At 42.2% G+C, this 71,263-nt stretch overlaps 4 protein-coding genes and 1 pseudogene across 11 annotated transcripts; 4 read left to right on the top strand and 1 right to left on the bottom strand.

Annotated features, from left to right (window-relative positions):
- The first annotated feature begins 88 nt into the window (after nt 1-88).
- On the top strand, nt 89-1,411 carry LOC103699144 (UDP-D-apiose/UDP-D-xylose synthase 2-like; annotated as a pseudogene).
- Nucleotides 1,412-14,191: 12,780 nt separating this feature from the next.
- On the top strand, nt 14,192-21,508 carry LOC103715536 (uncharacterized). Of its 2 annotated transcripts, none has more exons than XM_008803198.6 (6): nt 14,192-14,841; nt 18,694-18,747; nt 18,857-18,937; nt 20,405-20,474; nt 20,574-20,662; nt 21,104-21,508. In XM_008803198.6, the coding sequence occupies exons 1-6, from the start codon at nt 14,677-14,679 to the stop codon at nt 21,236-21,238; spliced, it is 594 nt and encodes a 197-aa protein (XP_008801420.1). In that variant the 5' UTR covers nt 14,192-14,676; the 3' UTR covers nt 21,239-21,508. The 2 variants fall into 2 exon arrangements, with proteins under 2 accessions (XP_008801420.1, XP_008801419.1); XM_008803197.6 differs by having other exon boundaries at nt 14,430-14,841; nt 20,571-20,662.
- A 791-nt stretch (nt 21,509-22,299) lies between these two features.
- On the bottom strand, nt 22,300-25,607 carry LOC103715537 (pentatricopeptide repeat-containing protein At5g52850, chloroplastic). Its single transcript, XM_008803199.6, has one exon. It carries the CDS (start codon nt 24,940-24,942, stop codon nt 22,408-22,410), a length of 2,535 nt encoding a protein of 844 aa, XP_008801421.1. The 5' UTR covers nt 24,943-25,607; the 3' UTR covers nt 22,300-22,407.
- Nucleotides 25,608-27,474: 1,867 nt separating this feature from the next.
- Nucleotides 27,475-30,257, top strand: LOC103715539 (mraW methylase family protein). 2 transcript variants are annotated; one of them, XM_008803201.6, is made up of 5 exons: nt 27,475-27,961; nt 28,078-28,323; nt 28,480-28,548; nt 29,229-29,421; nt 29,731-30,257. In XM_008803201.6, the coding sequence occupies exons 1-5, from the start codon at nt 27,578-27,580 to the stop codon at nt 30,123-30,125; spliced, it is 1,287 nt and encodes a 428-aa protein (XP_008801423.4). In that variant the 5' UTR covers nt 27,475-27,577; the 3' UTR covers nt 30,126-30,257. The 2 variants fall into 2 exon arrangements, with proteins under 2 accessions (XP_008801423.4, XP_026663663.4); XM_026807862.4 differs by having other exon boundaries at nt 27,480-27,961; nt 28,050-28,323.
- A 2,825-nt stretch (nt 30,258-33,082) lies between these two features.
- Nucleotides 33,083-53,115, top strand: LOC103715540 (putative histone acetyltransferase HAC-like 1). Of its 6 annotated transcripts, XM_026807861.4 has the most exons (19): nt 33,101-33,729; nt 34,077-34,222; nt 34,474-34,658; nt 36,277-36,388; nt 36,578-36,896; nt 36,986-37,483; nt 37,728-38,266; nt 38,375-39,580; nt 39,922-40,218; nt 40,343-40,621; nt 43,058-43,186; nt 43,345-43,545; nt 43,696-43,838; nt 43,949-44,261; nt 44,501-44,640; nt 47,467-47,545; nt 47,649-48,041; nt 52,121-52,338; nt 52,428-53,115. In XM_026807861.4, exons 3-19 carry the CDS (start codon nt 34,519-34,521, stop codon nt 52,540-52,542), a joined length of 5,121 nt encoding a protein of 1,706 aa, XP_026663662.4. In that variant the 5' UTR covers nt 33,101-33,729; nt 34,077-34,222; nt 34,474-34,518; the 3' UTR covers nt 52,543-53,115. The 6 variants fall into 6 exon arrangements, with proteins under 6 accessions (XP_017700294.4, XP_026663662.4, XP_088563978.2 ...); XM_017844805.5 differs by having other exon boundaries at nt 33,083-33,729; nt 34,091-34,222; nt 37,728-39,580; XM_088707852.2 differs by having other exon boundaries at nt 37,728-39,580.
- The last annotated feature ends 18,148 nt before the right edge of the window (nt 53,116-71,263 follow it).

Below are 71,263 nucleotides of genomic sequence, written 5' to 3'. Positions count from 1 at the left end.
TAATGTGATCGTGGACATTTTTGTTAACCTATTTCTTCTCATTGTGTATTAACCATATGCCTCCCCATATCGTCTATAATTACATTTAATGAAGTCTGTTTCATCCTGTTCTTTTTTTGTAATCTTTTCCGCCACTGATCAATATTCTATACTTCTGAAATAGGAACCAGAGTTTTATGTACTTAAAGAAGATGCTTCACCATGCATTTTTGGCCCGATTGAGAAGCAGAGATGGTCCTATGCTTGTGCAAAACAACTTATTGAAAGGCTAATTTATGGTAGGCTTACTCTCTGATGCTCTATGTATGCGTTTGTAAAATCCCTTTCCAGATATTTACTTGCAATATTTAAACTATCTTCAGCTGAGGGTGCAGAAAATGGCCTCGATTTTACTATTGTGAGACCTTTTAATTGGATTGGACCAAGGATGGATTTTATTCCTGGAATTGATGGTCCTAGTGAGGGCGTTCCTCGGGTGCTGGCATGTTTCAGTAATGTATATATCTAACTTTGCACTTGAAGGATAAAATAAATATACTGATATCCCCTATGCTTTCAAGGATATTTACAGTGTAATTCATGGAGAATCTTTTAAGCCGTGAACCTTTAAAGCTTGTTGATGGTGGATCCCAAAGAACTTTTGTGTACATCAAGGATGCCATTGAAGCTGTTCTCTTGATGATTGTATGCAGTTCTTCACCCTCTTGTGTCTCCCTCTCTGTTAACATGTTAAAGCAAAACAAACAATTTACTTTGCCCTCAGGAAAATCCTGCTCGAGCCAATGGCCAGATCTTTAATGTCGGAAATCCCAACAATGAAGTTACAGTAAAGCAACTTGCTGAAATGATGACAGAGGTATGCAGATGAAAAGATTTGCTGATATTAGATGTGGATGAGATGCGTACCCTCTTCCGAATGTTATTGCCTTTTCTCACAGGTGTATTCAAAGCTGTCAGGAGATCCACCATTGGAGGAGCATCCCATTGATGTGAGCTCCAAGGAGTTTTATGGTGAAGGATATGATGACAGTGATAAACGGATTCCCGACATGACCATAATCAATAAACAACTTGGTACTCTGCACTCCAGTTGCAGTTGTTTGTTAGACTAGTGTATAGTCCTTACGAAGTCACAATGATAATGATCAATCGATCATGTCTTTGTAGGATGGAGTCCAAAGACATCGCTGTGGGACCTGCTGGAATCAACCTTGACATACCAGCACAGGACATATGCAGAAGCCATCAAAAGAACAATGGCAAAACCTGTTGCATCCAGTTAGATCATGCAGAGGTTGGATTGGATGTCCAAAAGCTGGTTCCCCCAAGTCATCATTGCAGATCTCTTTCAATTCTTTTTAAAGGTCATATATATGTAAGCAATTTGTGCATTATTTTTTTTTCTTATTACTAGATGATGTCAAGAGCTTCCTACACTGAAATTTATTCGGTGTTGATAAAAGTAGTTATCTGCTACGGCAGGATGTTAGGGATGGTTTATGTAGTGAATGACATCAGTGCTATACCCAACGCATGTTGTTAGTGAAAAATGTTTCTGTTGTCCTATTTCTCTTCATTAGTCTGTCATTGTTTATTTGTTATTTTACTAGAGAAGCTTGTAAATACTTTTTCGACTCCAATTAAAAACTTGGTATTCAGTCGGGTTTTAAAGCCTTCAGAATTAGAATCCAGTTCTAGTGAGTGTACAAAAAGATAAGGCACACTACTGAGCAGCCATATAAAGCAAACTGGGAAGTAATTAGGTTCTCTTTTTTGTTTTTTGGCTAAGGATTTAGGTTCTCTTTTCATTTGTTTCCTGGTAAAACTAGGGTTACCGTTGCCAGGGTGACCGGTATTTCCCAGTCTTGCTAATGCTGCAGCAGTTTCGTTAGTCGTCCTTGTCTCAAGGCTTGTTTCTTCCATTGTAATCAAATTGTTCTATGGATTCTATTTCATTTTTAATCTAGCGTTTTCAGTTGTTGTGGTGATAACATCTCTTTCTCGAAAAAAAAAAAGTCAATGATATGGAACAGTGAGGTTTATTTGTAGTTGTAGCACTGTCTCTGGTTCTCTAAACTAATGCTACAAAAACACACGTGTGGAAGGTCTTGTAGCTTTTAAAATAGCAACGCATCATCTGCACCGCCCTGAATGTCATGTTGGGATTCTTTTTTTAATCATTTTGGTAGCAGAAAGAGACCAATTAGGGCCTCAAAAAGGAGACGACTCGCGCTCAGCTTCAAGAATCTGCGCCAATTGGATTGAAAAAGCTTCAAGTAACGTGCTGATTGGTAGACACGGCCAAACTGGCTGAGATTACCTTGAAGAAACACGTCTGTTCGAGACATTTGGAAATGGTCGGAAGAGAGGCTTCAAGACTACTCAAAGGGAGGGTGCAGGGAACTTTCCAAATAATTAAGCCAAGAGATAACAGTCAATGTTTCTCATGGTGTGATGCTTTTAAGCCCTCAGCGGATGCTGTACTTCGCAGGCATCGCTTTGCTCATTGCAGACATCACTCTTCGTCATCTTATTTTGTCCTAAACAAATTTAATGTCTGGACTCAGACATGTATCCCATGCTAACAAAAGGCAGGCCTGGCTCCGGTTGACGGTGTGTCCGTGTGTTTTTTTTTGGTACAACGGCTGCTCATATTGCTCTTGGATGGACAGCGTGTTTGAGAAGTTCTCGGTTTCCCCAAAAGGAGCACGAGTGTAGCAGAGGGAGGGAGCGGTAGTCAGAAGGAGAGCACGGGGTTGCAGGGTCAGTTTCGACATCGCAACGAGCAGGCCTTTCCCTCTCCTGCTCAATCCCTCTCTCCCATCCCTGAGCTCTTATTCTAGAATGATCCCACCCGATCCGACTGAAACTTCTCAAACAGGCAGAAAACTATGTAGCCATGAGACTGCTAGCCTGTGTACCAGATCCAGCTGGAACATTTCAAACAGGACCTAGGGAGAGAAATGTGCAGCCATGGGATTGCTAGCCTGTGCCGAACCTTGACTGGCAGCCATCTCCAAATAGCAGGAAAAAATTGCACTTGCAACCAACCAATAATCAACCAATAATCAAGGCCTAAATCGAACACATAACATGGAACACATGAAAGACAACTTGCGAACTGTCATCTTAATACTTCAATCTCCACCATCTTGAGAGCGAGAACAATAAATCCTAAAGGATTCTTCGAGGCTGAAATGTAAATCTCAAGGACACTTTTCTTGAAGATAAATGCTTTTAGAAGAATGAATTCCGGAAGCTTTATGCAGTGGAAATCTTAATTGCTGGGGCTGAAGAAAGAGGACTGGGAGCTAGCTGTGCATCTAAGATTTTCGAATCACCTAATTTGAAGTTAAAATAATTACCATCTCAAAATGTTCATTAGTTTTCTGATACAAAAAAAAAAAGAAAAATCCTATCTAAAATAAATGGGTTTGGAAGTGAGTTTGATCTCTTCAAGTTAAATGTATATTATTCATAACCAATCTACTTATAAATGAGTTCGTTGGATTTAATCTCCAATCCAATGAATCATTATGGACCGGATAGATTCTAAAATCTAGCCTACGCATCTAGAATGGTCATAATAGTACAGTAAGCTATAAACTGGTCAAGGTAGGCCATAGAATAGTGGCAATTGTGTGGTGAGTTATAAACTAGTTTTTTTTCTCTTTTGAGAACTGGAGTTATAAACTATTTAAGGCTTAATTCAAGTGATTAGAAAGATTTATGCAATTTATGGTAGGGCAAGCTCACGGTTTTTTATTATTATTATTTTTAAGATAGGAGGGGCTATTTCCAACCTTCTACATACTCAACCACCATCTAGTCTGTAAGTACCCGTGTGGATGTGTGTTTAATCCCACATTGGTCATTCGTTGGATAGATCTTGGATATTTATATAGGATCAAGAAATCCAAATAATATCTTCCAGCTAGTCATTTTGAGTGAGATCCTTGATTGTGATAAATGATATCAGAGCGAACCAGGCTCATACCTATATGAACTAGGAGATACTGCAGCACAGATCTATTGAGGCTGACCACAAGCCGATTGATTAAATTTAAATGAATTTGAACCCTTGGGGCTGACCACGAGCTGATCATGGTGCTTGTGATTAGATTTAAATGGATTTGAACCCTTGGGGCTGACCATGAGCCGATCATGGTGTTTATGATTACATTTGAATGGATTTAAACTCTTAGATTGACGAAGACTTAAACAGGAAGAGTATGTGAGGACCTGTGCAGACGTGTGTTTAGTCTCACATCGATTATTCGTTGGATAAATCTTGGGTACTTATATAGGATCAAAGAATCTAAATCATACCTTCCGGCTTGTCATTTTAGGTGAGATCTATAGTTGTGATATAGTCAGAGCCCAAGTCCCTAAATAGACAAAATCAGCTCCTTCTGGAACAAAGGATTTATGCCCTTAAATAGACAAAGTTAACTCCTTCCGAAACAAAGGATATATATATATATATATATATATATATAGAGAGAGAGAGAGAGAGAGAGAGAGAGTCAAAGCAAGGGCCAACATCTTTGAAAATTTAACCTTCCTCTTTCAAAAACTTTCAAAAGAACCCTTCGAATTAGGGCATATGATCAGACTTTTTAATTTTTCTTCTTTTCTCTGGTTTTATTTGGACACCTAACTCTATATTTCTTGTTCATTTTATAAGACATATGACAAACAATTAAAAAAATATTTCTGATTTTTTGCCACCCGTTTAATTTATAGAAGAAATAATATACGGAAGGAAAAAAGAAAAAAAAAAAAAGATGCCTAACTAGGCTCGTAGGAAAGAAGAGTTCTACTACAAGACCATAATCTAGCAACGCCTGATTTTGGTTACAAAGGCGTGACCAATCGTTAATAATCTAATACTAAGGTTAATATTTTCGATGATAATACTATAGTTAATAACTTGTCCTTCAGTGGAAGTCTTGTTTAAGAACCATTATACCTTTTGCCGAAGCACCACCCGAAAGCTTAGACACTTGAGCATTCGGGCAGAGGAGCAAATGAATAAAGAATGTAAACTGAAGAGAGGTGTTGCCCTTATATAGAAATGCGGATGGCCCTCATTCGAGCAACGGTTTGGCTAGTTCCTTGCACTGTCACACGTCTTCTCCATGTGCACACGTGTGCACACACGTGCACATAACTCATTTTCAATAACATTAAGCTCTATGGCCACAATGGTCTATTTATATGGCACGTCTCTCCTCCTTCCTGCTCTCATATTTATAAATAAAAAATATTGATGCTCAGAAATTATACACAAAGTGCATCAGGTCTATAACTATTAATTTGACAGCTTTAAAATTAATCGATCTATTGTGTTTGATGATAAATTTATGAATTGAGCCAATCCTTTCTTACCATCTAATAAGATGATCATTCATGTACACTTTACGAGAGTCGTGAAGTGCCTTAATCTCTTGAGTCGTCTTTTATCTTGATAAGAAAGAAAAAAAAATGACAAAACCAAGATATGCAGTTACCAAACATGGGCACTTAGGAAATTGTTTATCTCAAAATTTGATCAATATATTGACCTAAACAGTCACAAAGAATGGGATCAATATACTTCGTTGTTCTTATCCAAAAAACAAACATACAAACAAAAAACACTACGGTGCATGGTAAATGGACGGAATTATCATGTTTTTTGGAAATGTTTGCCCGAAATTCAACATGCAACCCTAGAAGGGTTCATGCCAATTTAATGTAAAGAGTGATGCAATATACCGTATCATATTAAAGATCCATTGGGATGTTCCTACTGAATTGGAGTGAAAATTCTGTAGGAATCAGTCTTGTTGAGCCACCTAGCTTTCATTTTCTAAGAGCATATCCAAATCTAGCCCAAATCTTTGTCTTTGAATGGCAAGCAAAAAAAAAAATTGGAGAACTTTTTTTCTCTCCAAAGAATTTGGGCTAGGTGGAGTTTGGTTGATACAGGGATATGTTTAAATAGACAGTCCAATTCATAAATCCTACAAGATTTTCAGTCCAATTATATTCCAAACAGGCTCATAGTCATAATACAAATCAAACTGGTAGACACCATCATTTGGAACTCGAATACACCTACTCACCAATAGAAGACAACACGTACAAGAAATCCAACATGCACAAGTCGGTGGAACAGCAAAGGCAATGACTAATAGAGCAGGTTGGCATGGTTAACTATGCACACCTGAATTTTTTTGGTTGGAGGCGTGGGTAGAGACACATGATGGCACTATTGACATCTCAAGTAATCAAGAGCTGAGCCAATCTTGGAGCCATATGTTGGATCGATGCTGTTGTGGGGGGGAGGGGGCCTTGAATTTAGTCCCACATCGGCTAGAGCGGAAAGGTTCCGTGCCTTATAATGAGGAAGGGCCCGAGTTCGCTACCATGAAGCTAAGAAGCAAAGGGGCTTCCAACGCCTCTCGACGTCCTCCACCAAGCCCAGAATGTTCCGTTCGGAACTCACCACCCCCGGTTGAGCCAGCACCTCAAGTTCAACCGGAACAATTTGATGCCCTGGTGCAGCAAGTGCAGGCGTTGGCTACCGCCGTCCAAAGCTTGCAACCCAGGGGCATCCCAGCAGCACCGCCTCCCCCGGCTCCAGTTCAACCGGAGCCCCCTACAAGCGGGCTTCCTCTTCGAGGTCAGGACCCTCAAGTCCAGGCCTCCCTCTGGAGAGAGCACCCAGTCAGAGATCACGGAGGCTGGCCACAGCCTTCAGAAGCTGAGTCGGTTCCAGGGCAACCTGCACCTGGAGGAACCGCTGTAGCGATCCTCCAGAATGATGAACTCGACAAGAAGGTCGAGAGGTTGGAGCGCCAAATTCAGGCACTCCACGGGAGAAAATCAGGACGTGATAACGACTTCGAGTTCACTACGAAGTCTCCCTTCTCCCCGGAGATCGAAGATGAACCGGTCCCACCACGGTTCAAGATGCCCCAGGTGGAGCCTTACAACGGCAGGGCCGACCCCCTCGACCACCTGGAAAGTTATCGGGCCTTAATGGCCCTACAAGGAGCCTCGGAGGCCATGATGTGCAAAGCTTTCCCGGCGACACTCCGAGGGCCAGCCCGGCTTTGGTTCACCGGGTTGAAGCCGAGTACTGTCTCCTCCTTTGAGCAGCTCGGCAGGCAGTTTGCCAGTAATTTTGCCGCTAGCCAGCCCCAGCGGCGGACGTCGGACTCCCTCCTTGACATCAAACAAGAGGAGGGAGAGTCCTTCAAGGAGTACTTGGATCGGTTCACTGCCGCAACATGGGAAGTCCGGGAGCTGGACCAGTCAATCGCCATGTCGGCACTAAAGACTGGAGCCCGGTCTTACAGGTTCCTCTTCTCTATCGGGAAGAAGTTCCCTGCGGACCTCACCGAAATGTTGACCCGAGCTCGCAAGTACGCCAAGGCTGAGGAAGCCATGGCCTCTCGGCGGGAGGAAGCCGAACGACCTGCCAAGATGCAGAAGAAGCACCAGGAGCACTCCCAACCAAGTAGCAGATTCCCCTGGCATGAGAAAGAGCCTCCTTGGCCCAAGAGCCTAGCTCGCCCGGGGTCTCCCCTCCAAAAATTTCAGACGTACACTCCTCTCACATCCACCCGAGCAGAAATCCTCATGGAGATTGAGGGTCGGGGCTACCTCCGACCTCCATTGAGAATGCGTCCGACAGAGTCGCGGAAGCACTCGAAAAAGTACTGCCGCTTCCACCGAGATCGCGGCCATGATACGGAGGATTGCTACGAGCTTCGTGATGAGATCGAGGCACTTGTCCGCCGAGGTCGGTTGAGTTATTTTGTCCGTGATCATGCCTACAGGAGAGAGCCCGAGGAACGAAATCCAGTGCCGCATAAGGAGCAGAATGACCACTGACCTCTCACGGGCATCATCAATACCATCAGAGGGCGGGCAACTAGAGGTACCAGAAGCTCCGAGCTCGGAAAAAAGAGCTTCCTCAAAGCATCCGTGCTCTGTGAAAGTCACATCTCCTTTTCTGATGAAGACCAAAAGGGTGTTGAGCCCTCTTTATGACGACGCTGTAGCTATTTCCCTCATCATTGCAAGGTTTTAAAAAAGGATTTTAGTACATCATGAAAGCTCGGCTGATACCTTATGTTGTATGCCTTCCAAAAGATGAGCGCTCCTCTGGCTAGATTCATAGGAGATTCTACCCCAAGAAAGTACTATGAAGCTAAATCCTTTCATGGTCCAGAAGGCTGCCGAGCTCAGAAGGCCGCCGAGCTCAGAAGGCCGAGCTCCGAAGGCCGCCGAGCTCAAAAGGCAGAGCACCAAAGGCCGCCGAGCTCAGAAGGCTGCCAAGCTCCGAAGCCCGAATGCAGAACACCTCCCCCAGAAAATCGAGCCAAAGAAAGCTAGTGCCAAGCTAAGTCCTAAGGGACTTCGAAGCTCGGAAGCCATTAAAATATCTCCAAAAGGTACAGGACGCCACTTTGGCTTCAAATAATTTCAATATTTTATCTATTTTCAGGTCGGAGAATCCAAAAAACGACCAAACGTCGCCCCGAATAGGGCGAACGATCGCCAACGGACGAGGTCCGTCTCCTGTATGCGTCTCCAATGATGCTCTAGCTAAGCTCGGGACGCCGATTCGACGCCATTCGACGCCATTCGACGCCGATTCGACGCCATTCGACGCCATTCGACGACATTCGACGCCATTCGACGCCATTCGACGACATTCGACGCCATTCGACGACATTCGACGCCATTCGACGCCGATTCGACGCCATTCGACGCCATTCGACGACATTCGACGCCATTCGACGCCGATTCGACGCCATTCGACGCCATTCGACGACATTCGACGCCATTCGACGACATTCGACGCCATTCGACGACACTTCGACGCCATTCGACGACACTTCGACGCCATTCGACGACATTCAACGCCATTCGACGCCTTTCAACGCCATTCGACGCCTCCTACGACAAGCCAAAGAAGGCCGCTGAGTCAACCTGGAACACTTAACTCCAACTGCATGAGAGGTACACCCTACTTGGCACGTACATCTTTATATATATTTGGCTATATTACAGGATGATCGACGACTGGACTACTTCCTTCGTCCGAGCCAAAAAGCAGCTCGAACTCGGAAGTCGGGGGGTAGTGTTGGTGGTAAAATGGACCACCCCACAAATGCAATTATAGCACCCAAATCCGTCAGCAAGATCGAGCTCATCCAAGTGATCGGGCTCTTCGGCTCATCCAAGTGATCGAGCTCTTCCGCTTTCGAAGCTCATCAAGTGATCGGGCTCTTCTAAGTGATCGAGCTCATAGGCCGAGCCGAGCACAGCGAGCCGAGCACAGCAGGCTGCCGAGCACAGCGAGCCGAGCACAGCAGGCTGCCGAGCACAGCAGGCTACCGAGCACAAAAGGCTGCCGAGCACAGAAGGCCGAGCACAGAAGGCCGAGACCAGAGAGCCGAGCACAGAAGGCCGAGACCAGAGAGCCGAGACCAGGAGGCCTCTTCCTCCCAAGGGGATTATTTCGGACTTCCACATACAATCCCTCTCTCTTCTTCAAAGTTAAGCCCCCCTCTGACTTAGGCATCGGAGGGCCGGCGCCGGAGAGCCCGGCCACCGGTTTTCCTTGCAGGACTTGCACACCCCCCGCGGCGGAGGACGCAGCCAGCCGGCGCACCGCCGCCCGCCTCCTACAGCAGCGGAGCTCCTCCTTCCCCGGCTTCACGGCGGCCCCCGGGTCCAATTTCCAGCAACAGATGGCGCTAGAAGGAGGGCCAGCCTCCTCTCTCCATTGACTACCCTCCAGGACTGTGGGGGCCCGTTGGGGTAAAACCTGGCCGGAACCTTCCCGCTGGGGGGGCTATGTTGTGGGGGGGGAGGGGGCCTTGAATTTAGTCCCACATCGGCTAGAGCGGAAAGGTTCCGTGCCTTATAATGAGGAGGGCGAAGCCTTTTCCTCACGAGGGCCCTTTTGTGGGACAAAACCGTGAGGGCAATCCCCCCGTCAGCGCTGGACGCGCGGGCCGGAAACGTCTCCCTCCGTCAGCGCTGGACGCGCGGACCGGAGCGCCCAAAGCGGACAATACCTCGTGGGGGACGCGGTCTCTTTCTGCTCGGCTCGGTTGGGACTAAGGCTGTTGCCGGGGTGAAAATCCCGCAACAGATGCCAATACGAACAACAAGACAATAAGGACTTATTTAGTTCATAGAAAAAAAATTCCATTGCTAGAATATTTTTTCTAGAAAAGTGATTCTTAGAAATATGATGCGTACAAAATAGATTTGGTGTGTTTAGTTGATTATAGAAAGTGACACGTTCGGTGGTAGCTTATATTTGGTTAAGCATTTACTTTTCTGAAAAAGTTATATGAAATACCTATTATATTTTTAATCAAGAAAAATACATTATTCATGGATTTTGATTACTTAAGGATACTTTTGGGGGAAAAAATGAACTCTAATTCTTAATCGGTAGAAAAGTAGTTTTTTTATATCTTTTATGAATTTTTTTATAAAATATAATAATCGTATGTCTATAAAATGCTACTTTTTCGTCTCTTTTCTTTTAAAACTCAATAGGCTTCTCTCTTTTTTCATTAATCATTTTTCTCTATTCTTTTTCTGCCAACCAATGGAGACAGGTGAATCTATTGCCAAGCAGCTTGTGATCATCGTCGCGGAGACTAACATGTTTGAAGTGAGATCTCAAGAAACATCTGCAGGCAGAAGAGGACTTGGAGACAAGGGATCGCTTCTTGAATCAGGCCTGGTGACTTCTATCCAGATCCATTTGAAATCTTGGAAGTGGGGTCTGCCCGGCTCCATGATATACCTAATATCAATAAGCTGCTCAACCAAATCTCTGACAAGTGAAGATTTGACTCGTTTTCTCACACCGCCAGAAGTTGGAGGAGTGAAAGTCTAATATGTTGTAAAGTTTATGATTCAATGTCTCTCTCCTCCAACTAATCATCGCTATGGAGATTTATTCTTACACACTTTATCTCTTTATATTCAAATGTACAAAAATATCTTACAAGTCTGGCTGCATATTTATTCATTTTATCTTCTTCTCTCTCACGATCTATTCACTTCCAATGGAAATCAGGAAGCCCTTTTTGATGCATTAGAGCCCATGCTTGATACTTTAGCAAATCAACCGATTACGGAGGCTCTCCGGTTAGTGGATTGTCCTCGCATGAGATGCACATAGAAATACATGCACTACATGTATATTAAGATGTCTCCTTAAGGAGAGCACACGTCACATAAATAAATTTATAAGAAATACAAAATTTGTAGCTATTCATGCTTCTCTCTCATATGCATTGTACATATCTATGGCTAAAAATTCTATGCCAGGGCTTTTTTGAAGAACATATCAAAAAGCAACTCAGGTGGACTCTAAATTGTCCCTGGATCCTCTTGCGTCATTAGCTAAATGCTAAAATGAAATAATACCAACCATGCATCATGGCAAAAAGAAAGCCATGTGCCATGTGTTAGAGCAGAAAAAAGGGTTGCGTCTCGGCACGAGATATTGTCCGCTTTAGAAAAGGACATACGTGCGCAGTCTTTGAAGGTGATCTCCTCACGGCTTTGTCATTTAAAAGGCATCTCTCGAGGAAAGGGGGTGTGCCTCTCCTTATAAGGCACAATCCTTTTCACTACTCAACCGATGTAGGAATAAGTTCGAGGCCCCCTCTTCTCTCCAACACTAGCTCCCCTAGTGGAAAGGATTCGTGCTGACCCAAAGGTTTTTTACAGGGTTATGGGGGAGTCCACGCTCACCGCACCATCTGTTAGAGCAGAAAAAAGGGTTGCGTCCCGACGCGAGGTATTGTCCACTTTGGGGAAGGACGCATGTGCGCCGCCTTTGAAGGCAATATTCCCCTCAGCTTTGTTCTTTAAAAGGCGCCTCTCGAGGGAAAGGGGTGTGCTCCTCCTTATAAGGCACAATCCTTTGCACTACTCAATCGATGTGGGACTAAGTCCGGGACCCCCTCTTCTCCTCAACACTGACCTCAGTGCTTACCGAGCTGACCTCGTCAAACATATGTCGCGGCCTCCGAACCTCCCCAACCTCACCCGCGGCCGCAACCACGCGCGCGTCCATCTCGCGCAGGCGGCTGCATATCACAACCTCACCACACCATGCCTTGCTTACTGGTCATATCATGGCATACCTAGAGCCATACCCGATCCCACCTATCAAGGGTCATGCTCGGTCACACCTGTCAACTAGAGGTCATGCTTTGTTGCCCCAGCTATGCTTACTGTCAGGGGCCATATCCTGCCACACATGTCAACGCCATGTTGTCCACAAGGACTGCCCAAATCGTGTGCCTCAAGCAAGCCTTGACTGCATGCCACCTAGCTAAAGCCATATCCTCCTATGATGAGGACGGGCCATACCTCCACCATCTGGGCACCTTTGCAGGGACTATAAATAGCTCACATCAGGTAACGCCTGGAGACTTGGGGACCCACTTAACATCCACTCTAAATTAAGCATCGGAGGGTCCTCACCGGAATGCCCAGTGAGACTTTGTGCAGGGTCCCCGAAGCATAGGAGGTGCCATCCTTTCTCCATCCTGGCCGGCGGCTCTCCCGATTTCTCCGGCGTGGTCACCCTCAGGCCAGATTTCAACCACAACACCATGCATATGGCTAAACGTGATTAACTTGCACAGAAGGGCTACCATAAGACAGAAAAACATAGTGACTTTATCAGCAAATCATAAAATATATTTTCACTAGAATTACATCTTTGTGTTACGAGCCTGTTGTTTCGTTTCGAATTGTAAAGTCAAATGATGACGACCACAATCCAATTTAACAATACTTGTGAGACGATCAAGTGTTGTCTACTTATATTTGTTGGTATTTTTGTCGTCTAAACTAAAATAACAAATCATAGTTAGTTTATGTAAAAAATCCTTCTGTTTAACATAATCATAAACGGCTATTCATTTTATTTGTGAGACTTAACTGACGTAACCATTTGCAGTTACAGATGTGACTCTCTCTTCCGGACAATAGTATGTGCATATATATTTGGGTGCATGCTCATGTACATGTTTTAACATGTGCACTGAGTATAATGCACAACTTTGATTGCTCAAAATACGCAATCAATATGACATTTGAACTTTTAAGGGTTTCATTTGTGAGGTTATTGGCGTAGACTAAAAGTATTATCAAGCTCATTAAGGGTATTTTAGTTATTTTAATTTGAAACCGTTAATTTTTTAACGGCATTAGATGGCATGGATATATATGCAAAATTAAGAATAAAAAAAAAGGGTAGAATAGCAAAGTAAGTATTTTACGAGGGTATACATGCAAATATCAATTTTAGAAGGGTATTCACGCAAAATCTGATATTTAGAAGGGTATCCATGCAAAAAATCTTTTGTATAATAGCTGTAGCTATACATTACTTTCCATTTTATTTTTATTGGACCCCGGCACCTATATTTAACAAGAACGGTTGCTGATATTCTCTATTTTTAGCTGTATAAAAGCTATGTATGAACTATATTGATTAGATGTATATGAGTTGTACATGGGCTATGTACATAAATAATGACACCAATCGTTCACCAACCGTTAAAAGGAAAAGCAACGAATCGACCGACAGCCAGGCTTTTGATGCCTGCTACTCATGCTTGGTATGTTCAACGGGCATACGCAAATTGCTCCAGTTCAGGTGTGTTGCACCCTTGCTGTAATATGTGACTTCCAAGATATGTGTGCTGCTCCATCATCACGTTCAATATGCTGCAGATGAACGGTACATATTGAATTTGTTCACCGACGTCGAGAACTAAACCGTGCCGTTTTCCCGTTCTCTATTAAGGTGATATACATATGATCTAAATAAACCCCTAGTCCGTTTCCTCTTTGCTAGGAAGGTTAATGGATGGGAATAAATTATAACCGTACTGTAGTTCTTTCGAGGAAAATATAGACTTGGACGATCGTCATGCGCAAGCTTGGTATATACTATGATCTTGTATCTAACTACTTAGGTCTATGAGGGCAATGAAATGACGTGTTTCGGTGGTTGTTATATAAGAGGTCAATGTCGATGGTTAAGATCGCCGGCTGCAAGTGAAAACCTGGGCGGCACCCACCCGTTCGACCCGATCGTAATGGGTTAGGTGTGGAACCTGTGCAAGTTAAGATCAAACTTGGGTCCGGGATAACCCAGGACCCGAACGGAGCGCGATCCTCCTCGTCCCTATATCCAAGCCCAAATCCAAGTCCAAATTAACCGAGGTAGGGACCGTTCCGGAGTTGGGTGCGCATAGAAGCGAGGAGAAGGTATCCGAACACCGGCGAAGCTTCGGGAAGTTTTCCGGACCGATTCTTTCCGGTCAACCGTCGCCCCAAAACAAAAAACCAAACCCCCACCCCCCTCCTCTATTGCCCCCAACCTTGTCGGAGGCGACTCGTTCCATTTCCTTCCTTCGTCGTCTCTCGTCTGATCTGATCCTCCGCACAAGAGAGCGAGGTGGTCTCCTTGCTATTTCCTGCGAATCCGACCATCCTAACCACCCCCACGAAAGGGTTCTTTCTCTCTCTCTTCCTCCCCGAGAAGGAGGAGGAGGACACCATCATCATCCATTATTAATTCCATTAGTAATTGTTAGCTATTATTATTAATCGTCGATGGAAGGGGACGGGGTGGCCGAGCAGCAGCAGCAGACATCGTACACGTACTGGGTAAGGGAGGCGAGGGAGGACGCCGCCCCCCTTCCCGTCCCTCGCAAGCTCTCCGCCGACGACATCTCCAAGCAACCCCAGTCCACCACCTTGGGCTCCGTCTGGAATCAGGTCAGAAAACCTCACCTTTCTCTTGGCTATCATTTTATCTTTCTTTCCCAATGTATGCATCATCCACCGGTTCCTAACTACGATGGTAGATTTTTATTTATTTTAGAAAAAGTGGAAAGAAAGAAAGAAAGGGAGAAAGAAAGAGCCTTCCTGGTATGGATAATGCTGCCAAATGTAGAAATCTTAAAATAAAAAAAGGCAAACAGAAATAGCGGGCATCCAAAACTTAACTTGACCTCCGCCCTAGGGTTTCGATAATCATCAGGATACGAGATGTTAAATTCCTCAACAAATCAATTCCTGTTTGATTTTTTTTTTCTTCCAATAACTCAGTTCCCTGACTTATCTTTGATTGCTGCATCAATACCGGTCTGTAGGGTTCCTCTCATATTGCTCGTTGTAATACCTTCAGGACAGCTTTGGGATGTTAAACTCGTGCCAAATTTGGGGCATCGATTTGCTTTCGATTTCTTTCCACACAAATAACATATCTTAGAACAAAAGGGTCTCTTGCCATCCTGGTTAACGCAGAACAAGCATAGATAGCAAAAGAAAACAAATAGTTAGTTCTCCATCTCCTTGAGGAAAAATGACCAGCGAGAGAAACACCATCCTCTGACAAGTCCACCATCTTCAAGTGCTCTTGACTCAAGCTGATGGACCCACCAATCTCTTCAAGAACAAGCGTCACAGAGCAAAGCAAAGAAAACTTTGTTGATGGAAAATTTCTCTCGTATAACTTATGAAGTCTAGGTCATGAGATCCTCCTTACATCATGACCAATAGAGTTGTACTCCTAATACCTAACGGACTCTTGAGGCTCTAGCCAGACTCTCTGGACTCTAGGTATACTCTGACATGGACTTAAACAAAAGGAACTATCTCACCAATTTCAAACAACTTCACCCATTTAAGGATGGAAGAAGTTTCTAGAATCTCATTAAAGCCCACTATAGCACTACTGTCGTACTTTAGGTGTGAAATTTCTAACACATGCTTGCTGGCTATGACGCTTGCATTATAACCAGTCTCCAAACCTGACTCTCTTTTTTTTTGATCTTGTGGCTGCTCAAATTCTTCACAGTTCCATTCCACATCGCTTGCCCACTTGTTGTAGCCTTCGGTTACCTCGTGCACATTCTGGCCGTAATCATTATCACACCTAAGCTACCGTCTCTCTCTGACCCTTCCATATCTTTTAAATGGCTAGATCTGAACCAATGCTATACTTGTGCTTGGGCACTGATATAATACTGTATGTTGGGCTTTGGCAGTTTTCTTTAGATGCTTTTATCTTGTTAACTTTTGCTGCTATTTAGTTTTGTTTTTCAATCCCAGGGGTCGAAGTTCTTTGTTTTTTCTGATCTAGGGATCTTGTACTTTTTACTTCCAGGTGTAGATTATGCATTTTATGGTTTCCGGAGATTTTTTTTTTTTTAACTCAATTTTGGGCCATTGTTTGTTTTGAGTTCTATTTAATTGACTCACAGTATGTTGTAAGACATAAAAACTTTGTCCTAAATTACTAGTGATGACCTTTTATGCTGGGTTCGTGAGAATATGAAGTTTATTATTCAGAGTTAGTACTGAGGGCTGGGGCAGTGTGAAGTTAGTCTTTCAAATGTTAAAAATTTGAAATTCTTCTTTCATCATTATTTTTCACCTTTCCCTGCAATAGCATTAATTTGTCTTAAGAAAATGCCCTTTTTAGTCATGGTTCCAACCTTGCTTGCTGATTCTCTCTTGTTAACCAGAGAAGATCCGATTTCTTGCTTCTTTCTTGGTGCGTGAAATATAAATCAAATTGTAGCAATTGTGAGCTCATTCCTTCAAGGCTGGTTTTACATCATTACCTTCGCACCTTTCAATTCAGACTTTAGGTGGGTTTGGGTAATGCCTTGGAGTTGAGCTGGGCCACCAATATCTCATGCAACATCAAATGCAACATACTTGTGTCATGTAATTATTTTTCTTGAGACTGTCCCATATTTATGACAGTTGGGCAGATTTTCTTTTTGGGAAACTCTCTAACTATTCACCTAATTCTCCTATATTTATAGCAGTTGGGTATTTTTTTTAAAACTCTCTAACCTTTCATGTAATTCTCATGTAATTCTTATCTTTCCTCATATGCTATCATGTTAGACCATTGAACCAACAGTGGATACTCAGAGGAGTCCCCGTTAAATATTGTAGGAGATGTGTACTATTTCCTCATGTTTTGGTTATCAACTTTCTACTACTAAGCTTTTTTTTAATTTAAAGTACTTTTCTTTCATTCAGATTTTCCCAGAGCTTCTCTTGCAACTGGCTTTTTATGTTTTGCAATATACCAGATTTAGGAAAGCTATTGGATTAGTTTTACTCCTCCATGAATTTAACTCTGAAGGATGTTGTATGTTCATCTTTTACAATTTACCACGTTATTTTGGTTATCTTTTGATTTCATCAATTTTATCTGCACTGCACATGTTCATAAATACCCGATTACCTGGAATGATCAGACTCTACCAAGCATTATTGTTATATGGTATAAACTGATGGCTTTTTTCATTGCATGATAAAATGATCAACACTCAATATGTAACTTTGGATTCTCAATTGCCAGTAACTTTTATCTCATATTATGTATGTGTGTGCATGTGCATGTGTCTGAGTATATGCACGCATACATGTATTTGAGCATTTAGCCACAAGCAAGTGTGCATACGTGTATATGAGCACCTATGAGTATTTAGCCACAGGCGTGAATCAAATGAATAAATGTGCTCATGTGTGCATGCATACATGTATATGAGCATTTAGCTGCAAGTGAGAAGCAAATACATAAATGTGTTTGTGTCTACGTGTAGGTGAGTGCATGCATACGTCCATGTATATGTATTTAGCCACAAGCAAATGGGAATCAAATGCATAAAAGCATGCATGCTTGTAAATTTGTATTTGCTATTGATGGATCGTATGAAATGCAAACTTAAGTTTCATTCACCTGTTGTTTTTCTATTTTTTAGACCAATGTCCATCACATATTTACTGGCGTCCGCTGCTTCTCTCTTAGGTCAGAATCCATGAATATCCATTGTTCATATGTTTTGCACTTCCTGATCTTGCCACTACACCTCTCTATTTGTGGTGTATAGATGCCAATTACACTGGCTCACTTGCTAAGACTTGATAATTATTGATGTGCCAGTTATCCTATTCACATGTTTAATGGATCCTTCAGATATTTGTGCAATAATATTTTGATTCTTCTTGGTACTATTCTTCCTGCATATCTAAGCTTGCAGTTATAACCAATCTTCATGGTTTTTTCCTCTTTCCTGTTCCGCTAACTGAATCTTTTTCTGTGGGACTAGCTTCATTGCCCATCTGTCTCTCTTTTATTTGGAGATATCCTCCCATCTTATAACTATTTGTTAATGACACCGCACATGTTTGCCTATATGCGACTTCCTGACCATTGCAGGATATGGCCTATTGTTTGTGGCTGAAGCAATAGCTAGCCCTCTGCCCATTTCTAAGTTATGACATTTTGCCTGTGGTTGAAGCTCTGGCATTGATGAATTTTAAATGAAGATTCAATTCATAGTTTGAGCTCCTCTTATGAGCTATTGTCATTTTACCTTTGTTATCCTGATTTTGACCAGAATCATTGCTGCCCGTGTTTTGAAATGATAACTTGAATACATATTAAAGATTTAGATGGGCAGTATATTAGCTTGAATTTAGTTGTTTGAGTTGATTGCGTTTCTCCCAGGTTGAAAACTATAGATCTAGGCAGTTAACTAGGAAATTATTATTGCTAATTCATTTATTTTCTTAAACGTAGCGCTTTGCATGTGTCTGCAGGCTGGAACTTGGGAGGAGAAGAACCTTAATTCATGGGCCAGCAGTCGAATAAAGGTTTAGTACTCTACACACTCGAGAGTTTTTATATCAATCAGCATTGCCAAGACATTCTAATTACTTGCATTTTTTTTTTTTTTGGCTGTCTTCTGATCTTGAATTGCAGGAGTTGCTTAGCTCTTTGGCTTCATTGGAGTTTTCCAGTGGTAAAGCATCCATCGATGAAGTGTCAAAATGCTCAGGCGATGTGAGTATATATTTAGTGGTCAATTGGCTAACCCTTATTGCAGAAACTGAATTTAGTAGGAAGCAATTTGGTGGATTTTTCCTTTATCTCTGTGGATTTATATCGACTCTTTTCATGGAATTCTGTCTTCAGTCAGACACAAATACCCTTATTAGACTAGCAATAGGTTTATTAGTCTTTTCCACTGGTAAAGCATACATTGATGAAGCCTCAAAATTCTCAGGCAATTCGAGTAATTTGCTACCCCTTAGTGCAAAACCAGCATTTAGAAGGATAAAATTTTGTGGGTTTTTTGTGGATTTATGTGAGAAGTCTTTGCATGAAATTCCCTTAGGTCAAGTACCCTTAGTTGATGGGTGTTTGAGCTTTCTGTTGATGGTTTCACTAATTATAAACTCATGGACATGATAGATAACCCATTCCCGGGATTTTAGAGTAGGTCTATGTAAGAGTGAATTCCTCTGAAATATTTCATGGAGTTGAGCCTCTGCATCTGATCCAATATTAATGACAGGAGAATGAAGATTTTCCAGATGCACATAGTATTGACTATCATCTTTATCCCTTAACCTTGAGAGAACTTCTAGCAACTAATAGTGTCTTGAGAGTTTATAGAAGCATGTGCATAATTGCAGCATTGCATCGGATATTGAGGTAGAAGTCGGTGTGGCATCGTTAGAGAATCAAGTGATGACCATCTGTGTTGAAGGCTTCAGGACTCAAAAATGTTTGTTGAAGGCTTTGCGGAGGGTTCACTTTGCCATTGTTTGTGTAACAGTAGCAACATGTAAATTTAACAATAGCAACACTTGCAAAATGTACAATATTAACCTTCTTTGATCTCCAATTTTGTCATTACAATTAGGCCCGCTCTCTCAGGAAAATTGCTCTCTGAACGACTCCTGACTCGACTACTAATTAAATAAATGTGTTGAAGTTGCAATTGTTGCATGAAGTGGAAGTGCTTTTATCAGTTGCCAACTTTGTTTCCATAATTGAATTTGCTTAACAGGCTCCTTTGGTAGCTTGATCATTTTGGTTATTATTTTTGATTCTATATTAATTGACGCAGCATTCGCTTTTCTTTTCTTTTTTTCACTTTGACATATTTTTAATATTGTGCATCTGCATCATTCATTTGTCATACTCCTTTCACATAATCTGTAATTGCCAATCCTTTTCCCAGCAAATAGGGTTGGCTTCGTGAATAAGGGCTATCATTGCAAGTCTTTCCAAAAAAGTCATAGTATGTACATCAATTTCTTCTGAGCTGCAAAACAAATAAAAGAATGTCATCCCAAGTATCTTCCTTTTTATATAAAACACCCTACGCTTTTTACCAAATCCTTCAATCAAATGGAATCTCCCTTTTCATTTAGTGATTTTTTTATTTGTTTAAAGTTGTTTACAGTATAGAAAATTTTGTTTTATCGACCGGTCAATTTAAAGTTTTTGGATGTTGAGCAGGCATTCTTGATCACTGTGCGTAACAAGAAGAGAGTGGGCTACACCTATGAGTTGACTCTGAAATTCAAAGGTACAGGGTGCATTTAATCTAAGGTTTTTGTTCTTTTTGCTTGATAATGCTTTCCTTTTATACCTTGTGTGTTGATAAACTTATGGATAATGGAAGCAGGGGAATGGTTAATCCAAGAGGAGAAGAAGAAGATCAAAGGCCACTTGGATATTCCTGAATTTTCATTTGGTGAGCTTGACGACTTGCAGGTATGTGCCATGATGTTATTGGCTCTTAAGCTTGCTGACAAGCTAATTTTAAGATGAGGAATAGGATTGATATGGATTGTAGAATGCTCTAGTTTGATGGTTTTGAGCTTCACCTATGGGTCTTTGCAAGTGTAGGGGAATCTGGGGTTATTGCTTCTTGATTTCATGAGCTTAAATTGCAACTACCAAGGGAGGTCTGCCTACCTGGCAACTATATCTGGGTTTTAAAGCAGGCCCTTCTCTTTCTTAAAAAGTTGGCTCACAGATGTTGGGCCTGTGATAAATTGTAGAATCTGCTCGATCTTTCCATGGAGCCTGCTCAACGTCGAGTTGTGCTTTATAGTTAACCATATGTTTGATGGGAAAAGCCTTTAGATTATGATGGCGATTCATTGAGTCTTCTTTAGTTGTAGTTTTAATCCCTTTTTATTTAACTTGCAGATTGAGATAAGGCTTAGTGAAGAGAAGGGCCTTGAAATGGAGGATAGTATGCAGATCTGCAAGGATCTGAGGTTGTTTCTGACACCTATACGTGAACAATTACTAAAATTTGAAGAAGAGCTGAAAGATAGATAAAGGGACGGGAAGCCTTTTTGCGGTGTCGGTCTTTTTGGTGCCATCACTGCTGATGCTAGCTCTTACCTGTGTGTAATTTCTTGTTTGCAATGGAACCTTATCATTTTCTAATCTCGTGCTCATGATACGCCAAGCCCTTTAAACCTCGTAAGGGTACATTTATAAAATTTCATATTATGTGCTTGTTTGTAACCTCTAGTTCCCGTAGTGTGTCTCTAAGTGGAAGTTTACTTCAATTAAAATGTTTTCTTGATGATTGTGAACTTATAATCTTATGGAAGTCCGTATCATGGTAGGCATCATTCGTCTATCTTTTTTCTTTTTTCCGGTTGGAAAGCCTTTAATGTTTTTTTATACGTGTGTGGGTGGGTGGCGTTGGCCTGGTTTGGGCTAACAGGTTTGGGGGACAGGCAAGGGAAAAGAAAAGGAACTGACATCATTATCAGAGTTTTGTTCCAATGTTCCTAGATGACTGCCTGAAGGACCCTTGCCCATCACTTGTTCCTATTGAGGACAATTCTAGTGATTTTGAGAGTTTTTTTCCACAAAAATCATTGACTCCGAGAAACAATGTCATATCATCTTATTAGGTTAACCTAATGGGGGCTCTCTCAAGTGTTACCGGACGTGCATTGATCGTTTCAATTGGATGGGTCATTTTCGCCTCAGCTTCGCTTCTGTAGCTCTTTTGACATTATAGTTCTTTATGCTGTATTTCTTTTTTAAATATATTTTTAGCAATATCCAGGCTTTTGAATCTCTTGAGTTATTAAAAGGATAAAACCTTAGAGGCGCCGATCACTGTCTTAATTATCCATCCATATCTCTCCACAACAAGGAGAGTATAAAGCTATCCAGGTCTGAAGCCTTATTGTATATAAGGTAACTCTTATTGTATGTAAGCTAGCTCTTCTCATCTAGCAATTCTATTAGGTAATTGAAACTACTTTAGGATCTTTCAAAGGCTAAACCTATGAGTCCAGATCTAAGCGTGCAATTAAGATGCTAACAAGATGCATGCTATTAAGGATATGGAGTTGCACTGGTTGGCTAGACTTAGATTTCCGATCAAAGTGCACTAGGTGTAAGATTGATCAACACTTGATTGATTGGATCTATCACATCACATATGATCCTGATGTAGGACCTAGTTGTGCCACTTCACTCTGTCATGTCAGTTTCTCCGCCTCCATCCAACTCTGGCCGGGGCACTTCCTTAGCGCCCTCTCCTTCATCATCCGGCGAGTCTGCTCACTCCACTCTGGCCTCCCTGCATCATCATAGATGCCTGCTAGCTGCACATAGATCGCCGGATCCGCCGGGTCGATCCCTAGCGCATTCCTCGCCATGCACTCTCCAAGAACCAGGTTCCCGTGGAACCTGCAGGAAGCAAGCAGGGTCTTGTAGATCAACGTATCCGGTCGGAAGGGCATGGTCTTTACGGCCTGCGCTGCTGCCTCCAGCCTGCCGGCTCGGCCCAGCATGTCCACCAGGCAAACATAGTGATCGTGTCGCGGGGGCACACCGTACAATTCTTCCATGGAGTTGAAATACTCGATGCCCGCATCGACCAGGCCGCCATGGCTGCAGGCGTACAGGACCAACAGGAAGGTGATGCCGTCCGGCGGGACTCCCGCCAGCCTCATGTCCTCGAAAGCGGACAAGGCTTCCACGAACCGCCCATTGGATGCCAGCGCGGATATCAATCCGTTCCACGACACCACATTCGGCGCCTGGATCGCCATGAAGACACTGCGAGCCTCATCAATGCTCCCGCATTTGCCGTACATGTCGACAAGGCCGTTGGAGACCGATATCCGGCTGCGCAACCCGGACTTCACCGAGTAGCAGTGCAACTGCTTCCCGGACCCCACAGCCGCCGAGCCTGCAGCAGCGGATAGGAAGCAGGCGAGGCTGAAGTCGTCCATCCTCACGCCCTCCTCGCTCATGCGATGGATCAAGGCTAGAGCCCTCCGGTGGAGGCCCATCTGGTTCAGCCCCTTGGCCAAGCTCGTGTACGTGAGCACATCCTTGCGGGGCACCATCGTGCTCGCCACGGCCCACGCCTCGTCCGCCCCCCCGCATCGAGCATAGGCGTCCACCAGCGAGTTCCCGACAGCCGCATCCGCCGAGTCCAGGCTGGTCTTGAGCACGTAGGCCTGGAGCTTCCTCGCATGAGCCAGAGCTTCTACTTGTGCTTGTGCTTCGCCGGAGTCGCCACCACAGCCCTTGAGGAGCGTGGACAAGGTGAAGGAGTTGGGCTCCACTCCGGCGGCTCGCATCTCTGTCAGCGCTGCCAACGCGTCTCGGTGTCTCCCGTGTCGGACAAGTGCTGCGATCAAAGCCGTCCAGGAGACCACGTTTGGAGAGGCGATCCGCTGGAAGGCGCGCACGGGGTCCTCCAAATCCGGGGACCATTTGGCGTACAGGTCCACCAGCGCGTTCCCCACGGACGCATCGTGCTCCAACCCGGCCTTGGCCACCCGTCCATGGAGCTGCCTCCCCAATTCAGGCACCGGGGACGACGCGCAGGCGCTGAGGATCCCGGCATACGTGAAGGAGTTGGGCATGACGCCAGCGGCCTCCATCTCTCGGAATGTCGAGATGGCCTCGCGGTAGCCTTCCACCTGGGAGTACCCTGCGATCAGTGCCGTCCACACCATCACATCAGATTCCGGCGTTTGGCGGAAGACTCTGAGAGCGGTGCTCACGTCGCGGCACTTGCAGTACATGTCGACGAGCGCCGTCTTGAGGACCAAATTAAGTTCCAAACCCCAGAGGACGAGGTGAGCGTGGAGCAGTGCGCCCCACCGTTGGCCGAGAACTACGCAGGCCGTCAGAAGCTTGGCGAACGTGAACTCGGTAGGCGTGGTCCCGCTCTCGATCATGGAGGCGTACATCTGTATGGCGCTGCCCCAGTCCTCAGCATCCACAAGAGCAGAGATCATGGCGGTCCAGGAGACGGCGTCTCGACAGTCGATCAGGGCGAAGATCCGGGCTGCCTCTTCGAGCCCGCTACATCTGGAGTAGAGATGGAGCAGAGCGCTGCCCAGGACGGTGTTGGATCCGAATCCGCGCTTCAATATGTGAGCGTGAGCCTGCATCCCCAGATCCAGCGCCCGGAGCGAGGAGGCACAGCGCACGACGCTCGAGAGCACGAACTCGTTCGCGGCGGAAGAACCGGAGGCAAGCAGCATCCGCTGGAAGAAGCGGAGGGCCTCCTCGTGATCCCCGCTGCGAGAGTAGGCCGAGATGATGCCGCTCCAGGTGGCGGCATCCCGGTGGGGCATCCCGTCGAACAGCTTGCGCGCTTCGGCTGCTCCGCCGGAGCATCTCGAGTAGAGGGCGAGGAGGCGGTTGCTGAGGAGGAGGTGGCCGTGCAGGCCCGCCTTGATAATGAAGCCGTGCACGCAGATGCACTCTCGCAGGGACCTGCAGCGAGACAGCAGCGCCGGGCACTCAACCTCGGCGACGACGTAGGCGGCGGACGCTCGCTTCTCTGCTCCATCCGTATCCGAATACGAATCCAAAACCGAATCCAATAGATGCGGGTGCCGATGGGGGTCGTGCGGTAGGGTGCAGCGGGAGAGAGACGTAAAGAATGATGGTGCGGGATGTGGGGAGAAAGTAGCAGGAACAGGACTAGCATGGAACGGAGAGCGGTGGAAGAAGCTGGTCAAGACCGTGATCCGGCAGCTGCTCATGCTACTGTGTGGTTGGGGTAATGAAGAGATTGGCGACAAGGGAGAGGGGCAGCTCCGCGAGCGGCGAAGAGTGGTCCGTCGCTGGGGCCCTCGGCGACGGCACCTCCTTCGCTGAAAACACCTCCATTTGGATGTGTTTTTTTTAAAACCCGGCTCTCGAGAGGGAGCTTTTAGCGAGCTGGACGGAAGTTACCAAAATCTATGCAGTGGAGTCTAAAGAATTGTCGGACGGTATTATTGCAACCTAAAGACAAGGATATTTTAACCTCGACATTTTCAATGTATACCATCAATAGGTAGATATGGTGATTTTTGGAGAACATGGTGCTCCATGGATTCAAGCTACCGCGAGCATGGATTTTAGGGACAGGATGGTCCTGTAGGAGGAGGCAGTCAAGCTGGTCCAACAGGGATATCCCATGGTCGTGCAGGGGACTTCAACTACATCAACAATCCATAAGAAAAGCTAGAAGAAAGGGCCTTCACCAACAAGAGAAAGGGTAGAGAGTTCCAGAACTTCATCATTGCATAGTGTTGTAATAGAAAATTAATTTAATTATGAAATCGTAAGTTAAATTGTCATTTATAAGAGAGAGAGAAAGAGAGAGACTATGTTGCCCCTTTTTGCACGGCAATACCGCCAAAAAAATTATACTACATACATAAAAAAATGCATACATATATATTAGAAATTTGCAAGTAAATTTCTTCAATAAAAAGCAGCGCTCAAATACAATGGCAGGGTTTTAGAATGGATGGTGATATGTATAATTAAAATAAAGAATATATGTTTTCCTATCTACATCTGCTATCACAAATCATATATATATATATATATATATATATATATATATATATATATATATAATTATATATATATAATGTTATGGTGCAATTTTCCAACAAAATGTCTTAAAGCAAGATTTTCGATCCGTTTAAATCATATCATAGTTGTGCAAAATGATGTACTCCATCATTAATGTGACAAAGTTTTCTTTTTGTTAAAAAAAAGGTTGCTCCAAATTGAACAAATTTATTTCACTACTTTTCCCCCTGCATTGAAACTCAGATGATATAACAAGAATTCACATTCCGAGCTACGACATTGGTCGCTAATCATTTTCACCAGCAAAACTTCTTAAATAAACTACACATGAGCAATAAATGCGCCCCTTTCTCATGGCTGGAAAGAAAATCTGAAGCTGCATGTTCTCATGGTTCAAACATTCCGTATCTTTAAGGTATTCTACATTTTTCTTCGCACCAAGATTAACCGTTGTTGCTAGTTTTTCATTTTCTGCCCACTCTCTTCAAGCGAGCGAGTTAATGCTCTTCAGCCTTTCCCAGTCTAAGCTCCTTTTTTTTCTTTTTTTTTTTTTTGCTAAGGCAGGTAGATCATACCTGACGAGTATGGATACACCAAATAAAATCAAAAAACAAAATACCTCGGAGTGCGAGGGATAACTTCCTATCTCCAGCCTACAGGGTACTACTGGAGTGACTGGCTACATAAGCAGCTACCCAGTCCACAACCCCATTAACTTTATGAAATATATGCTTGGCCTGGAAGGCCCCTCCAGCCTCCATCATTGCCCAGATATTTCGGAGCAAAGGGTGGGAAGGCTCCTCTAGCTCCTCTTCCCATTATACGCATTTGAAAAAATATCAGGGAGTTAGGGCAGGGTAGCATGGTGTCCAAGTGACCCACCCATGTGGGGTACCACACAAGTGGTAAGACCCCGAATAAATATGTTTTTTTTTGTTAATTCCGGTTATATGAGCTAATAAAATTAGTGATTATTGCTTGAGAACGAAAATACAAGATTCTTACTCAGGTAAAATACTATAAATCTTTAATATATGTTTAGTAACAAAGTTGGAAAAACTTTTAATATGAGAAATGATAAAAAAAATTATCCATATATTTTTATAACAATCTAGAATTTATCTAAAAAAACTAATCGGAAGGTATTTTTTTTGAATTCCTTGATTCAAAATTTCTCTGGCCGAGTAACTGATATGAGACTAAAGACACGTCTGCATAGGGCCTCTCATACTTTTCCTAAACTAAGCCTTAACAACTTTGTCAGGCTAAGGATCGAAATGTATTCAAATCAAATCACAAACACCACGATTGATCCATGGTTAGCCTCTATGAATCCGTGCTGCAGTGTTTCCTATTTTACATAAGCTACATGGCGGATCTACTCTGATATCATGCATAACAACTTAAAACTCATCCAAAAAGACTACTTGTAAGATATTTTTTGGGTTACTTGATCAAACAAAAACTCTTCGATAATTGATGTGGGAGCAAAGACACACACATAAGTCCTTGCATAAAAGTGCTTTCGGGACTTTAGAAATTGTTTTTAGCCCCTCCAAAAATAATCTCAAACGGCCTCATACCCCAAAACCTAATCAAAATTATTATTTAAGAAAAGAAAAAATATCAATAAGCATAGCGGTTAAAATAATAAATTAAAACTTGAAAAAAGGACAGCAACCTGGATCATTGAAAAGGGAAGTTTCTGACATACACATCGACAGTGTAGTCGAGCAATCTCGGCCTTCTTCGCCGCCAAGGGTTGGTGGTGTGAAGGGCTGGTGCATCGTCTTGTCTTAAATATATATCATGGCAACGCGGCGTGTCTTCCTGCTCCACCCACCGCATCCCCATGCCCGTCTCCATTCCCTCGTCCGCTGGGAACGGAGATGGCGTTTGCGGCAAGGTGGTCGGGAGCTCGCTGCCGTCGCTGCTGCTTGCGGTGCCAGGGCAAGAGCCGAGAAGAAGAGAGTTGCGGCCAAGAGCACCGCGTCTGCCTTTGCGGACCATCTCACCAGGCGGACGCGCTCGGGGGCCGGCTTCGACTGGGACCTCTACCGGCGCTACGCGGACGCCGCAGGGGGCCACGCCCACCTGCCCGTCATGCTGGGCGAGGTGCTCGACGTCTTCCGCCACCTCCACCTCCGCTCCTTCGTCGACTGCACCCTCGGTGCTGCAGGCCACTCCGTCGCCGTCCGTCTCTCTCTCTCTCCCTCTCTCGCCCCCTCCCTCCCCCTTTTCCGGCTTTTTCATTTTGTTGATGGCTATCTTATCTTCGTAGCTGTGGTGTTCGATCTATTTCCCAACAGATTATAGAGGCGCATAGAGAGCTGGAGCTGTATGTCGGTCTGGACGTGGATCCTGTCGCCCATGACAAGGCTCGAGCGCGGATCGAAGACCTCCTAAATGATAATCCTCGCGACGGCAGCTTGAAAGCTTACACCCATGTCCGGAATTTCAAGTACATAAAGTCCGTTCTTGGCGGCATCGACGAGAACCTCCTCGAAGGCGGAGTCGACGGGATCCTGATGGACTTGGGAATGTCATCCATGCAGGTATAACCCCTCCCTGGTCACAAAACGCATATACAGGCATACAGCCCACGGGCGGGGGAGTGGGTGGGGAGTCTGAGGAGTCGTTTGATTTTCGCTTCCTTCCTGTTTGAGAGATTGCCGCCGTAAATTAAGTGCTGCGTGTGCTGTACGGAGCAGGTGAACAATTCGGACAGAGGATTCAGTGTGCTTGGCGATGGGCCTCTGGATATGCGGATGAACCCTCAGGTGAGAGCTGCCTCTAAACCTCTTCCCTTCATAGCAAAGATATTCCGGTTCTGTGCCTCTGACGTTGTTGCTCTGTGGAGAGGCATTGACTTCAAAGTTCTAGAGATTGCTTTGCATCCGACTAATAAGATTAAGCTCTCTGTTCTCTGCTACCTACTCGAGGGGGTTTTCCATGGATCGTGCCCCCTTAAGGGAGCTCCATTTCGAGTTGAATTTTGACCCGGGCACGAGCTGCTCGCCACGCGGCTCGCCTACGGGGAGCCCCATGTGTAGAGCATCCCTAGCCACCTCTACCTTGTTGGATGATCTCCTCACATGATTTCATGCCTCGTTTTTGATCTAGTTTAACTAAATGATGAGTATAGGTTCGAAACTTTTATTCGCTACGAGTTGGCTTCTTTGCCACCATGATAATCCCAGGCCATGGCTGTTGCTGTAACACGTTGCTGCCTTTACGACATGCTTATTTCATTAGCTGGCTCAATACCTATATATTGTTCTGCCTCTTCTTTATTTTTTGTTTTGTTACCTGAGTTGATGTATGATCATCTTACGCATAATAGGATTGAATTTGTCATTATATTCATGATGAAGACAACCTCCCAGTTCTCAGGTAAGCTCTCGGGATATAGAAAGATAGATTCTGGGGATATTTGACCGATTGAACAGGATTGTGACAGGCAAGCTTGAAAGCGGAGGATATCTTGAATTACTGGCCTGATTCTGAAGTGGGACGGGTATTGCGTGATTATGGAGAGGAAAGCAACTGGCGTTTTCTTCAGAAACAAATTGTGGGTGCTCGTGCAGATGGGGGATTGCATTCTACGGCTCAACTTGTAGATCTCGTGCGGAGCACATCTGCCGGGTCTGGAGGTAGGTGATCCGATACTGAATGCTAACATTGCACGTACGTACAGCAGGAGGTACACTGAAAAAACACCAGAGAAACCTGGATTGGATGACGAGAATGATGTATATGGCCTAGTTGAGACGTGGTTTTGATTTCCTGTACTGAATTGCATGAATATAGTCATCTGGAGATCACCGTCAAGTCCATTGGCCCATGATTCGGAATTAATTCCCGCTCGGCCATTGGAGGCAGAGATATCAGCCTAACAAATTTTGTGATCATCCGTTCCTGTGTCTTGGATGAATATCTCATGGTTAAACTTAAAACTGCAGGAAGGCATGGTTGGATCAAGACGGCGACGCGGGTATTTCAAGCACTTAGGATAGCAGTTAATGATGAACTCCAGACTCTAGAAGATGCTATACATGCCTGCTTTGATTGCGTCTCCTCTGGTGGTCGGCTTGTCGTCATCTCCTTCCACAGTTTGGAGGACAGAATTGTGAAGCGGACGTTTCTTGACATCATCGAGAGGGGTGAAGGAGATTTGAATGGTAAGGGTCAGAGGGAGGACGAGGCTGATGGCGGAGGAGAAACGTGGAGTAGGCATAGAGTGCAGGGAAGTCATGGTACCGTTCTGACAAAGCGGCCAATAACACCTTCCAAGGAGGAAGAGAAATTAAATCGCAGGTGCAGAAGCGCTAAGCTTAGAGTTATTCGCAAGCTCTGAACAGCAATGTTTTTTATGAGCAACGGCATTTGTACCCACACTAACGAAGCTTTCTTGGGTTCGTCATATGTTAAACCTTAGTGCCCTTTTTGGCTGCTCTGGATGAATCTGATTGCATCTATACCGATAAAATTAGTTTAGCTTTTTATTAATTACTTCTTTGTTAAAAAAAATTTATCATATCGTGCCGCCACCTGCCTAAATCTTGACATAGCTAGTGCACATTAATTTCCAAGAAGGATTCCTTGCAAGTTGCAATTACTCCCGTGAGACCTAACTCACCAGACTTTGAGTAATACACAAGTTGTCCGGTCTTAATTATCCATCCATAGGGATAACATCTCTCCACAACAAGGAACACCTCCTTCGAAATGATAGGCCAGTACCATTTGAAAAACCCATCTGGGTTTGGAGCTTTACTGTATGTGAGGTAAACTCTTATTGTATGTAAGCCGACTCTTCTCATCTAGCAATTCTATTAGGTAATTGAAGCTACCCTAGGATTTCCAGCAAAAAAAAAAAAAAGAGGCTACTCTAGGATCTTTCAAAGGCTAAATCTACGAGTCCAGATCTAAGCGTGCAATTAAGATGCTAACAGGATGCATGCCATTAAGGATACGGAATTGCACTGGTGGGCTAGACTTGGATTTCCGATCAAAGTGCACTAGGTATAAGATTGATCAACACTTGATTAATTGGATCTATCACATCACGTATGACCCTGATGTAGGACCTAGTTGTATCACTCTTCACTCTTGCCGCTTAATATAGCAATAGGTTCATTTGCAGGATTTTACTGCGATACGAGGACTTGTGTGATAGTCAGTCACTCGATGCATATGTTGGCGGTCAAGATACTCGATCGCTCCATAGGCAAAAGTTTGCTATCAGTCCAATCTCTATATGATAAGGATACCCAGACGTTTCAAAGTGCCATCGAGAAGAAGGTTAGACAAACTAAATATAAGCTATAAATTGGAGAAGAAATGATTGTAATGATGCTCATCCGAAAATTTTGCAGGGAAGAAGAGGTATTGGAACACCTCACGCTTTTCTAAAGTCGGGGAAGAAAGAAAAGAAGGACCAGGCTAATACAATATGCTTAAACTATATGAGTATGTAAGAAAATAGACTAAAGAGGATAGACCAGGAAATTAACTTCCAAGCTGGTGAAGATCAGGAAATAGGCTAATAATACCCTTCACCTCATTATACCTTTTAATTTCATACTAGAGCAGTGACTGAACATATGTCCTAATTTTTAGTTGGTATCCAATCAGAGAAATGTCCATAAAACGGGACATTTTATTATGCAAAGAACCGTCAGCTGGGTCTACACTCATACTAATTACCATTACATGAAAGGAAATAGCTGCCGCAATGATGTCAGTTTGAGTTCTCATTATCTTTATAAACTACAAAATATAAGAAGCTATATACACACGTGTAGGAAAAGGAGAAAAAAAGGTTGGATATTTTCATCAATATGATTTAAACAAGCTAGAGAATGGGCTCGCAACAGAGTAAGTTGGCTAGAAAATAACTTTAGGGTTATATGTGTTGAATTCAGCTAGTTGTTGAATTAAAAATAGGCTACTTCCATCCTAAAATATAAGCATAGTTTTCAGCATTTGATGGTAATTAGACTGATTTGTTGATTGAATGATTCAACATATATTGAATGGCATGCCATTTGCTTGAAAAGCACACTAAAAATACGTACCAAAAAAAAAAGGCTTTCTGCAAAGTTAGTCAGTAGTAGATAATAAGGGCCTGAAATGGCAATTGTCATCTAGCCCCTCTTCAAAAAAGAGCCGTGAGTTTGAGATGCGTCGTGCACACCTGTTTTGTAGGTCACGTATGCAAGTTTTGCAAAAGCTCATGGATGATATGTAACTGGTGCATGGATACAGTTGGGTATGTATCATGGCACAACGAGTATGTACCAAAAGATAACCAGACCTGCTAAAAATTATTATGTAATATCATAAATTGTTGTACGCTTTACTGCTTAGTGTTAATATGCCAACAGGATGGCAACCATGCAAATCAAGAAATCATTTCGTCTACCATGATTTAAATATCTCGAAATGCATAAGGGTAAAATCTAGGTTGGCTAAAGGTATTTACGCATGTTGGATTGCATCTTGAAATGACCATTGCGCAACTCAATGGTGGATTCTTGTGATGGAAGATGAATTCGTCTCTCATGCGAAAGATATAACTTTCGTCCTACATCCATAGCCAAAATATATAGAAATAAGAATACCTGTTTGTTACCATTGCAGTAGACTCATCGTCCATTGTTAGTTGGTTTTTTATCTTTGATCAATCATAGTTTTAATGATGGTGTGAGTTTAGTTAAAAACATAACTATAGCGAGGATGGAGGAGATGATCATAATGATGAAGGTAATAGAAATGTCGAAGGTATCAGTAGTGGGGGGATATCGATGGTATGACAAAGATGGTGATAATGACAGTGGTGGTGCTGCTGGTGGTGGTGGCGGAACACCAGTGATGTAGCGGAGATAAGGATGACGACATCATAACAGTAAAGATATTGATTATTTGGTGTAAGTAGCGATTAATAACAATGGTGCTATCACACCTCTAGTAATGGTGATGGTAATATGTTGGTAATATGGTAGAGACAATGATGATATGGTATAGAAAAGTTAATAATGAAAATAGTTATGGTAGTAGTTACGATGATAGAGATAATGACCGGATTAGCGGCAAAGATGATAAGTGACGGTGATAAAAATAAATATTGATATTAACAGTAAAAAAATATTTTTTTCAAAATATTTAAAATTTATTCTTTTTTAAGAAATACTAAAAAATATTTTAAAAAATAAGAAATATTAAATATTAAATTTATCTCGCGTTATATAATTTTTATTTCTTAAAATAAAAATGAGAGATAAAATGATGTCAAACAGTGAAAATTACCTTGCGGACGCATCCCATTCCACCCTCGCGCGTCACATAATAATCCCAATTCCCAATCACGGTCGTGCGCTTCCGGTGCTTACCTTAATCGGGACAGGATTTGAAACGGCGGTGGGCAAGATTAGGGAAATCGATCAAGAAACCTGTCCGTCCGTCTGTCCGTCCGACGGGAAATCAATCAAATCGGAGCCGCGGCCGTCGCCGTCGCTGTCGCCGCCGCCGCTGTCGCCGCCGCCGCCGCCGCCTGGAGTGGGAGAAGAAAGGAAGGAAGACACATAATAATCTCTTCGTCGGTGTCGGAGAGAGAAGGGCGGGTCAGGCCGCTTTCATTTCTCTTTTCTTTTGGGAGAATTCCCCTCGTGTCGTCTATCCGTCCGTCGTGCGCGCGGGATCCGTGATTGGTCCGGGTTGGCGAATCTGCGGGGGTTTCTCTCTTTCCCTCCTTGTTCTCTATCCGATCGCCACCAGGGAGTCTCCTCCCCCGCCCGTCGGCCTGCAGGCCATAGCTGCTGCTCCTCCTTCGGTTGTGAGGGAGCGAGGAACAAGGGTCGGTCGGTCGGTCGGTCGACTCGTCTATTCCCATCGTCGTCGTTGCCGCCCTCTCCTCTTCCGCAGCGGCGTTCTTAAACCCTTATCCTCCTCTTCCCCAGGTGTGTCTGCTCTCCTCGCACCTCTTCTTGGGTTTCGGTTTCGCTCCTCGATCGAGAACACGCAGAACCTGGTCTATCTCTAGCTAGGGTTTGGGCCCTTCCACATTATTTAATTTTGATTTCCCTCCTATTCTGCTGCATTTGTTGTCCCTCAAATACAATCGCTTTGACATCCAACTCTACGACATCCGGGGCCTTGCTCGATAGGTGACCATCACCTTCAAGCCCCTACCCTCGGGCCGTAATTCCGTCCCCTTTCGGCCTTGACTGTTGTTTTTTTATCTTCCTGCTACTACTGTTTTTGCTATCGCGTTGTTTCCTTCACTGACATTGATAACTGCTGGTAGGGGCCATCCATCAGTCTGTTGAATCGAAGGTTTTTAATGATTGTAATCGTCCTGCAAACAGCATCTGATTGATCAATTGTCATAAGCAGCAAGTGGACTTAAAATACTTGGAACTATAGAAGGAGGAGGACAAGAAGAAAGAAAAGGTGTTTGTGATTTCTTCCTCATTTTTTTTCCTTGTTAGATCATTACTTGTTTTACCTGTTCTGTCTTCCGTCTACCAGTGGACATTGATCAGATCATATGTCCTTGTCCCAATGAGCTAGATGACATTGATACGATTGGGATGATGGGGCTGATCCTATCAAGCTTGCTACCATGTAGTATATTAAGATTGGCATTGGGTTCTTGAAGTTTGGAGTCTCAAGTCATAAGTCTTGACACATGTCCTCTGTAGATACGTGCCACGGGAGAAGACCATGAATGTGCATATTTTGCACATATGACAAATCAAGCAAGCTCAGAATTGTCTGGTGTGTCCCAGCACAACAGAAACGCTTTACATTCCCAGATGCAGAATCAAGGACCACTCAGCATGGATCCCGAACTTATGGAAGGACGCAAAGCTATGCATGAGAAGATGTAAGCTGGTCGTTAGGCTGCTTCTTTAAGTTCGTTTTATTTTAATTATTCTCTGGATAGCGAGGGCATGCACTTTATATTGCATCTGAACAAGCTGCATGTGTATGTATATGTGTATATGTATATATGTGGATATGTGGATATGTGCGTGATTGATAGATTTCAGTACTTGTTGGATCCAAATACCCGACAACATTAGCAGTTATGACATCCGATCTAAGGAACCACAAAATAGTGATAGATTGTACTTTGTGATGGACATAATCTATAAATGTACCATTCAATTAAACCTTTTCCTTGTCTGAATCTTCTGCCCACTATATTGACCTAGCCATCATAATGTCATAATAGCTCATGCCGGAAATCTTGGATGAGTCCCATCACCATTCAGCTACATATGGTAGCTCAGTCAGACCTTCAACCATTCGGCAGTACCATGTACTTTGTTGTGGATAGGATTTCCATTTCTCTAAGGCCCTGTTTGGGACGATCCTGCAGTACATATGGTAGCTATATATGGTAGCTCAGTCAGACCTTCACCCTATCTGCAACTCCCTACTCTTTCCCTCTCCCTCACCTGTTCCCTTCCTTTATCGCCCCCTCCACTCTCTTTCTGGTCCATCTCTCTGGATCCCATGGGATGTTCCCAAACAGGACCTAAAAATATCCATGTGTTCTCTAAACATGTCGATAAAGCATTGCTTTGGAGACATTATTGTATCATATTCATCAACATATTACTGGCCTATATAATTGCTCATGAGCGTGATTTTATTGACAATAAATTCTTGCTAATATGAATATTGCATCACAGTTGGTTCAAATTACCTCCTACTGTGAGAGAAGTGGAGAAGTAATTAGTTTTGCAACTGTTCCTTTGTCTTGTTTCACTAATTATTGCCATAGCTGAGTTTGCTAAGTTGCTATGTTGTTCAAAATGACAACTTGCAATTACAAACGACTTTATTTGAGACTGAAACTGCACGCACACAAACATATCATATCTATCTTTGTTTGTATCATAATTTTTCTGGGGGATGCATGCTCCATCATTGCCAATGATGCAACTATAAGCTACCATGTTCATCTACTTGTGTATTTCGCTTCGTCTATTATAACTTTCCTTTTAAATTCTTGCCTTTTCTATTATAATATTCTGCCTTAGTCTTAGGGATAACCAGAAAATAGTAATATATTAATTGATAAGATAGACGTACTTGTAAAACCTTAATCTGCAAATCACTTCCATATTTATAAAAGGCTGACATAAACTACCCAGACTACATACTACCAGCCTTGAGTCAGTTCTCAGTATTGTGGTGCGAAATCCATGCTAACTCAACTTTGGGCAGGAGAATGGATTATCATGAAACTTAGAAGATGAGTTAAGAAGGCAAAATAATCTTAATGTTCACTAAGATTAAGCTGATACGTTTTCTAGATTGGACCTCCAAATTTCTCCTAGAGTTGGTAATACTTTAGACTAATAGCAAAGAAGTCAAGGTTCGATGTTATGAGCTTTTTATCTTTAGGCACATGATATACATCCAGAGCCTTTACTGTTAATGCTCTAATTATCTAGAGCTATAGATAATCCTAAATGATCGAGTGTGTGCAGCTACAACTACCTCAAAAGAAGAAATCATTCCTCTTCCGATGATTGGCTGCGTAGATTACCAGAACTTGCAAGACGGTTGGAGGAGTACATATTCAAGGATGCTCCTAGAAAGGTATTTTTGTTCTTGTATCAATAATTCTTTGCTTTGGTGTAACAATTAATTCATGAATTTAGGTATTTTAACCAATGTCCTTGTGTTTTAAGGCGTAGATATTCTCAATCTATTTGCAGTATTTTTGCTTTCTGCCTGTATTATTAAATTTGATAGGCTGTCTCTAAACATGCATGTCTATGTCATCAGGAAGATTATATGAGTATGGTGATGGAGCCAGTTGAGCCCCGTTTGCAATTGATAATGAAGAGTTTACCAAACCACAGCCAATCTTTGTCTCATAATATTACATATTCCTCCTCTCTCAGTACGATGATACCAACACCTGGTATATCCCATAATGGCAGCACAAGTTCTGTAGTTTCTTGTTCAGCAGAAAACTCTGCTACTGCAGCCAGTGGTGCTGGTATGGGGACTCAAACGACGGCCAACATGGGTAACTTATTATCAACTGGAAACAACAACTTAACTGATGTTGGACATAGTGTCTCCTTCAATGCATCCAATGGTAATTCTAGTTGCTTTTTTCTTTGTTTTTACTCTTATTCATTTGTTTGCCCTGTTTGCAGCAACAATGACTGTGTCTTTTTTGTTTAGGACCAATATCTAATGGGTACCAGCACCGACCTGCCAATGGTGCTCTTGGTTCTGGTGGGAGTAACATATCAATAGCTTCAATGGGTACCCCACGACAGCTTAGTCAAATGATTCCAACTCCTGGATTTACTAATTCACTGGCAGTGCCCGTGAACTCTGGATGCTCCAGTGGAGTTGGGTTTTCCAGTACAGAGTCCACTGTGGTTCCACAATCACAGCAACCAAGTCAATATGTTGGAAGTCAAAACAGCCATATATTGCATACCCTTGGAGGCCAAATTGGTGCTGGAATGAGGTCTAATTTGCAGCAGAAGCCTTCAGCATATGGGTTTACGAATGGACTTATAAGTGGTGGGCTAGGGTTAATTGGGAGTAACATGCAGCTGGTTAATGGGCCTGGAGCATCAGAGGGGTACCTTAGTACGGCTCATTATGGTAGCTCTCCAAAACCTATACCGCAGCACTTTGATCAGCAACATCACCAACAAAGGATCCCAAGTAATTTTATCCACCTTAAAAAATAAAAAAAAACCTACAGCATCATGCCCCCCTCCCTCCCCAGCTGTGGTGCATTTCATGTGCATCCTTGCTTGTTTTTGTGCAATTTTAGCTGTCTCCCTTTTGTGAGTTTCATGCTGATTTGTGGTCTTTGTAGTCTTCATTTTATGCACGTTCATCATTTGTTGCCTGTTAGCTAATTAATTGTCACAAAACATGATGATATTTCTGTCTTTGGGTACAGCATCATTGTCCCAGAAAATATTACCTATGGTAGGGGATGGTTATGCAATGAAGGGAACTGGTGTAGCTGGGAGCATTCATGGAGCTGGTTCATCTGGTTTATCTGCCAAAAGTAACCTGAATACAAATACTGCTGGCTTGATCTCTAAGTCAAGAATAAACTCAGCCTTGCTAAGCCATCGTGCAAGTCTGCAGTCAATGCAACAGCCTCCACATATAAGATCTCATATATTTGATCATTCACAAAAGGTGAACTTCCAGTCAAACCAGTCCACACATGAAAATTTACTGCAATCACAACAACAAATGCAGCGATGTCAGCAACAACCTAATCAGCCTTGTGTACAGTTTGCTCAAAATCAGCATCAGCTACAACAGCATCAAGAAAGTCAGCGGCACCAACAGCTTATGCTAAAGAACGATACCTTGAGGCAGTCTTCAATGACACCCAATCTAAGTGAACAGCTAATGCCCAACACAGTTGTATCCCATAATGAATCAGTACTTCCACAAGGAACTGAACAGGTTCACCTTCCAGAAGTACGGGGTCAAAACCTGCAAAATACTTCAACTGATAATCACGCCAAAAGTGCTCAATTGCTTGGTCATTTATCTGGGTCTCAGGGTGTTCATGCTTCATTTTCACAGGGTTCACAGCAGTTGTTGCATCCACACGAGCGGGATGATGAGTTTCAAAAGGAGATTAGTTGCCTCTCCAGTGGATCACAACCGGTGGCACTCCTGCAAGTTCATTGTCAAAGCCACATGCCAGATAAGTCTTCACTTGAACAGCACATCCAGGAGGAACTTCATCAGAGGTCAGTGGGACAGGATGAAGCTCAACGGCCTCATACATCATTAGAAGGGTGTATCACCAGTTCTGCTGCTACAACAAGAAGTGCTACAGTGCCTCAATTTCCTAAGGGAGTAGCCTTTGGACCTGAAAACTCTACACAAAAACGAAATTATCTCAACCAGCGGAGGTGGCTGTTGTTTTTGTACCACGCTCGTTGGTGTTCTGCTCCGCAGGGAAAATGTCAGGAACCTAACTGCATAAAAGCTCAAGATTTAGTGAGGCATATGGATAAGTGTGATAGAAAAGAATGCCCATATCCTCGTTGCTCAGCTTCTAAGAGGCTTTCTAATCATTTTCGTACTTGTGTAGCAACAGATTGTCCTGTCTGCATTCCTGTACGTGAATATATAGCATCAAATCGAAAGGCACGTGCATATTCTGTATCTAGACCTGGTTTGGTGAGCCAGGCTAATGGCTCTTGGATAAGTATCAATATAGCTGATGCTGATAGAATGAAGAGAGACACGATAGCTGTGGAAACTTTTGATGATCAGCAGTCTTTGCCAAAACGCATGAGAGTGAAAGATATATCCCCTTCTGTCATGCCTAAGAGTGAACATTCTCCAGTTTCTGTTCCTGCAAACCAACCCCATGCCTCGCAAGAGGAACTGTCACAAGCGTGCGAAGAGACTGAGGTAATCATGTCTACTAAGTCTGAGGTCATCGAAGTGAAAATTGATACGTTCGTGCCCTCTGGACATGAAGATTCATCTACCTTTGGCATTGGTATTGATGGGAATATGCGTATTACAAGACCTGATGTAGATCATGGTGTTTCAAATGATGTTGACGGTCATATCAAGCAAGAAACTTTGGTGTTTGAAAAAGGGGTTGACCAGGATAAGACCGTTAAGCAGGAAACAAATGATTCACAAACGGATCCAATGGTTGGAAGTAAATCAGGGAAGCCAAAGATAAAAGGTGTTTCATTAACTGAACTATTCACTCCAGAACAAATTAGGGAGCATATTGTTGGTCTGAGGCAATGGGTTGGTCAGGTTAGCTTTGCACTTTCAAGTATTTCTAGCTTTTTGGGGAAAAAATATTAGCTCCAAATGTGTTTTAACTTGTATAAGCAAGTTACTCAGGTTCTTATGCTTTAGATGTGTGCTGCACTTCTTCAAGTTGGTTTTTATGCTTATTTTGTTTGAATTGCAAAACTAGTTAAACATATAAACATTCAGCTATTGTTTCTGATAGTGTTGATTGTATCATCGCTAGTCCTGTCTACATTATCCAGGCAGCAGTTAGAATGATGATTGAATTTTTTTCCTCACTTATGTGATGTTCTGTCTTTCATACTGCACATTGCCAGAACTGATTAAATTTTTACTTGCAGAGTAAGGCCAAGGCTGAAAAGAATCAAGCAATGGAACATTCAATGAGTGAGAACTCATGCCAGCTGTGTGCAGTGGAAAAGCTTACCTTTGACCCCCCTCCAATATATTGTACGCCATGTGGTGCTCGCATAAAGCGGAATGCGATGTATTATACCATTGGAAGTGGTGAAACCCGACATTACTTCTGTATACCATGCTATAATGAGGCTCGTGGTGAAACTATTGAAGTGGATGGTTCACAATTCCAGAAGGCAAAGCTTGAGAAGAAGAGAAATGATGAGGAAACTGAAGAATGGGTAAAGTTTGTTCTGATTTGTCCTCTCTCTCCCCCCTCCCCCCTGATAAATTGGTAGTGTGAGATGGTTGTCCAAAAACTGTAGTTAAAAGCTCAAGTTATTATTGTTTTATGATTTGCTGCAGTGGGTTCAGTGTGATAAATGTGAAGCTTGGCAACATCAGATATGTGCTCTCTTTAATGGCCGAAGAAATGATGGGGGACAGGCAGAATACACTTGTCCTAATTGCTACATAGAGGAGATTGAAAGAGGTGAGCGCAAGCCCCTACCGCAGAGTGCTGTTCTTGGTGCCAAAGATCTGCCAAGAACTATACTTAGTGATCACATAGAACAAAGGCTTTTTAGGCGCCTAAAGCAAGAGAGGCAAGAGAGAGCACGACATCTTGGAAAAAATGTTGATGAGGTTAGTATGATAAAAGGGGCCATATAATTTCTTGATTTTTGTTTTTGAAAACTATAATCTGATTTGAAAGGGGTCAAATTTGTAGGAACGGTAATTGAAATTTGGGTCAAATTTTAAGTGGTGGAGAGTGCAATTGAATCTGATGATGATCTTGTATTTAACGAGCGCTATTTTCTCGCATTTTCCTTTTATTCTAATAAAATATTTTTTCCTCCCTCGTTTTATTGATAGCCTTTTGACATTCCATATAAATTTTCTTTGAGTTAGAGAAGTCTGCAACATTTCTTTCTGGCTCTGAAATATAAGGATTATATGCTTTTCATAACTCTTTTTTAACCCTGTACTTTGTGCACTGTAATCCCACTTTTTTTTATTGAGCAAAGAAATAGTGTCGTACCACTTAGCTTGTTTCTGGAGAGCATCAATAGTCATTGTTACCCTCCTTTGTCCTTGTTTAAGTGCTTACTTCATGTCAGGATCGAAAAGTTTTGACTTGGCCTTTCTCCACAGCGCTGGCCATTTTACTTTGGTTTACCTTTTGGTGACATGGTTGAGTAAATTAAATATAAATTTGAGCTAATTAGAAATAAATGTAAAGCAATAAAGTATTTCCTTTGATCGTTGCTGCTGGTTCAGTGTTTTAGATGGTTAGAGCATTTGCTTTTTGGTGAATAATTACAAGGTCGAAGGATTATCTTTCCTGTTTGCTTTTAGATAAATAGTGATGATTACAGATATTGTGTTTGGACAGAAGAATGTACCTCGGTTCTAATTTTATGAATGGAATGGTTCTCTTTTTTTAAAGTGTCCGGGATTTCAAATAACAAAGCTACATAAAATGCAGTTAATTCTAAAAAAAGATATAGATATAAGTATGCAAACATTTATTTATAGATGCAGCAACATGAAGTTACCAAGGATTTGACAAAATGAGCAATTGAAAATTAGAAGAACCTGATTTTAGAACATAAAAGACTTACCTTCAGTTGTGATGTCATTGCCTATATATATTTATTTTGTCACTGAAACTACATTTTTTTTACCAAAAAATTGCATCATTTTTTGAAAGTAAAAAGCTGCAGTGCCACCAGAGACTTTAGCATCAAATTCAAAGGTAATACACCTAAGTGGATGGGAATTGACACGATCCATAATTTAGATGGACCATTGGAATACTTTAGGGCATATTTAAATTGAAGTGCTGCTATATTGTAGCATCTTGGAATATAGATAAGGGTGCTGATTTTCAGGTAATGTTAATCAGCTGTCATCATGGAGGCATAGCTCAAGGCAGACACTTGTTAGCTTGAGAATATCAGTTTAGAAGCTGACTTTTACTTCCCCTTCCCCTAACAAAAAAATTTGCTGGCTTTACTTCTTGGACTTTTGCTTTATAGTGTCATGCTAATTGTGTCTTTAATGGTCCAATAACTAGATTAGGCTTGGATTTTGGGTCATAAGTGTAAGTATTGACAAAGAGGGCGGGGTCTGGGGAGGTTACCAAACCCCCTACTAATAAAATCAATAAGGGGGATTGGAAACAAAAAGACTCAAAAGAAAAGTAAAAAGGACCCAGATTAGAATCTGATCTTGACCAAGTCACACTGAACATGCTCCTGTTATTGATCTCAAGTGATTGAGGCTGTAAGTTTCTTCTTTTGATGCCTGGTGTATCTGCAACTGTGAATCTATTAGTGCTATTGTTACAAATATGACAAGTTCATCACTATCAACACCTTTTTGAACTTTAACCTTTATGACCATGCCATAATAGTTTGGCATGGAATATCTCAATTTTTGATCTCTGGGTGGGGTTTGGCATGGAATATCTCAATTTTTGATCTCTAGGTGGGGCTCTCAAGTCAAGTACCTAAAACCTTATGTTTTGCCTAAATCCCTTGCAAATACAAAACTAAGCTTATCTGCATTGTGCATCTGATTGACTAGTAAATTGCTTCATTCGTAGTGCCCTTAATATTGCTGCATGTTCAACATATCACTTAATGATTACTCCAAATTGCATTGTAGCTCCTATAATGAACATATTCTCGTGTAAATGAATTTTCCTCAACAATTAATTTTAATTGACTAGGGTGTCTGTTTTTCTATTGTTGCTTGCTTGAGTTGTACATATATATTTTTGCCACCTTGCTACAATAATTTTAGACAAGTATATATAAAGTTGACAAGTTTTAGATAATACTTTGAGTTTGCTCTAGATAATTTAACATGACAATATCAGTTTTGGATTATCATTTTTTTTTGTTCCATTTCCTTTTGTTTAACCCTATATACATCAAATAAGTTTATTCTTTTGAGTGATGAAAAAGGTTTCTGATTTGATTGCTTTCTTGTTCGTATTTTTCTTTTGTATTTTAATAGCAGATGTTAATTATAAATTACAATGATACTTAGCATTGATGATTTACATTTCAGGTTCCAGGGGCAGAAGGTCTCGTGATTAGAGTTGTATCATCAGTTGACAAAAAATTGGATGTGAAGCAGCGATTTTTGGAAATATTCCAGGAGGAGAATTATCCAACAGAATTTCCATATAAATCTAAGGTATAAAACTTATATATGAATCCAATACCAAGTAAATGCTTTTCATTGTCCTAAATAGTTGACACAAAAAATTGATCTAACTAAAGGATGATACGAGAATAGTGCCGAGTTCTGCAAGAACCTTCAGGTTGTATAGTCACCATTTTTTTTCTGTGCAGGCTATATTGTTGTTTCAGAGGATAGAAGGTGTAGAAGTATGCCTTTTTGGCATGTATGTTCAAGAATTTGGTTCAGAATGCGCTTTCCCGAACCAGAGGCGTGTTTATCTTTCATATCTGGACTCTGTCAAATACTTCAGGCCTGATATAAAAACAGTGACTGGGGAAGCTCTACGCACTTTTGTTTATCATGAAATTCTGGTACTTCCAGACTTTTCAGATCTGCTGAGCTTACTAGTTGTTATAACAATTTGTTATCTTGAGATCCTCTCTTTATGTATCTTCCCTTTTTTTGGATTCGAAAATTGATTATGAGTTGAATTGGGACTTCCAATTGTTATATGCATCCAGATAGGATATCTTGAATACTGCAAGAAACGGGGCTTCACTAGCTGCTATATTTGGGCTTGTCCTCCTTTGAAGGGTGAAGACTATATCTTATATTGCCATCCTGAGATTCAGAAGACCCCAAAATCTGACAAACTTCGGGAGTGGTGAGTGCTAAGATGATGTTTTTGTATATCCTATTACTTAATGTCTGATATTTCATGTATGCCTAGCACTTCTAACTTCCATGCACGGATTGGTTGTTATCTTTTGTCAGGTATTTGGCTATGCTTCGGAAAGCTGCAAAGGAAAATATTGTTGTTGATCTCACTAATCTATATGATCATTTTTTTGTAAAAATGGGGGAATGCAAGGCTAAGGTAACTGCAGCTCGTTTGCCATATTTTGATGGAGACTATTGGCCGGGTGCAGCAGAGGATATGATAAATCAACTTCGCCAAGAAGAAGATGATAGGAAACAACAGAAGAAAGGAAAAATTAAGAAGAGTATTACGAAAAGGGCTTTGAAAGCTGCTGGTCAGGCTGATCTCACTGGCAATGCTTCTAAGGATGCTTTGTTAATGCAAAAAGTATGTTCTTCTACTTTAATTTTCATTTAGTGGTTTTATTGCCATGGGATCATGGAATTTTGGCTTCCAAGCATTATTTCTTGGAAGTTGTGCTATTTGGGTTAATTGGAGAGCGGACAGATTTATCATCTGTTAAGAGGAAAATCTCTAGATTTCTTTGTTTTTAGAATTATATTTTATACAAAAATTTAATTCTCTATAATAATATCCTTAAACCATGATTTTTTTTTCTCGCACAGCTTGGTGAAACCATTTGTCCCATGAAGGAAGATTTTATCATGGTTCATTTGCAGCATGCTTGCGCTCATTGCTGTCTACTTATGGTCTCTGGGACACGTTGGGTTTGCAACCAGTGCAAAAATTTCCAACTTTGCAATAAGTAAATACCCTCCTACTAAGTCATTTATGTGTCTCTCACTCCTTTGCATCATGATAACCAAATTGTTATAAATACTGCTAGCTGTCTGTTTTTCTCATGGGCAAATGGAGCATATCGAGATTAGTTACCCGCTTCTTCCAACGCTCTTATCCTCTTATTTTGTCAATATCATGCATTTAGACAATTAGCTAGTTCTTGGTCTTCACAAAGGCCTAAGTGGGAGAATGTTTTGAAATTTAATGGCCAATATTTCAGTTTTTACCTACTATGATTTTGAAACCGGGTGGCGGATATAGGGTTATTGCAAACACTAACACCTACACTATTGTTGAGTGAATGTACATACACTTTTTGTTGCTTTTCTTTTCACATGTTATTTAAGAGAGCTTAGCCTTTTATGATTGTTTATTGGATTACTGAACTGATAATTTCTTCTGAGGGTGGCACTTATGACCCAACTTGCTGGACTAGCAACCGAATTGAGTTAAGCAGGTTTAGGTTTGACATGAACAGGTCTAGGTCATGAATAGGTTTGACCTGACATTGACTCATTTATGGATCAGGTTCAAGTTTAGAGTCCTAACCTGTTTAATCTATTTTGATTCGTTTAATAGTTGGGTCTAGTTGACATGGTTAGGACTTGACCACTTTAAAGCCGATAACTCATTTAAGATTCTTTTAAAACCCACTTAATCCTTTTGACTTGATCTGACCTATTTATTAAATGGGTTATACGAGTTAGATTAGGTTCCCTGTTTAATAAAGAGGTCGGATACAGTTTTATATTTTTGGCCTATTTAATAAATGGGCCAAGTTTGGGATGATAGAATTCCAACTTGACCCATATCACATGCTGCCGGTATCCGACAACCTGACCCGTTTCCCACCCCTAATAAATATGTTGCATCATTGTGAATCCACTACTTGCTTCTCTAGTTCTGATATTTATAGGACCGTGACTCTTCCATATAATTTTGTGGGCTATTCTTTTTTACCTTGTCTTTCATGAAGGTCATGATGAATGCATAATCTGTGGGTATGAGCAATTTGCAGTGTTTTAGTATATGTATCTTTTACTTCCCCTCCAATCTTAAACAGAAAAATGATCAAAAGTGGTAAACAGAGAATAGTTTGTTCTTTATTATTTTTCTGATGTTGACTTTCTCTTTCTTCTGATGTTACATACTCCACAAGTATTTAAAGGATTCTATGGTGAGTATCTTTTTTCATTTTCTGTTAGAAGTTGCCATTTGTCAAGCATAGCAACCTTTCGTGAGATTGTTTTGTGCTTTTGGACTTTTCTTCTATAGTGTATCTCAACTGTGACAACTAAATGGGGTCCAATTATGATTCCTTACAAAATTTATAATGGGGATACCTTTTATTTGACATGACAAGATCGGAAATCTTGGCACAAGGACACACCTATATATATATATATATTTATATATCTATGTACATGTAATGTGTACATATTATATATGTACGTGTATATGTGTTTGTGTGTATCCATGTGTGTGTGTGCTGGCAGTCTGGCGGCAATTATTTTGATGACACCTCACTTGAAATGCATGGTACTTGAACTGGGTGTCTGGGTATCCTTTTTGGGACAACTCAAAAAAAGTTTAAAGTTTCCACACTTTTTGCTGACTTCAGCAAGATACTTCAAGATGGAGCGTTCAGCTGTCATGTTCTGTTGCATTCAAAAATCTGAAAGTGCCAACACTTTTAGAAACCTTAAAAATGTAGTGGCCAGTTAACACATAAGCAAATATCTGGGTTAAGCTTTATCATCCTATCAAGATATATCATCTAGAGACACTAATATTAGTATATTATGATATGGGAGTCAAGTTTTCTAGACAATTCTTTTTGTTCAGATCAGGATTACTGTTGAAGAAATTGAATGGGATGATACTTGTCTGTGGTTTCAATGTGGCTAAAGTGTAATATTTATCTGAGCTTTACTATTTCTATGCATTAGGTGAAGCAAAACTTCGTATTGTGTAATCAGAAGGTTTCAAAATTCTTTCATTCTACATAGGTTAACTCATAGATGAAGCTAAATTTATGGCTTGTGGATATGTGGTTATAGCATAATATAATATTGGAAGTGCCTTAGTTTGATCCAGTGCAAAATAAAGGATATGCATTGAAAAAGAATAACAGAATTTTTTGGCCAGCTGCTACATAAACAGATCCCTGAATTAGTTAGACGTTTTTATGTGGTTGCTTTTCTGACCATGCTATCTAGACACTTCTTTTTTGTTAAAACTTTGGACTTTTGGGAACCTAATGCATGAAACAGGATTTTTTTTTTTTCGCATTTTGAGAGTGGAGTTTGATACTAGAGCTGGAAGTGCTGAAACTGGCACAAATTTTCAAGCTGACTCGTTAATCAGAGCACACCAGTCATTTTTTTAATTAGTTTAAGATAGGAGACATTAAACTTAAAGTGTATAGGATCAACAAGAAATATAGGGTGATGGGGTACAGGTGATGCTTGTCATTATCATAAAAAAGTCAAGTTGAAGACCAGGTTTGCATCCAAGTGTTTATATTTTCAGTCATTACAAGACAACAGCAATTACTAAATAATCAGTTTTTGTACATTGTTGCTGATAAGACTAACTTGCAGCATCTCATGACGTACCTTAAACTAACTATTCAATATGGCTGTCTCAATTGAACTCAAGTACTAATGGAGTAAGAAGTATATGAAAAAAAAAATTCTGCTGAAAAAACACTTGTGTATAATTTTCCACCGGCATTAGTTTACCCAAACTGTTGGAGTCTATAATTGATTGATTTTTATTTCCTTTGTAGGTGTCATGATGCAGAACAAAGACTTGAGGAGAAGGACATGCATCCAATTAATAGTAGGGAGAAGCATGTGCTCTGTCCGGTGTGTCTCTTGATTAATAACTCATTCCTAGTACCACTTCGATCTAACTTTTGTGCATGTCTATTTACCAACTAAACATGACTAACATAAAGACACTATTTAGGTTGAAATTAATGATGTTGCCCCAGATACCAAGGACAAAGATGAGATTCTAGAAAGTGAGTTTTTTGACACGAGGCAGGCATTCCTGAGCCTTTGTCAAGGAAACCATTATCAATATGACACTCTACGCCGTGCCAAGCACTCCTCTATGATGGTCTTATATCACCTTCATAATCCGACTGCACCCGCCTTCGTGACCACATGCAACATCTGCCATCATGACATTGAAGCTGGTCAGGGCTGGCGTTGCGAAGTCTGTCCTGATTTTGATGTATGCAATACTTGTTATCAGAAAGAAGGTGGCGTTGATCATCCCCATAAGTTAACAAATCATCCATCCATGGTGGATCAAAATGCTCAAAATAAAGAAGCTCGACAGCAACGGGTTTTGCAGGTGTTTTATAAATTCAGAATTTGCATCTGATAGAATAACAATGATTTTTTTTTTTTTGGTCCTTTTTCCTATAATTGGGCATATTACTGAATTTACATAGAGATTTGATTCAATTCTTTTTGTTTATTTCAGAACTTTTTAAGAAGTCTTGGTTTATTGACAGATACTTTAATCAAAACTAATTGTGCCTTTTTTCGTTGATCTTGGCTCATCCAAACAAGTTTGGAGAGAATGGCCATATGTGTAGCCTAATAGTTATCATTCTGGTCCTTGCAAATGTTACAACTTAAACTTTGTCTCATGTGCATTTAATAAAAAATTGATGACAAATGCATTCAGAGTTTCCCTACATTTTTATAGTTGAATAAAAGGAATTTTATCCCGATTCCTTCATGAGTTGCATTTGGAAATCATTTTTATTTGTGGACTATATTCATGACGTATCAGTTTTGCTGCATGTCTTTTCTTTGTTGATTAACCTGGTTAAACCGAGAAAACATATGAAACATTCTCAATGTTTGTCATTCATAATAATGGAACATCTAGCTTGCTTCATGGCATTTAGTTTCTGCTTGTTTGCTCTTTTGAGATCTGATATTGCTTTCCGAGGGAGGAATTATACATGTTAGTTTGGTAAAATCAATCATATTACTAAGACTATCTTGTTACAATGTCTACATGCAAAATATTTATGTTCTGGAGCGCCAGTTTATGAATAAGAAAAGCAGTCTTACTTTTTAATTTCCTGAAATTAGTGTTCTATATATGTGAAGGGTGGAAAGACTGCTCATATGAGATTGGAATACAATTGTCAAATTTTGATACTAGAGGTCTCAGTACAGCCATGACCTTGTTTCTTTGTTGTATCCATCAATGAGAAAAACAGTGAGGTTGATCAGAGAGCAAAATGGCCTTTTCTGAGGCACTGTTGATTGACAACAAGATGTTGACTAAGGTTTATCCGAATCTTTGTTATTATGATCAACCTAAGTCGTAGGAGTGCTTGTCAACTAGATCTTTCTCTTATAAAGTTGATTTGATGAAATCGAGGAGAAAAGGAATAAAAGATGATTTCTATTTTGTCAATATTTTGATCGTACTTTTCTTTACCTATTTATATAGGATTAAGGCAAGCCATAACTATTGGTTCATTAATATTGTTTTATTGATGGCTTTCACTTTATCAGTATTAATCTAAGTGTAATTTAATTTTGAGTCAATGATATCTGTTGTATGACCTCTCAAATCCCATCTTCTCTCGTTTTGAAGAACATTACTCGGACCACATCATTCCATCATGATTATATTAAACCTTTATAATTTATATGGCTCACTTGTACTGCAGTTAGAAGTGAATTTTGAGTCCAGAAAATTTATATAGTCAAAAACAATTTTTAACATAAGGTAGCAAGAATTGGTCAAAGGCATGACGAAACTGCTTTTTTGGGATGCTGTGATGAGCAAACAGTTGAGATGACATGGTATTATGCATTGAATTATAGCTTCACTCGAGGAGTAATGTTGGATCAAGGTAGGATCTTTTATAGTGGACTTAGATAGGAGTTAAATTGATTTGGAGACATGAAGCATGAAGGAAATAGTTTTTAGGTAGTAAACAGTGATGGAAATTTATAAAGTTAATCTAAGAATAACAGGGATATGGATTTTGTTATGTCTTATTGCTTTACTGATTTGAGATGGAAGTGATGTTATTATTTATCACCCTGGACAATTGCAACTTTATATATTTTAGGAGAATAAACTGTCTATATGCTTACAGGTGGCTCTAAGTAGGAATGCTTGGTGAATGAGGGCCTGTAAAGCCTCTAAATAGTTCGGACTAGCGGATAGTTATAATTATGGTCTTGCAATTTTGATTTTGTGTATGTTTTGTATTTCAGAGTTGAAATGTAGTCTCCATGTGTAATGTTGCTTTTGCTTCCTGTTTGTCTAGTCTCTTTCCAGACCTTGGGGAACTTGGGAGGGATGCTGTTTACTTGTATGAGCTTAGATTTCAAAACCAAAAAGGTAGGTTTCTCTACCCTTGCTATGACCTTATAGGTGTCCTGGCAAGTTCCTTTCCTACCTCAAGTTGCCTTGACCAGGATTTTGGGACCAACCCAAGGGCTAACATCAATTTATGACTCAGTTCCAAAGGATTCTGGCTTTAATGATGATACATTAATACATAAAAACTGACCTCATAACGACAGGATAAAGTTGTTAATTAAGGCTAAGGTGATAAAAAATCCTACAAATTAGTGACGCTGTCACTGAATAAAGGAATAATGATGTGTTTGTATAGAAGTTACTTAAGCAAACTGTTTTCTTGAGGCCATCTAAGTTAATGTTAGTAACTTTATCAATATCAGCAAGAGTCAGGACATTTTTGTAATGTGTTCGTGATCACAATGTGCTGAATCGATGAAATAGTGAATCTGTGGGATGATGTAAATGTTCAGTGTGCAAGTTGATTCTTATGTGCTCTTCCACTTGTCAATAATTAGATTGTTAACAAGTGGTATAGAGGGTAAAGATCAATGCTAATACCATGGATTAGAAATTGAAGCCAAATGATATCTGTAATTTTGTGTGCGTGGAATGATTTTGTCATGGTATCATGCTTCATGATGGTGAGTTGTTGATATCAGGGAATGTTTAATGAAGCCAAACAAAGAAACAAACAATGAGAACCCATAACAACATTATTTGAAGAGATGGTCAAATAGACAAGAAGCCTATATGCATGACAATGCTAAATTCACCTGGAAGTCATTCAGGGCATTTTTGGACTTGAAGAGAAAAGAGTGATCAATCAATTGAAATGTTTACTTCCCCTGAGACAAGTAGGTTATGGAATGAAGCCTTCCCAATTAATAATTTAGTTATGACTGATCTGAAATTTCTTTAAGCATGGTGCTTCAAGGAAGTTGCCAGTGAAGATCTTTCTATGAACATGGAAGAGCAGTATCACACAATGATTGAACAGTATGACAGTTTGTGAGCTCTCAGCTTGCACGATATGGGGATTTACAAGTTAAAAGTACTAAAATCTGTTATATGGTGCTTGTTGGAGGATGTAGAGAGGGTGCATTGGGGACAAACAGGCGGTGTGGGATTTTAAAGAATGCCATGTGGTTGAACATTTGTCTAAGACTGGCATGAGGTTGAACATTTGTCTCTTAAGGAGATCAACACCGAAAGCAACTTTTCATGTCTTTGTAGTAGAGAGGTCAACCACAAGATTTGACAGCATTAGTAATAGTTTCCGCAATCCTCACTTGTGGCTTGGGACTATAGTCTTATAGCTGTTAATCAGTACTTATACTGTAACATTCAAGGCAGGCAACGAAAATGACCAGTTGCTGTGCTGGAAAAGTGCCCACATTGGGTCAAATTTGATGTGTAGGATATATAGCTGTAAATGCCTTGTTATTGGGCTTTTCCATTGGAGACCTTTGTGGGCCTTAAGTGGGATTAGTGGACCAGCTTGCCTTAGTCCAAAGTTTGTTCTTCTGAGTTCAAGTAGAATGTATCCTGTTTGGATAAGTTACCGAGGAAAATTATGTGAATTTTTATCTTTCTAACAAAATCAGTTGCTTGCTAGTATACCCCATAATTAATTTGGTGGCACTTGTTAATATATGGGGTCTAATGTTTTTACTTACCTACAATGTGCTCTCAGTAGAATTAATGTCATCAGTGTAGTGCGTTCTAATTCCTGTTATCTGTTAGTATTTTTTACAGTTCAAAAAATTTGTTTGCGCACTTGTTGTCAAGAGCTTCATGCTTGAAATATGTTGGTGTAAAAGATGAAAGCCATGATAGGAGAAATATAGGGGTTCCCAATTCACTTAACTTGTGACCCCGGTTCTCATGATCTTGTGAGTTTCATTGCTATGAAATATTGGATACAATCAATGTGTAAGATTCTGTTTTGATAATAATATCATTCATATTCCAAGGCACTCTTTGAAATAAAATCATTCTGGTTATTTATAAACATCTGCCTGCTTTGTAGTTCTGCATGTGTGAAGTTGTCTATGCATGTATCCTTACCCTATTTCTGGTTTCTACAGCTTAGGAAAATGCTAGATCTTTTGGTGCATGCCGCACAATGTCGCTTTCCGCACTGTCAATATCCGAATTGCCGCAAAGTTAAGGGACTTTTCCGTCATGGTATACACTGCAAGACACGTGCTTCAGGAGGCTGTGTTCTATGCAAGAAAATGTGGTATCTTCTTCAACTCCATGCTCGGGCTTGTAAGGAATCAGAATGTAGTGTACCACGCTGCCGGTGTGTACATCAATCCACATTTGTGATGTTTTTGATTCATTTTCTTTATTTCTTCTGTCCATTGATATCAATCATTCTTATTGTTCCAGGGATTTGAAAGAACATTTGAGAAGGTTGCAGCAGCAGTCTGATTCGAGGAGGAGGGCTGCAGTGATGGAGATGATGAGGCAACGAGCTGCTGAAGTTGCTGGGAACAATGGATAACCTACTGTACAGATGGGTTTCTCTAGGTAAAAGGTTGAGTTGAGCCTGCTGCCTCCTCACCCCAAACATCTGACTTGTTTGGACAAGCAGCTCATAGGAAGCTAGCAGTACTATGAATTACTGGAAAGGTATGGACCAAAATTACATATGGAAATTTCTTCTTCCCCCTTCCTTTGGTCCAAAGATGGAGTTGGTGACTGGACGTTATTCTTCGAAGCTAACCATATGGAACTCCACATTTAAAGGTTTTTGGTCAGTCTCGACCCATCGGGGGTAATTCTTTAATTGGTACTGCGTCAATCCCATCATCCATGGGCGATGGTTTATACAGATGTCCAGATTTGTCGATTCTGTGTGGAAAATCAGGGCATCCAAAATTGTCAATTCTCAGTGGGAAATCAGGGTTTTTTTTTTTTTTTTTTTTTTTTAAATTTTCGTCTCTCTTTTATTTATGTCATTGGGAGCGAGGAAATATGGGGAAGGACAGCCGTGCGCACGTGTTACTCCTACCCCATTGTGGAATGTGTCTATTTAAATATGAAAAAAATAATTAGCATGTCCGTTTCAGCAGCATTCTTATGACCACTGTGTGACCTTTTACTATGCTTTTTTGGGATTTTCTTGAGCTTTAACTTCCTAGATTTCATTATTTTCAAGACCAGCAATTTGTTGTAGCACAACTTGATTGGTTTGGATGCAACTGGCGTGTGAGATCTGCGCGATGGGACTGTCAATTGTAAAACCCTGCTGTCTCGAGCCGTATCTTTAAAAAGGATCGCATTTTTATTTTGTTTTTCTTCCAGGCAGGTGATCTCTAGTGTTAAAAAAAAATCTGTTCTTCGGATTTTAACTAACATTTGTAAATTTCTCCTCCTGCTAGCTAAAAAGTGGGAGAACTTTTTTGTTCATTGGAATTCAATGATTCAACAAGATTTACATTATGCCGATGCCATAGCATCTCTTATCTCCGTTCCTTCGTCTCTAATCTCTTTTGAAACATGCAACAAGCCAATAGTTTACCAATTGATAGCTGGCGTCCGTTAATTTTGAGCTTGCAACTGTTTTCTGTCTATTAATTGATGGCTATCAGATTGCTAAAACATGTTTTGGAAGAATTAGAATGTGAAATAAGTGTGAGATTATAAATTTTCTCCTTGAAAAGAGGGTTCTTTTGGAGAGAGAAAGGATGCATTAACAAGATAATTTGCCGTCAAATTTGTATGGATCATGGCATTCCATAAATTCAAGAATTCAATGTTAATTATCCCTAAATATCAGGACATATCCAATTGAGAGACTTTAATTATCCCTAAATATCAGGACTATACTCTACTTTATACCAACAAAAATAAATAAATAAATAAAAATAATTATAATGTATGCTTGATATATGGAGAAGGCGAAGGTGCACAATTGCAACAAGAACTCATCAAGTGCAGTGATGTCAGGTTTTTCAGTTTAATAATATGGAGGTCAATTTGAATTTAACTTGCCCAGTTTAACAACATGGAGGTTGGACTTATCAGGTGTAGTGATGTGAAGGTCTATTTTATTTGAGCTTCCCTAGTTGAATGATGTGGAGGTCAAACTTGAATTCAAAGATGTGGATGTCAAACTCGATTTGACTCTATTTGGAGGACTAATCTGCATTTGACTCAAGTCGGAGAACTAACGCTAGTTTAAACTTGACTAGGATTAATGGACTAACCCTGACTTGAATTTCAATAAAGTCAAGGAACTAACTCTAGCCAAAAACATCAGGCCAGTGTACCGAAAAAACAAAAACATCAGACCATAAGGAGGCCTGAGGAAGATGATAGCGAATATCTAACATATTCCTTCTAGAATAATACAGCGAGAGAACAATTCTCTTCTAAACAAAATTCTCATGCCAAATATAATCTTGAATTTGGGACTGGAACCGGGATGGGCCAATCCTGGCCATGCCTCTACATGAGCCTGACCCAAATTTGTTTCGGGCCTCTGTTGGGCGTACGCCCGATTTTTTAAAAATGTTAGCCCAAACCAGACCCCAGCCCAGGCCTGAATCTTACTTGGGCCGATTCGTTTGGGCCATGAGGCAGGGCCGACCCAAGTTGTCCATTTTCTATATTGAGTTTGTTGGGGAGCCTCTTCTTACGGCAAAGGCTATTAAGGAGCGTCAGGAATGGAGCCTTTGTTGAGCATGTCGTCGAGAAGGCTTTTCCGACAGAGGCCCTGCATGAGGATCCCATGAGAGGGGAGTTAGGGGTCAGACGAGGCAGTTGCTGAAGGACCTCGTCAAGTCGCCATGCCCAAACTAGACCTAATCAAATCTAATTACCCGGCCAACCAAATTGGTTCGGCCAAGTCAATTAAGCTACGCAAGGATCGGGCCTCGGGCTAGTTGTGGCGTGGATTTTGGGCTCTATTTTTGGGCCTGGTCCAGCCTTAGGGTCGGGCTGGGCTAGGCCAAGGTGAGCATGCATCCGATCCTAACCCAAAACGTCTATAGGCCCTACTTTTAAGCCCAAACCTGATCCGACTCGCTTCGCTTCGGACCCAGCATGCAGCCCAATTCATCCAAATTCGACTCGGCTGGATATGCCTTGGGCCGGCCCAAGCCCACTCTCAGCCCTAATCTCTACCATCAAGCGGTTTCGACCACCATCTTCCCAATAGTTCTCGATTAAAATCAAGAAGCTCCAAAACACCTAATCCACCTCACAGTTTGGATAAACAAAATGCTTTCCAACCCACTCGACAAAATCCTCCAAGAGCATTGCGTTTCTCCTTTTTACAAAAATCCTTTTTGAATACTAATTCTCTCGACAGCCCACGTTAGGGCCAGACATAATGAGTGGAAATAAGAAGGCAAGCTAGAAAGTAATGCTTTAGCTAGAATTGATGTACCACTTTCCAACCTTCCATCCCCTCTCAATTGTCTCAATGAGAGCGAGCCAACGAGACTTCTTAGATGATGCTTTAAGGGCAATAGAAGAAATTTAATAACATCGATTGTTAGACAGAATATCAGCTCGATTTTTTTTTCTGTCCGGCTCCTCCGACATAAACTGGCTTGTATTAGGAAAATTTAATTGATAGCCCATGTAAAGCTTCAAACAGAAAAAACAATTCCTTCAAATTCTGAATTTTGATTCTCATTGCAGCAATGTGTCATCAGCATATTGGAGAATTAATGCTGTCGAAAGAAAATTCATCACCAGCAGCTCCCAGCAAGCCATTCCTAATTTCCAACTTAATCATCCTGGCCAAAGCATCAACCACATGATGTTACAAATAAGTGGTGAAAAGGGTTCTCCTTGGCCAAGTCCCTTCTTGCATTTAACCATCTGCAGGCTTTTCATCAACAAAAACTGCGGATTTATCATGAGAAAAGGAACATTTGATCGACTGCAACCACTTATCACTAGAGGGGAGAAATATTCAAACTACGCGACCTATATTTAGAATCGGCCTGGATAATTAGTGTGGCGCTTCTCAAATGTTCGTCCACCTCATCATGCAATAAGCTAACCTCTGTGTATTGAAATTTTGCACGAAAAAAGCCTCACTATTTTTGTGATGCATGCACTATTTAGGCCCCATTTAGAAGAGCTTTTGGATGACCAAAAAGCACTTTTAGATGAAATATGGTGATTGATAAAAATTTCGGAAAGCTATTTTATCTTTTCTAGAAAGCTAAAAACAACTTTTTGGAAGAATCTTCATTTTAAAGCTTTTCGGAAAAATACTTTTAGGCCCCGTTGGAAAGCTATTTTTTTAACCAAAATATCTGTGATAAAATATAACAATTACACACAATGTCCCTTTATAATTTTGCAAATCTACAAAAAGGTGAAAAATTAATTTACACTAATAATTATAATATTTTGTACCTTTATTATTACATTATACAATAAATATAATATTATATTACATTATATCATAATACATTAATATGTTATGTTAAATAATTTAATAATATTATATTATGAGAAATTAATTTATATTAATAATTATAATAGTTTATACTTTTGTTATTGTATTATGCTATAAATATAATATTATATTATATTATATCATAATACATTGATATGTTATATTAAATAATTTAATATTATATTAAATTATTATGCTATAGTATACAATATTATATTACTATATTATAATAATATTATATTGCATTATAGTAATATTATACTATGTCATATATTTATGTGTTAATATATATTATATTTTATTATGCTTTGTTGTATAATACTATGTAATGTCCTTTATGGTCATTTTGTGATACCAAAAGTATTTTTTCAGTTTGTTTACTAAACACATGTTAAAGTGCTACAGCACTTTAAAAATATAGTTACCAAACCGCAAACAACTTTTTATAAAAGCTCTACTTTAGAAAGATTTACTTCCAAAAGCTTTTTTTTTTTCTTTTGCTAAGACACAGGTGGATCATACCATGCGAGTGTGAATGCACCCAATAAAATAAAAAAATAAAATACCTCAGAGTGGCAGGAGCAATTTCCCATCTCCAGCCCACAGGGTACGACTCAAGTGACTGGCTACATAAGCAGCCATCTAGTTTGCGGCCCGATTAGCTTCACGGAAGACATGCTTGGCCTGGAAAGCTCCTCCATCCCTCATCATTGCCCAAATATCTCGGAGCAAAGGATGGACGCTACCGTTGCCCCTTGGACCTCCTCGGATCCAGCTGATGACCGTGACTGAGTCCCCCCCAGGACGATAGAACTGGCCTGTAAAACACATCGGGCGTGATGAAGGCCCGCCCAAGCGGCTCTTAACTCTGCACCCGAAACTGATATGTTGAAAAGTTGACTACTCATATAGCCACGACTCTGACAGACGGATTCTGAATAATAAAATCTGCACCGCCCCTCATACTTCCGTCCAAGATAGATCCATTGAAGTTGACTTTGAGGAAACTCGAAATTTTGACCAAAAGCTCAGTCTACAAAAGTTGACAACTACAAATTTTAAACCATATTGCTTGCAATTTCAATTGCAATAATTGGAGTTGCAAACTGACCAACTACAAGCATGGTTTCAGTGCCAAATGGAATCGGCGGAATGAAATAATGCGTGCGGAATGGAATCGGCGGAATGAAATAATGTGTGTGGAATGGAATCGGCGGCCGACGTAGCATTTACATGATTACATCAACGCTATCCCCGAGGCGTGCGGGATACCAAAGTTACTGAAAAAAGAGATGCGCCGTAACGCCATTCGCCGAATAATTCAAAGCCACGTCATTTTCTTAGAGAGGAAGCATGCAAGAGATTATACGGATTTTAGTGATAAATAATTTTATCATAGTAAACTCATGAATTGTGATTTTGTCGATCCAAACCGTGAAGCAGAAGCCCAATGGGAGGCGCGAGGGTCGTATTTGTTGCTGGGGGTTCAAACCAAGAACGATTGGCACAGTGGTGTGAACGGGGTTTCCTTGGAATTGCTTCGGTTGTGCTCCGCCTTCCGCCGGGAAACATGCAAGCAAGCCTCGCACCACCACCGGGGTAGTGGGGGCCCTCCGACGATCAAGTTAGGGAAGATCGAAGGAGAAGGAGAGGTAGCAGGTAAGATGATACTCTGGAAAATCTTGCTTACCCTCCCCCTTCCCCCCCAGCCGCATATATACCAGGCTGGGGGGTTTTTTTGGGGATTGGTCATCGTGTGGCGCGATGGGGTTGCCACTGACATGGTCGTTACAGGGCGTCGTGGGGCAGCGCTGGGTACGGCTATGGCAGGGCGTAGTGGAGCTCCGCTTTGTACGGCTGTTACAGGGGATCGTGGAACAGCGCCGGATACGGCCGTTGCAGGGAGTAGTGGAGCAGGGGGCCGCGGCGTGCCTCAGGGGAACAGTCTGTTGTTGTCAGAGATTGCCGACTCGGGGTCGGATTGCTGGATCAAGGGGCAGCCGACTCGGGGTCTGTCACGACCCCCGCCCCGTTCCCGGCGGGCCGCCGCGACGGTCCTAGGGTGCGGGTAGGCATAAGGCCACCAGCCACCACGTAGAACCCTACTACCTATTAATCATCAATAAATTCTGAAAATTTTGGCATGATGCATGCACAAAATGATCACCTTTCCTATGGTGACCTGTCAGGATTATCTCATTACATACAAAACGCTACCTGTCAGAGCAGCAATCACATAACATGTCACATAACGAACCTGGACAATATATATCAATACATCATCACAGGCATATAACTCAACTGTATAAAAATCTGGTTCCCATTCTATCCATGGTCAAACCCATATCCACAACAGGATCTATGACTGTAACTATACACTAAATACAACAGAAGGTTTATAATACACCAAAAGGGAATAAACCTCTATCTACATTATACTATACTATACTATACTATACTATGGAGCGGCACAGCTAGCAGGCAATCTCTAACCCTGCTCCTCTCTATACAATACCTGCCCTGCAATCAAAAACACCAAACTGGGGAGTGAGTATATAAATACTCAGTGAGTGGAGTAGAGAGTACTATGCACATGAGACAGAATATAATCATGGCTCGAGATGAAATCTCAAGATCAATAACAAGATGAACATGATCTCAACATAGAGAATATGGAGTAAATCATCAATATCACCACAATCAATATCAACTCATCTGAAGCATATATGGAATAATCAAGTAAACATATATGCTACTCATGAATATGCTCAACAGATCATAATGCTGGAACATACAAATCAGGTGTCAATATGCTGAAATCATCACTAGACAGCTATCGGGAGGTGGGTTTTACGCCCCAGGCGAACCAGCAACAACTCCCTACTGCCATATGCATATATCGAATATGACACCACACCAATATGTAAATCATCACTAGACAGCTGTCGGGAGGTGGGTTTTAAGCCCCAGGCGAACCAGCAACAACTCCCCACTGTCACATGCATATGCAGGATAAGATACCACACTGATCATGTAAATGCTGGCCAGCTGTCGGGAGGTGGGTTTTACGCCCCAGGCGAACCAGCAACAACTCCCTACTGTCACATGCATATGCAGGATAAGACACCATATCGATAATGTAAATGCTAGACAGCTGTCGGGAGGTGGGTTTTACGCCCCAGGCGAACCAGCAACAACTCCCTACTGTCACATGCATATGCAGGATAAGACACCATACTGATCATGTAAATGCTGGCCAGTATCCAGAACAGAAATCCATCTCACATCTACATACTAAACGGCACCTCGCGGGAATTCTACATCCGCGGAAAGCCATACTGCACCTCGCGGGGTCTTACTATGCCCGGCGGCAAGCAGAATATAAGTCGTAGGACCGGCCGATCCTACGCCTAGGGCCGTGTCCCCCCTAGGAAGGGACTGGGCTCCGCCCACCCAGAAGGCTACTATGTGCACAAAGGCCGATGTTCAACCCCCATCGACTATAGGTGTCCTGTAGATACTGCCAAGCCATGCATAAATGCCATAATGCACCCTCCCAATACTTTATTAAAAAGGAGTATGATCAAGACTACCACTCACTCGACTCCGACCCAATCATAAACTAACATCAGGGTTAGGAGTGAGGGTCAAGGAAGTGCAATACAACTCAATATACCACTAAAAAGGCTCTACAAATCTTTGAAATAGAGGAAATGAAATCAATTTACAAAAGAAATCATTTCACAATTCGGAATCAATTTGATTACTCATCAACCCCTCGTAATTCCTCTCAATGTTCCCTCAAATGCATGTACAGAATAATCAAGCATGGAGAATCAAGATTATAGAGGAATCTACTACAATATCAGTCAATATGCACAAGTGGAATCAATTCACACTTGGCGACATTCATGAAAATGAATTAAGAATGCTCATGGTGCAAAGTACATGACTCCCACTCACCTGTCAATCCGGCACGGCCCTGATACGCCTCCAAAAATCTACAGCAGGCAGTGGGGAACTTCTTCCTCTTGTTCCCTAGCTTCTTGCCCAACTGTGACATGCATTTATAATACATTTAGTCCTGTATCAAGGGTCATAATCTACGTGCCAATTATAACATAGAGAAATTTAATTGATTCAACTCCCCCGTTCCCTAAATCTTTTCTTTTCTTTCTTCTTTTTCTTTTTAATTAATTAACTCACCATTTATGTGTATTAGGGACTCCCTTGCATGAGTACAAGGTCCCTTTTAGCTTGATCTAGGCTTAATACCCTATTATAGCATGAAATCCCCTATTTTCCACCCGAATGAACAATAACCCGGACCGACAGCCGGTTACTTCATCCCGGGTTTGATCCACTTTTCAGACTCCAAATTTGATGAAATTTTTACCTAACATTCTACACTCATAGAGGATTCCAAAGAGATAACATGCATCATCATCGGAGGCCGTTTGACCCCCTAAAGAATTCGCCGAAGTTGGGACTTCGGCACAGTTTTTCCGTAGTGCCGGAAAAATTTGTCAAAATCCGATTCTTCCTCTTTTAACCGCCTCTACAACCCTTATCCGACCCCTCTAGACTATATCTACCCTTTGTATAGCCTAATGTCATCAAAAGACTAGATAGGGACGGATATTTATCTTTTTCTTTTTGAAAATCGAGGTCCTTGCATAGAGGAGAAGGAGATCTACGTTTTTCCCTTCTGCTGGAAGCGCAACCGGGATCTCCTTCATTTTCTTTTTTCTTCTTCTTCTTCCTCTTCCTTTCTTCCTTTCCTTTCCTCTCCTTCTTTTTTTTCCTCTCTGTTGCCATCTGAGAACCCCCCCTCTCTGTCTCTTGGTTTCATTCCAAAGCCACAGCAAACCCTCCAATTAAGTCACATCAAAACACTATTCATCCTTTGTTTAATATTATTAAATTCCCATTTTGCCCCTAACACTTCAACATATCTACTGTTATGCCATTAACTTTTGATTCCTTTCCAATTTTACTCTTACCACTTCAACGCATCTACAACTATGCCATTATCTTTTCATTCCTTCCAATTTTACCCCTCATATCAATTTTAAATGACTATTCTATCCTTTTTTATATAAAAAAAATATTTTGGGGTTATTACATCCTCCCCCCCTTATATAAAATTCGTCCTCGAATTTAAAAGAGTAAATTACCTGATTACTCAAAGGGGTGAGTGTATTTGCTCTTCATATTCTGCTCGGTGTGGTATTGGAAATCAAATAAATTGCAAGTATTTTACCTTCTATTTCTACCACACAGGTAGGATACACATACTTTGCTTTTATACTATCCCCTTAAACTCCGAGGTTCTGAGCCTCAGAAATTCCTGTACAGTAATCCCCTCATCATCTAGAGCCCGCCTGGCCAAACTTCTTGGCACAACTACAGGAGGTGGGATGGATACTACTGACGGGGCAGGAGATTTCCCCCGAGCAATCTGCTCCCTCAGAGCCTGATTCTCCGCCAGTAACTGTTCCATCAATGCATCTCTACTTCCTACCTCTCCTTGATCATCAACCCTCCGTCTATCAGCAGGAGAAGATTTTTCTCTTTGGGGCTCGACATGTGCGGAACCCGCATCCAATGCTATATCTGGCTCCATTTTCCTTGAAAGTATTCTTTATATGTCTCTAAAAGAGTCAAAAAGAAAGGACGGTCGTTACACACTGAGTCATAATATATTTTACTGAATTGTAAATGACTCATAAAATAACATACAGAAAAATCCTACGCTCCATAGTATAATCCTATACTTAATCCTGACTCACCCTATTGCTCTGACAGGACTCTTCTTAACCTTTGCTCTGATACCACCTCTGTCACGACCCCCGCCCCGTTCCCGGCGGGCCGCCGCGACGGTCCTAGGGTGCGGGTAGGCATAAGGCCACCAGCCACCACGTAGAACCCTACTACCTATTAATCATCAATAAATTCTGAAAATTTTGGCATGATGCATGCACAAAATGATCACCTTTCCTATGGTGACCTGTCAGGATTATCTCATTACATACAAAACGCTACCTGTCAGAGCAGCAATCACATAACCTGTCACATAACGAACCTGGACAATATATATCAATACATCATCACAGGCATATAACTCAACTGTATAAAAATCTGGTTCCCATTCTATCCATGGTCAAACCCATATCCACAACAGGATCTATGACTGTAACTATACACTAAATACAACAGAAGGTTTATAATACACCAAAAGGGAATAAACCTCTATCTACATTATACTATACTATACTATACTATACTATGGAGCGGCACAGCTAGCAGGCAATCTCTAACCCTGCTCCTCTCTATACAATACCTGCCCTGCAATCAAAAACACCAAACTGGGGAGTGAGTATATAAATACTCAGTGAGTGGAGTAGAGAGTACTATGCACATGAGACAGAATATAATCATGGCTCGAGATGAAATCTCAAGATCAATAACAAGATGAACATGATCTCAACATAGAGAATATGGAGTAAATCATCAATATCACCACAATCAATATCAACTCATCTGAAGCATATATGGAATAATCAAGTAAACATATATGCTACTCATGAATATGCTCAACAGATCATAATGCTGGAACATACAAATCAGGTGTCAATATGCTGAAATCATCACTAGACAGCTATCGGGAGGTGGGTTTTACGCCCCAGGCGAACCAGCAACAACTCCCTACTGTCACATGCATATGCAGGATAAGACACCATACTGATCATGTAAATGCTGGCCAGTATCCAGAACAGAAATCCATCTCACATCTACATACTAAACGGCACCTCGCGGGAATTCTACATCCGCGGAAAGCCATACTGCACCTCGCGGGGTCTTACTATGCCCGGCGGCAAGCAGAATATAAGTCGTAGGACCGGCCGATCCTACGCCTAGGGCCGTGTCCCCCCTAGGAAGGGACTGGGCTCCGCCCACCCAGAAGGCTACTATGTGCACAAAGGCCGATGTTCAACCCCCATCGACTATAGGTGTCCTGTAGATACTGCCAAGCCATGCATAAATGCCATAATGCACCCTCCCAATACTCTACTAAAAAGGAGTATGATCAAGACTACCACTCACTCGACTCCGACCCAATCATAAACTAACATCAGGGTTAGGAGTGAGGGTCAAGGAAGTGCAATACAACTCAATATACCACTAAAAAGGCTCTACAAATCTTTGAAATAGAGGAAATGAAATCAATTTACAAAAGAAATCATTTCACAATTCGGAATCAATTTGATTACTCATCAACCCCTCGTAATTCCTCTCAATGTTCCCTCAAATGCATGTACAGAATAATCAAGCATGGAGAATCAAGATTATAGAGGAATCTACTACAATATCAGTCAATATGCACAAGTGGAATCAATTCACACTTGGCGACATTCATGAAAATGAATTAAGAATGCTCATGGTGCAAAGTACATGACTCCCACTCACCTGTCAATCCGGCACGGCCCTGATACGCCTCCAAAAATCTACAGCAGGCAGTGGGGAACTTCTTCCTCTTGTTCCCTAGCTTCTTGCCCAACTGTGACATGCATTTATAATACATTTAGTCCTGTATCAAGGGTCATAATCTACGTGCCAATTATAACATAGAGAAATTTAATTGATTCAACTCCCCCGTTCCCTAAATCTTTTCTTTTCTTTCTTCTTTTTCTTTTTAATTAATTAACTCACCATTTATGTGTATTAGGGACTCCCTTGCATGAGTACAAGGTCCCTTTTAGCTTGATCTAGGCTTAATACCCTATTATAGCATGAAATCCCCTATTTTCCACCCGGATGAACAGTAACCCGGACCGACAGCCGGTTACTTCATCCCGGGTTTGATCCACTTTTCAGACTCCAAATTTGATGAAATTTTTACCTAACATTCTACACTCATAGAGGATTCCAAAGAGATAACATGCATCATCATCGGAGGCCGTTTGACCCCCTAAAGAATTCACCGAAGTTGGGACTTCGGCACAGTTTTTCCGTAGTGCCGGAAAAATTTGTCAAAATCCGATTCTTCCTCTTTTAACCGCCTCTACAACCCTTATCCGACTCCTCTAGACTATATCTACCCTTTGTATAGCCTAATGTCATCAAAAGACTAGATAGGGACGGATATTTACCTTTTTCTTTTTGAAAATCGAGGTCCTTGCATAGAGGAGAAGGAGATCTATGTTTTTCCCTTCTGCTGGAAGCGCAACCGGGATCTCCTTCATTTTCTTTTTTCTTCTTCTTCCTCCTCTTCCTTTCTTCCTTTCCTTTCCTCTCCTTCTTTTTTTTCCTCTCTGTTGCCATCTGAGAACCCCCCCTCTCTGTCTCTCGGTTTCATTCCAAAGCCACAGCAAACCCTCCAATTAAGTCACATCAAAACACTATTCATCCTTTGTTTAATATTATTAAATTCCCATTTTGCCCCTAACACTTCAACATATCTACTGTTATGCCATTAACTTTTGATTCCTTTCCAATTTTACCCTTACCACTTCAACGCATCTACAACTATGCCATTATCTTTTCATTCCTTCCAATTTTACCCCTCATATCAATTTTAAATGACTATTCTATCCTTTTTATATAAAAAAAATATTTTGGGGTTATTACATCCTCCCCCCCTTATATAAAATTCGTCCTCGAATTTAAAAGAGTAAATTACCTGATTACTCAAAGGGGTGAGTGTATTTGCTCTTCATATTCTGCTCGGTGTGGTATTGGAAATCAAATAAATTGCAAGTATTTTACCTTCTATTTCTACCACACAGGTAGGATACACATACTTTGCTTTTATACTATCCCCTTAAACTTCGAGGTTCTGAGCCTCAGAAATTTCTGTACAGTAATCCCCTCATCATCTAGAGCCCGCCTGGCCAAACTTCTTGGCACAACTACAGGAGGTGGGATGGATACTACTGACGGGGCAGGAGATTTCCCCCGAGCAATCTGCTCCCTCAGAGCCTGATTCTCCGCCAGTAACTGTTCCATCAATGCATCTCTACTTCCTACCTCTCCTTGATCATCAACCCTCCGTCTATCAGCAGGAGAAGATTTTTCTCTTTGGGGCTCGACATGTGCGGAACCCGCATCCAATGCTATATCTGGCTCCATTTTCCTTGAAAGTATTCTTTATATGTCTCTAAAAGAGTCAAAAAGAAAGGACGGTCGTTACACACTGAGTCATAATATATTTTACTGAATTGTAAATGACTCATAAAATAACATACAGAAAAATCCTACGCTCCATAGTATAATCCTATACTTAATCCTGACTCACCCTATTGCTCTGACAGGACTCTTCTTAACCTTTGCTCTGATACCACCTCTGTCACGACCCCCGCCCCGTTCCCGGCGGGCCGCCGCGACGGTCCTAGGGTGCGGGTAGGCATAAGGCCACCAGCCACCACGTAGAACCCTACTACCTATTAATCATCAATAAATTCTGAAAATTTTGGCATGATGCATGCACAAAATGATCACCTTTCCTATGGTGACCTGTCAGGATTATCTCATTACATACAAAACGCTACCTGTCAGAGCAGCAATCACATAACCTGTCACATAACGAACCTGGACAATATATATCAATACATCATCACAGGCATATAACTCAACTGTATAAAAATCTGGTTCCCATTCTATCCATGGTCAAACCCATATCCACAACAGGATCTATGACTGTAACTATACACTAAATACAACAGAAGGTTTATAATACACCAAAAGGGAATAAACCTCTATCTACATTATACTATACTATACTATACTATACTATGGAGCGGCACAGCTAGCAGGCAATCTCTAACCCTGCTCCTCTCTATACAATACCTGCCCTGCAATCAAAAACACCAAACTGGGGAGTGAGTATATAAATACTCAGTGAGTGGAGTAGAGAGTACTATGCACATGAGACAGAATATAATCATGGCTCGAGATGAAATCTCAAGATCAATAACAAGATGAACATGATCTCAACATAGAGAATATGGAGTAAATCATCAATATCACCACAATCAATATCAACTCATCTGAAGCATATATGGAATAATCAAGTAAACATATATGCTACTCATGAATATGCTCAACAGATCATAATGCTGGAACATACAAATCAGGTGTCAATATGCTGAAATCATCACTAGACAGCTATCGGGAGGTGGGTTTTACGCCCCAGGCGAACCAGCAACAACTCCCTACTGTCACATGCATATGCAGGATAAGACACCATACTGATCATGTAAATGCTGGCCAGTATCCAGAACAGAAATCCATCTCACATCTACATACTAAACGGCACCTCGCGGGAATTCTACATCCGCGGAAAGCCATACTGCACCTCGCGGGGTCTTACTATGCCCGGCGACAAGCAGAATATAAGTCGTAGGACCGGCCGATCCTACGCCTAGGGCCGTGTCCCCCCTAGGAAGGGACTGGGCTCCGCCCACCCAGAAGGCTACTATGTGCACAAAGGCCGATGTTCAACCCCCATCGACTATAGGTGTCCTGTAGATACTGCCAAGCCATGCATAAATGCCATAATGCACCCTCCCAATACTCTACTAAAAAGGAGTATGATCAAGACTACCACTCACTCGACTCCGACCCAATCATAAACTAACATCAGGGTTAGGAGTGAGGGTCAAGGAAGTGCAATACAACTCAATATACCACTAAAAAGGCTCTACAAATCTTTGAAATAGAGGAAATGAAATCAATTTACAAAAGAAATCATTTCACAATTCGGAATCAATTTGATTACTCATCAACCCCTCGTAATTCCTCTCAATGTTCCCTCAAATGCATGTACAGAATAATCAAGCATGGAGAATCAAGATTATAGAGGAATCTACTACAATATCAGTCAATATGCACAAGTGGAATCAATTCACACTTGGCGACATTCATGAAAATGAATTAAGAATGCTCATGGTGCAAAGTACATGACTCCCACTCACCTGTCAATCCGGCACGGCCCTGATACGCCTCCAAAAATCTACAGCAGGCAGTGGGGAACTTCTTCATCTTGTTCCCTAGCTTCTTGCCCAACTGTGACATGCATTTATAATACATTTAGTCTTGTATCAAGGGTCATAATCTACGTGCCAATTATAACATAGAGAAATTTAATTGATTCAACTCCTCCGTTCCCTAAATCTTTTCTTTTCTTTCTTCTTTTTCTTTTTAATTAATTAACTCACCATTTATGTGTATTAGGGACTCCCTTGCATGAGTACAAGGTCCCTTTTAGCTTGATCTAGGCTTAATACTCTATTATAGCATGAAATCCCCTATTTTCCACCCAGATGAACAGTAACCCGGACCGACAACCGGTTACTTCATCCCGGGTTTGATCCACTTTTCAGACTCCAAATTTGATGAAATTTTTACCTAACATTCTACACTCATAGAGGATTCCAAAGAGATAACATGCATCATCATCGGAGGCCGTTTGACCCCCTAAAGAATTCGCCGAAGTTGGGACTTCGGCACAGTTTTTCCGTAGTGCCGGAAAAATTTGTCAAAATCCGATTCTTCCTCTTTTAACCGCCTCTACAACCCTTATCCGACCCCTCTAGACTATATCTACCCTTTGTATAGCCTAATGTCATCAAAAGACTAGATAGGGACGGATATTTACCTTTTTCTTTTTGAAAATCGAGGTCCTTGCATAGAGGAGAAGGAGATCTACGTTTTTCCCTTCTGCTGGAAGCGCAACCGGGATCTCCTTCATTTTCTTTTTTCTTCTTCTTCTTCCTCTTCCTTTCTTCCTTTCCTTTCCTCTCCTTCTTTTTTTTCCTCTCTGTTGCCATCTGAGAACCCCCCCTCTCTGTCTCTCGGTTTCATTCCAAAGCCACAGCAAACCCTCCAATTAAGTCACATCAAAACACTATTCATCCTTTGTTTAATATTATTAAATTCCCATTTTGCCCCTAACACTTCAACATATCTACTGTTATGCCATTAACTTTTGATTCCTTTCCAATTTTACCCTTACCACTTCAACGCATCTACAACTATGCCATTATCTTTTCATTCCTTCCAATTTTACCCCTCATATCAATTTTAAATGACTATTCTATCCTTTTTTATATAAAAAAAATATTTTGGGGTTATTACAGGGTCGGATCGCTGGATCAAGGGGCAGCCGACTCGGGGTCGGGCTGCGGAGCCGAAGATATCCGACCCGAGGTCAGATTGCTGGATCAAGGGGCAGCCGACTCGGGGTCGGGCTGCGGAGCCGAAGATATCCGACCCGAAGATATCCGACCCGAGGTCGGATTGCTGGATCAAGGGGCAGCCGACTCGGGGTCGGATCGCTGGATCAAGGGGCAGCCGACTCGGGGTCGGGCTGCGGAGCCGAAGATATCCGACCCGAGGTCGGATTGCTGGATCAAGGGGCAGCCGACTCGGGGTCGGGCTGCGGAGCCGAAGATATCCGACCCGAGGTCGGATTGCTGGATCAAGGGGCAGCCGTAGTCTTCCTGGGCGCGCGTGCCGGTCACGTGGGGCATGGTGGCTAAGTTCCCCCGTAACAGTAGCCCCCCACTTCCGAGCCTGGAACCAGGAGGGGAACGGGTGAAGGGAGTGACGCTTCGAGATTGCCGCCATCCCTCGGAAAGGCGCGCGCGCTTCGAGCTCCCCGCCTTCTTTATGGCGTATGGCGGTTGTCGCTGATCTGGCGGTCTGCGGATTTCGGCGGACATCCTTCCTTAATGGCGTCGATTCGCCTTTGGGGCGCGAACGAACCTTCGGCAGCCAGGCGTCCTCTGGCGTCACCGAGGCGTCACCCGCCTTTCCGCCTATTTAACCGGGGGCCCTCCCCCGTCCGCCTTTCTCTTCACAGGCATCCTCGAGTTTCTCCCTTGTGCTGCTGCCGTTGCCGTCGGACTGTTCGTTCGCTCCTCCTTTGACGCTCTCGGAGCCGTTCTTCCTTCCCTTCCGGTGAGTTGCCCCACTCTACAATTTAGGGCCCTCCGTACTTTCTCCTTTCGTATTAGTGTACCCCAGTCGTTCCGGTCCCTTCTCCCCTCTTGACCCCGTCCTGACCGTAGATTCACTGGCCGTTAGGGATGGACGAAGTAAGAGCAGACCGCATTCAGTCGGAGCTGGTCCCCGAAGACCTAGATAGGTTCGTGGCCCGGTACCACCTTCCCGAAACCTGCAACGTTACGCTCCCGGGGCCTGAGGAGAGGATGTCCCATCCTCCTCCAGGGAAGGTCGCCATCAATGAGGACATCCTTCGGGCTGGGTTCCGCTTTCCCCTCTCGGACTTAGTCGTGCAGGTGCTTCGAGGTTTAAGAGTGGCGCCGACGCAACTGGTGCCGAACTCATGGCGTACCCTGACGGCCTTCCAGGTTCTCTGCCGCATGCACGAGGTTCCCGCCACCCTGAACGTCTTTTGGGAATGCTATGGCCTGAACGGCCACCCCCGGGACAGAGGGTGGTGGTGCTTTGCGGCGCGGCGAGGGTGCGGCTTCGTCAAGGAGGCTCCTTCCTCCATTCATGGCTGGAAGGAGCGTTTCTTTTTCATCGACGTAGATCCCTCTTGGGAAATCGGGACAACCTGGGAGACGCCGATGAAGTCTCCGATCGGCCTATCGAGGTTGTCGAGGGAGGAGTCCGATGGCGTCGCCGTCTTGAGGGGGTTGGTTGCCGAGGGCCGGCTCCCCCCGGTGGCTAGCCTTATTTCCGAGGATGCCTTGGTGAACGTCGGTCTGAGCTCGGTCCCCGCCGACCGTGAGCCCGCCACCACTTCTTCTTTTTTAGCTCTTTTCTCCTCTTTCCTTTCTTCTTTCCATCGGTTTCTCAGTTTCTAACCATCTCGTCCTTTTTGCAGAAATCGACGACGTCATACAGTCGGACAAGGCAATGGCTGTTAGTAGGGCGTCCCTACTGGAAGCGGTCCGGAGGAAGAAACGGACTCCTCCGAGCGGGGTCCCACCGGCGAAGAAGCCCCGCCAGCAGGCGACTCCGATGCCGACAGACGGGTCCGGGCCCACCGATCAGGGGGACGCCGCGGGCTCGGACCGACAGTTGACGCCGTATCAGCCCTCCGGTGATGAGACTATCGTTTTTCCGGAGGTGTCATCCGGGCGCGCCCGAGGCGGCCGGGTCGGACGCAGTCGGTCCCCAGCCCGACCTTCGACTCGGTCGGCTTCGGATGATACGAGAAGGAGGGGCGCGCCGAGGCCCCGGCCGAGCGGGACCCTGTCGATCTCTGGCGCGGCCCCTGCCCCGCGCACGGTCGGCATGACTCTCTCCCAAGCGATGGGTAAGGGTAAGGCTGCAGAACCACCGTCCGGCTCCGGGGCGAAGTCGGGGTCGGCCTTCACTTTCGCCGGCGCCCGAAACCTCGTCGAGACGGTGCTGCTGGAGAGGGACCGTAGGCAGGTCCGGCAGATGAGCATCCCTGAAGTCGGAGCTGCCAGCTGCATCTGTCTCATGTCGGTGAGTGTTCTTTTGGTCGCTTTCGTAGTTTATAGGCTCTGTTGATCCCCGTCTGACGCTCTCATTTTTCCTATCTCTTAGCTCGCCCAGTACATGATCCGCCTGGAGGAGAGCCACGAGGAACAGGCGAGGCTTCTGGCGAGGACCGAGAGCCGACTGAAAGCTGTAGAGGAGGGAGGCCAGGCTGCGGCGGGGAGGACGACCAGGGACCTCGAAACGAGGCTCCAGGTGGCCGAAGAGCGGGCACTCGGCTTCGCCGTCCTCGAGAGGCAACTGTTGGATGCTCAGGAGCAACTCAAGGTTGCCTCGGGTCTCGAAAGCGAGATCAGGA

This window comes from Phoenix dactylifera, chromosome 11 (assembly GCF_051530095.1).
Source record: "Phoenix dactylifera cultivar Ajwa chromosome 11, Ajwa_hap1_PhDact_Kaust_v1.1, whole genome shotgun sequence".
NCBI lineage: Eukaryota > Viridiplantae > Streptophyta > Magnoliopsida > Arecales > Arecaceae > Phoenix > Phoenix dactylifera.
This window is presented reverse-complemented; position numbering and strand designations above follow the sequence as displayed.

Coding starts and splice junctions, on each gene's coding strand:
- LOC103715536 (XM_008803197.6), top strand. CDS start 14,677: ATGGAAGGGGACGGGGTGGCCGAGCAGCAGCAGCAGACATCGTACACG. Junction 18,938..20,404: donor TGTCAAAATGCTCAGGCGAT/GTGAGTATATAT, acceptor GATGTTGAGCAG/GCATTCTTGATCACTGTGCG. Junction 20,663..21,103: donor GTGAGCTTGACGACTTGCAG/GTATGTGCCATG, acceptor TTTAACTTGCAG/ATTGAGATAAGGCTTAGTGA.
- LOC103715537 (XM_008803199.6), bottom strand. CDS start 24,942: ATGAGCAGCTGCCGGATCACGGTCTTGACCAGCTTCTTCCACCGCTCT.
- LOC103715539 (XM_008803201.6), top strand. CDS start 27,578: ATGGCAACGCGGCGTGTCTTCCTGCTCCACCCACCGCATCCCCATGCC. Junction 28,549..29,228: donor ATATGCGGATGAACCCTCAG/GTGAGAGCTGCC, acceptor GGATTGTGACAG/GCAAGCTTGAAAGCGGAGGA. Junction 29,422..29,730: donor CACATCTGCCGGGTCTGGAG/GTAGGTGATCCG, acceptor TTAAAACTGCAG/GAAGGCATGGTTGGATCAAG.
- LOC103715540 (XM_017844805.5), top strand. CDS start 34,519: ATGACAAATCAAGCAAGCTCAGAATTGTCTGGTGTGTCCCAGCACAAC. Junction 44,641..47,466: donor AATTTCCAACTTTGCAATAA/GTAAATACCCTC, acceptor TTTCCTTTGTAG/GTGTCATGATGCAGAACAAA. Junction 52,339..52,427: donor TGTAGTGTACCACGCTGCCG/GTGTGTACATCA, acceptor TTATTGTTCCAG/GGATTTGAAAGAACATTTGA.